The sequence below is a fragment of the Setaria italica genome, chromosome VII (assembly GCF_000263155.2).
Source record: "Setaria italica strain Yugu1 chromosome VII, Setaria_italica_v2.0, whole genome shotgun sequence".
Classification (NCBI taxonomy): Eukaryota; Viridiplantae; Streptophyta; class Magnoliopsida; order Poales; family Poaceae; genus Setaria; species Setaria italica.
In genome coordinates this window covers 17,558,543-17,630,631 of record NC_028456.1, presented here as the reverse complement: position 1 = coordinate 17,630,631, position 72,089 = coordinate 17,558,543, and the positions used below count along the sequence as shown (strand labels likewise).

The following is a 72,089-nucleotide window of genomic DNA, read 5'->3' as shown; positions in this document are numbered from 1 at the left end:
GGCAGACGAGAGAGAAGAAAAAGAGATCAGGGCCACGGTTGGAGGCCCGTTGCGCTGCTCCCAAAAACTGCTGTTTCCACGCTTTTCTGGTCCGGCCCAATAAGTTCCACTGTTTTGATTCCAGTTGGACACGCGGGGGAAGATAATCATGCAACCCGGTGTACTGGAATTAGAAATGCGAAAAATTTGGAATGCCACCGAAATGGGTGAATTTCTGGAAATATGGAAAACTCGGGCGGTTGTTTGACCCGTCAATAAATTCATTTTTATATGAAATTTGTTCAAAATTAGATGGTGATAGAGGAATTAAACACTCCTAGTGAAGATGGTGGGTGGGAACTAGGGAACTATAGTGAGGAGCTAAGGAGGAATACGGCAAAATCACGTCATTTCTGCGCTCGTTAGCTGTTACAAAGCGAGAGACTTCAAAGAGTTATACAATTAAGGTTTATTCATATCTTTATAGCTAGGGAGTACGTGGGCTGGTATAGATCTTAACAATAGTAGAAAAATTCAACTCCGGTCAATTTTTTTGAATAATTCAGTTTCATTTCGGTCCTCACCGAAATTCGGTCATTTCGGATCGACTCCTTCAATCCTGCTGCAATATGGACCACACCGTACATCAAAGCAAACGAACTGATTCTCAAAGATTTCAGAACTAGAAAACCATAAATCCTACACCAACTATCTACATTAAATTTCGATCATATCATTATAATTATTAAGAAAAGATCTTTGAAATAAAATCATATACAACTATGTTTATATGATATTTTTTAAAAATATATTTTTCATCAAGCTGGAATTTTTTTATGGGATTCGTACATCTGGAAAAACTATAGGAACTTAAGAACAAAATAATTGTACACCTCAAAGAAATTAAATCATATAAACTCATAGAAGAAAAATATTTTACAATTGTATAAATTATATGAGCTCAAAGAATAAAAAATTATGCACCTAAAGAAAATTATATGAACTGATATAGATCTATACAATTGGACTAATTATATGAACTCATGGGATAAAAATATGTACTTCTAGAATAGATTTTACAAACTCAGGGAACATGTATTTGTAACAAATTATACAAGCTCGCAGAACAAATAATTATAAGGAACAAATACATTGGATATAGAAAAAATATTGAAATACATGAACACACTCAGTGATAAATTTAAATATAGGAAGTAAGAATAAAATAACATAATTAATAGAACAATCAAGTATACGTTGCCAAGACTTTCCAATAATAAAGAAAGAAACAATAAATGATACAAATTGCAAAAAAAAGTAAATTATAAACATCTAAAAAATATCTTTTGTGGATTGGAGACAAAAAGAAAGAAAAATTAAAGAAAGAAGCGAAGAAAAAGCAAAAAAGAAAAAGAAACAGCCAAAAAGAGGATAAAATCACACCATGAAAGCCACGGTTCCTTTTTTGAGAAGAGAACAAAACGTCTCCTGTGCAAGCAATGAAGAAAACGATGCTTCAACATAACAACTTGACCACGAATATATGTGGCAGATCCAAAGCAACGTCAATGGACCGACCGAGAAAAAATCCGATGACAGATATCCTAGTTGCGTAGGCGACATATAGCAATCTGGAGAAAATGTTCTCCTCATGCGCTAAGTAGTTGTCAACGATTTCTATGAACTCATACATGCAAATTAGTTGTAAAAAAGTAGTGATATCCGATCACGCCATGCTTCATAATGTGTAACTCCTTTTATTTAAAAAAAGTAGTAATATATTTTATAGGTATTATTAATCAAACTAGAATATTGGAGACCGTGATGCTGTCGTTCTAATTGGATTTGCATTTAGGATTAGAGGGAGTAGGTTCTTGGTTGACCAAGTAGAAATGATACTGCCCATATGTTCTGATCTCACTAATCATCATCACAAAAATCGAACAAATCCATGTTTAGGGAAATTCAAATATCAAAGATCCCTCCTTTTTATTGCCATTGTTCAGCGACTGAAACATTTACGTTCATAAACTGGTGACTGAAGTGAAATGAAATGAAAGCAAGTTTGCACGAAGAGGGAGCACCCTCTTTTTTTTATTTATTACGTTCTTTTTTGCGAAATTTTTATTTGTTATTAGGTGGAAGGATCAACCAAGAGCATCATCGTACTCTTCTTCGACTATGGGATGGGATCATTCAAATGTGATGGAGATGGGGCTTCTGACGGTGTGATCGTCGGACACCCACCGGAGCGCGCCCTGCACCACATCCCCCTTACCACTCTTACCTCGGGACACGGACACCGTGAAGCTCTTCTCCTGGTTCACCTTGGTGAACTGCAGCGAGCTCGGCGTGACGGTGACGCTCACCGCTGCGCCCGACGGCAGGTCCACGTAGGGGTAGTACACCGCCGGCGCCTTCCCGACGTTCCTCGCCGTCCGGCGCACCTCCACTACGGCTGCAGTGGATTTCCACGCCGGCGGGAACGAGACAGAGATGGACGGGTAGTTGAGCGCGTTGTCTGGGATCACAGTGACGGCCGAGCAGTCGACGTTGCGCCGCGCGATGACGGACACAAACCGGCTCGCGTAGACGCTGCAGAGGTGGGCGACGTAGTCGGCGGTGGCGATGTCGTAGACCAGGCCGGGGTCCACGGCCTTGTCCGGGTCGACGTGGCCGGCGCCCGTCAAGAAGAAGCTCGCCGGCTGGTGGTGCTCGTCGACGATCGGGTTCCCGGAGAGGTCGTTGGGGTCGGCGGTGGTCATGATGGCGGACCTGATCGCCGCCGGCGACCAGTCCGGGTGCTTGCTCTTGACCAGCGCCGCGACGCCGCTGAGGTGTGGCGTCGCCATGGACGTGCCGGACTGGAAGTTGAAGGCCGGCCCGGAGCCCGCCGCCGACGAAGGGCCGACCTGGACCGGCCACGCCGCCAGTATGTTCACGCCGGGCCCCGTGACGTCGGGCTTGAGGATGCCGGGGACGCGCAGGCTGGGCCCGCGCGACGAGAAGGAAGCCATGGCCGGTGCCGGCTTCGCGCCGAGGACGGTGCCCCGGAAGACGATCTTCGCCACCGGCTTCGCCGTGGTGCTGATGTACTCCTTGATGGCCTCGCCGGCAGCGTAGCTGACATGCGAGGCCGGGAGGGCGTGCGCGTCGGCGAACGTGCTGTAGCCATCGGAGGCCCCGTTGGCCAGGATCATGCCGGCGCCTCCGGCTCGCTTCACCACTTCGCCTTTCGCAACCCGACCGGTGCCGCCGCCGCGGTAGCAGAGCACGATCTTGCCCTCGACGTCGAGGCCGTCCAGCGAGCCCGCGCCGCAGTACTGAGCGTTGTATTTCCAGCTGGCGCCGGCGTTGACCAGCGGGTAGAAGACGTCCGGCGAGATGTCCGGCTGGTACAAGGACTCGCCGTCGAAGGAGAGGCCGTTGCCGAGGCGCACCTGGGCGCCGATCAGGCGGTCCACGGTGCTCGCCGCGACGGAGAGCATCCACGGCGCGTCGTTGTACAGCGTGCTGGCGCCGGGGCCGTGGTTGCCGGCTGCGATGCTGACGAGGATGCCCTTCTCGACGGCGCCGAACGTTCCGATGTCGATGGGGTTCTCGTAGTACGGCACCTCCGGCCCGCCGCCGGCAATGGATATGGAGAGGACGTCGACGCCGTCGCCCACGGCCGCGTCGATGCCGGCGAGGATATCGTCGCCGGAGCAGCTGCGGCCGCACACCTTGTATATGGCGACGTGGGCGCGGGGTGCTATCCCGGCGGCGGTGCCGCGGCCCTGCCCGAGCACGTTGGCATCCGGCACGAGGGCCCCGGCGGCAGTGCTCGACGTGTGCGTGCCGTGCCCGGCCTCGTCGAGCGGCGACGTGCCGAACGCGAAGGACCGCGCGCCGATGAGCTTGTTGTTGCACGCGGCGCCGTCGAAGTCGCACCGCCCCTTCCACCTTGCCGGCGGCGGCGGCATGCCGTCGCCGCTGTACGACGGGTGGTCGGGGGAGACACCGCTGTCGGGGACGCCGATGATCACGCCGTCGCCGAACCCCAAGGCGCTATGGTTTCCACCGCCGTCGCCCTGTGGCGTGTCCAGGCCGAGGAACCGGGGCGTGTACGTCGTCAGCAGCTCATAAACCTCGCTCGGGTGCGCCCAGAGGAACCCCGGAATGGCGGACATAGCGTCGAGCTCCCGGCGGGTCAGCCGGGCGGCGAAGCCGCTGGCAACGTGGTGGTACGCGTGGAGGAGCCGGCCGTCCTCCGGGAGGAACGACTGGTACCACGCCGTCCGGTCGTCGGCGGTGCCGAACACGCGGTTCTCGGCCGGCTGCACGTGCACGATGAACGTTCGAAGCTCATCATCGCCGGTTGGTAGCTCGATGAGCGTTGGGAGCACACCGTCGCCGGCTGTCGTCAGGTCCTCGGCAACGATTGGAGCAAGGAGGAAGGGAATAAGAAGAATGCGGAGCAAGGATAGCTTGAAGCTTCCCATGGCTGCAGGCTTGCTCTGATGTGGTGTGCGCCTGGATCCATGGCGGCCTTTTATACAAGGAATTAAACAACGTGCGTATTCGACCACTGTTCGACAATGGCGAAGGGGCCCCTCAAAAAGTTCCCCTGATCAGTGATCAGAATAGTAGAACGGAAACATTTCTCTGATCCGAATAAGACGAGAAAAGGACGTTCTTTTTCTAGGGCGAAAAGAGAATCATTCCTACTCTCGCCCTTTGTCTTGAGTGTAGTAGTAGCGGGCATCATCGTCTTCGGCTCTTCGCTTGAAGAATTTCGTTTGGCAGTGATAATTTGGATTAAAACAAACTTGCTCGTTTGGCTATTCAAGTTATGCAAGATTTTGCCACACCATTTGTCCTCATAACGAAATTTCTTGTATGGCAAAGTTTATCGGGGGCACTCTGCCATTTCAGAGCCTCTATTAACAAAAAGATGTCACTTCATATTCTCGTGGAAACAGCCCTACGATGTGTGTATCAAGTTCAAAACAGGATATAAGTTGCATTGAATTGCTGAGCGTAGTTAGTAAAATGATTTTTTTTCCAATTACATATTAGCAAGGCTGTATCCTGTCCATGAAGACATCTGTCCATCGTATTGAATGTAGTAGGGGGCGTTATCTTCTCATGAAGAACCCCGTGCTGCAAAACATCACATTCATCCTCCAATAATACCCCATTACTCTGTAGAGATAGTGTTGCGTGGTGGCCGTCCATTGATCATCTCCGTCCTTCTCGAGGCTTGTCGTAGAGCGACTCGGCCCTGTTCTTCCAACACGGCGGCGATATATAGATCACGTCGCGCCTCCGACGACGAGGCGACATTCACGGCGGTGCAGCGACGGGGCGAGACGAGGACCGGTGGGCCTGCTGGGCCGTAGCTCTCGCTGGAGACCCGAAATGGCTCATCCACACACGTCCCCTTAGTCTCCATGGCGAATATTTCCTCCGAATGGCGCTAGAGCAGAGACGGACAGATGATGGGTCACTATTGTTCCTCGTGCTCGAGCTGGCGCCCAGGAGGCTGGAGAGCTTGACGCTTTCCATGGCTGGTTTTGCCTGTCTGTGCAGGATGTTGTTCTTGGCTCGATCTAAGGAGCATCTGCCATCCCACAATCAATGCAATCAGTATTCAGTGGTGGAGCCAGGAAAAAATATAGGTAGGGCGACTTCTAGCGAGAGACTTAGCCAAAATTAAAAACCGCAGCCATCAACACCACATTATTGCAATCGTATAAACTATATGCTAAAAAGTGGATAACACAACAATATTCAGTGGCAAGGCATATTTTATATTTACCTTGTTTTGTCCATTGGACGAACCAAGGACATACGGACTGGTTATAAGAATATGTGCCGGTATAGCTGCCAATGATCGCTCTTTACTGCCTATGTGTACAGCTCCTCGAGGATTTTCTAAGGGCTCCTCTCCTGGACATAGTTTTCCCTTTCCCGGACCTAGCTAGTACCTTATCAGGTAGCCTCTAGCAATGAGAAAGATGCATGCTTTGAGTAAGGCTTTGCTTGGCCACGTGAAACCATGCTCCCCCGGCGCGCTGTAAATTAGTTGGAACCGTGATTGCTTAACTCAGCACATCACGGTTTGCGTGTTTATATAGGGTCATGAACCCACCCTGAGAAAATTACATGACGAGGTTGTTGGCCCTGGTTTGGTTGTGTGAGATTACAAGCTTGAGAGAAGAAAGAATCTAACTCTATCTCTAAGTCTATCTACAACCAAACCAGGATACAACTACCAAGAGATATTACATGAGATATAGGGAGAATCCAAACTAATCTAACACCCTCCCTCAATCTAAACATTCTTGCTGTCAAAGATTTAGATTGTCAACAAATTCTTCAAACTTTCTCACCGGCAAAGGCTTGGTAAATCCATCTGCTAGTTGATCATTAGTTGAGATGAGCCGAACTTGAAGCTGCTTTCTTGTAAATGAAAATCAATTTCTATATGCTTGGCACGTGTATGAAACACCGGATTAGCCAACAAATATGTTGCCCCCAAGTTATCACACCATAGATAGGGAATGTCAACAGAAACAACTCCAAGTTCAATCAACAAGGACTCCAACCAAATTACCTCAGCCGTTGCATTTGCCATTGACTTATATTAAGCTTCTATGCTTGATATTGCCACTGTTGCTTGTTTCTTAGCACTCCAAGAAACAAGATTAGACCCATAGAAAATTGCAAAGCCACCAGTAGACCGTCTATCATCAACACTACCAGCCCAATCAACATCAGATAATGCACTGATTAAAATGGACTTGGATTTCTGAATTTTTAACCCGAAATGCAAAGAGTACTTTATGTATCTCAAAATTCTTTTAACTGTTGTCCAATGTAAACCGGTGGGTGAGTGTAGAAACTGGCAAACCTTGTTTACTGAGTATGCTAGATCATGACGTGTTAGAGTTAAATACTGGAGAGCACCAACAATACTTCTACTGTTAGCCGGCCCCAACACTTCTCCTTTATGACTAGACAATTTTTTAGTAATTGATAAAGGTGTCGACACCATCTTACAATTTAGCATACCAACTCGGTTGAGAACATCTTAAGCATATTTCTCCTGTGAGAGCAAGATTCCATCCTTTTCTTTTGTTACTTCTATCCCAAGGAAATAATGCAAGTCACCAAGATCCTTTAAGGCAAATTCTTTCTTAAGATCTTTTAGCAATCGCAGTGACTGCCTTAGGAGCTGAGCTGGTAACTATAATGTCATCAACATAAATGAGTATGAATATAGTTACTTGACCTTTTCTATAAATAAACAGAGAAGTGTCAGATTTAGAGGCCTTGAAACCAAGATTAATTAAGTTCTCACTTAACCTGGAATACCAGGCTCTAGGAGCTTGCTTTAACCCAAATATAGCTTTGTCCAATCTACACATAAGACCAGCCTTTCTTGAGTCCTCAAAACCTGGAGGTTGTCTCATGTACACTTCTTCTTCCAAAACACCATGAAGAAACACATTTTGTACATCTAATTGCCTCAAGCACCATCCTCTGGATACTGCAACAGATAGCACAAGTCTGATAGTAGCAATTTTAACAATAGGGCTGAAAGTATCTTCATAATCTATACCATAGCGCTGCTTAAAACTTTTTGCCAACAATCTAGCTTTGTATCTATCTATACTTCCATCAATTTTCTTTTTAATTTTAAAGACCCATTTACTATCAATGATATTTATGCCTTGTTTTTCCGGAACTAAGTGCCAAGTACCATTACGAAGTAAAGCATTATACTCATCTTGCATAGCTTGTTTCCATCATGGATCATCCATTGCTTCTTGCACTGATTCTGGTTCACCAGTTGATGCGAAACAACCATACTTTATCATGCCATCATACATCTTCTTGGGCTTCACAATCCCACTTTGAAGTTTGGTTCTTGCACGTCGTGGCGAAGCCGGCGATGGTGAAGGAGTTTCAGAATCAATGCGTGGCAGTGGGTACTTGTTCTTGACAGTCACCGCATTGAGGGGTCGGTAGTCCACACACATGCGGAGACTCCCATCCTTCTTCTTCACAAACAGGGCGGGGCAACCCCAAGGTGATGTGCTGGGTCGGATGAAGCCCCTTTCCAACAGATCATGCAACTGGGTCTTCAACTCGGCCAACTCAGCAGGTGGCATCCGATAGGGTCTCTTGGATATCGGAGCCGTGCCGGGAATCAACTCTATGGAAAACTCCACATCTCTATTGGGCGGCATGCCGGGCAAGTCCTCTGGGAACACATCTGGGTATTCACAGACAACAGGGAGGCTTTCTAGCCGGGCTTCCGATAGAGGGTACGCACAAGGAAGTGCGGATTTAGGAGGGTTCAAGAACAGGGTAGAACTGCCATAAAAGGGTGAGTTGAGGTGGAGAGTCTGGGCAGCTGTATCTAGAACCACTTGGTGTCTGGTCATCCAATCCATCTCGAGGATGATATCTATTCCTTCCAGGTCAAGGATGATAAGATTTTCCTTAAAAAGAGTTTGGCCTAGCTGGAGAGGTACAAGAGTAACGATCTGATTCGAGGCTATCTTTCCTCCCGGAGTGGCGATCACATAGGATTCCTTAGTGTGATCGACATCCAGCTCACATCTTTCTCTAGTCTTACTCCCGATGAAGCTATGAGAGGCTCCCGAATCAAACAACACAACAACAGCTTGATTTAAGACAAGGAAAGTACCCGTCATCACTGGCGCACCTTCGGGGAGTTCGGTCAAGCTGGTGTAGTTGAGCCATCCTTGTCGAACTTGCACCTTGGGCCTTCTTCCTCTGTTCGCCATAGGGTTTTGGCCATGCTGCTGATTTCTGTTCCTAGGGCAGTCCTTAGCAAAATGCCCTTCATTGCTACAGATGAAGCAGCGGCTACTAGTTGCAGGGTGTGGTGGTGGTGGTGGGGTCGGCCGGGGCGCCTGTGGTTGGAAGCCGGGAAAACGGGGCGCTGCTGCTGGTGGGGGTCGGGCAATCCACCTTCCGACTGCTGGGGTCGGCTGGGCGCTTGTGGAGGAACCATCCTGAACCTTCGAGTTGGCTGGCTCGGAAATGCCACGGAGGCCTTCCTCTTCTGGTCGGCTTTGAGAGCCTACATGCAATCCTCTTGAGATATGGCTAGGTTGACCAACTCGTTGTAGGTATCCACCTTGATGGGGTTCAACCTCTCTCTGAGCTCCAAACTCAGTCCTCGGCGGAATTTGTCCCGCTTCTTCTCATCTGTGTCCGCATGATAGCCGGCATAACGGCACAGATCATTGAAAGCTTGGGCGTAGTGCAGGACATCTTGGGTTCCCTGGGTAAGAGCCAGGAACTCGTTGAGCTTGCGCTTCAGGAGACCTTCCGGGATGTGATGTGCTCTGAACGCGGTCTTGAACTCGTTCCAGCTGACCACATGGCCAGCTGGCAACATAGCATGGTAGTGGTCCCACCAGAGCCGGGCGGAACCACGCAGCTGTTGAGCCGCAAACTGGGCCTTGTTATGGTCGGGGCACGGGGCGGTGAGGAGCTCGAACTTGGATTCAATCGTACGAACCCAGGCATCGACGTCGAGCAGTTCTTGTGTCTTCTGAAACAAAGGGGGCTGTGTCCCCAAGAAGTCCTCATAGCGAGCAACATGGGGCTGCTGCGGAGCCCTTCCCCCATGGGGCTGCTGCTGTTGTCCTTGTACAAGATGCCTCAGCAGCTCGGTTTGAGCCGCTAAGATGGCCTCTAGTGGAGACGAGGGCGGGGGTGGGGGAAGATCTTGTCTTTGCTCACTGCTGCCGGGCACAGAACCAGATCTAGTGCGATGCGCCATCTGCAAGAGTTAACGTTCCATTAAATTCATAATCTTAGAAGTACTCCAACAGATGGAACACATAAATTAAATTCTCCGATGCAACTCTTGCTGATAATGCAACACACGTCCTCATAAGGGAGATACATTCTTCTTATTGCCATGTTAGTTAGCATCTATCTTAGCCTTGTACTCAACTTCGGGCGATCCATAGCCAGACTCCTGGAATTTTCTTATTCCGAAACTTAAGCCAAGGGGTCGGGCTAGGTGATCATCCCGAGAAAAGGGTCGGCAAGCCATCCACACAAAAAGGGGTCGGGCGAGGCGGAGACTGCCTCGAAAGATCGGGCGAGGCGGAGAACTGCCTCGAGGGGTCGGGCGCATCCGATCTCGCGAACCGGGGTCGGCCAAACTTGAACAGACCCACAGAAAACAGCGTGTGTGGTCACTGTACAACTTACTTAGTCTAACATTCCAACACTTTGTTAAAGAGTTAAAGGTCAGACTCAGGATTTGATTTCATTGGGATCTTTTTACAGAGGTGTTCCAAACACAGGGAGTACTCGACTCAAGGCTAACCTATTACAGATCTTTCCAAAATTTAGGCTGCCGAGGAGTACAGCAAAAGAATGAGTTCCTTGCAACTCTTCATCTACAAATGAACGCTATGAGTAGGAGAAGGGGCGCCGTCTTCTTCAATGTCCATACCGGACACTCCCTCAACCTCCTCGGGGTCCTCTTGAGCTTCTAGTTGCATATAGAGGGCGTGCATATCATCGAGCTCGGCGTGATGCTCGTCCAGATGAGCATTGGCAACCGCCAGCTCCATTTCCACTTCCATTTTCTCCTCTGATAGCTCGATCATGCCGTCCACCAGGTCGGATACTTCTCCTTCGAGCTCAGAGATTCTGTCTTGCATGTCATGGATCTAAACGCCTCGTTGGATAAGCTGATAGGTTTAGCCTACCAGGTCTCTTCTGGCTGCCTGGAGGTGTCCTTGGGCATCCATGGCGGTCCGAGCAAGAATGGTCATGGTTCTTCCTTGGAGCTCAATCATCCGATAGAGGGCTGACATACACCGGATGTTGGTGGAGATGGTGACCATAGAGTAGGTGGTGGCCAGCACCTCGATATTGCCGATGCGGTCGAGCCACGTCGGATCCAACCGGTTCCTGGCAGGGAACATGCCGATGGGGTCTAGGGTGACCTCCAGTGGGTGCAGCTGACAGAAACGAGTAAGGAGCTGAAGAGCGGCGGACTCCCAGGTGTCTTCTGGGGCAAGACCGTATGCTGATATCCCGAACGAGGGCCAGTCGGGCCGCACAGGAGGAGGAGGTACTACCGCCTGTACGTTGCACGTCTGGACGCCTTGCTCCAGGTACAGTTGTCCTGCATACAACGGTGGGGACTGGTACCCGAACCATTTCAAGGTACCCCACAAGATCGCGGGGAAGCCCTCGAAGTGTAGACACGTTGAATGGAAGGTGCCATCCGCTCCAAACAGAACGTGTCCGGGGACGGCCATCTGGAACCAAGAAACCAAAACCACGTGAGATGGACTCCAAAGGTCAGGGGTCGGACCAAGAAAGCATTCGGTTTTTAACCGAAAACACACTGGAAGAACTAGAAATCCTTAGAGCCGAAGAAGAGCTTCTCCGAGCAAGGTTGCTTTTGAGGAGGGTGACTTTACAGATTTCAACTTATGTCGCATGCACGGCCTACCTCGTTCTCAACCAAAACAACTGCCAAAACTTGGTCTTACGCAGTTAGTGCCGGTGGCAAGGCAACAAGTACGTCTCTCCCTATAATAGCTAGTCGGTTCTAGCAACGTCTCCTAAGCGAACGCGGTTAGTGTACCTGCAGAAAACACACCCAGACGAACCTTTCGTGCCAGCACCCACGAAAGCGTTCCCAAACATTACCGCTCACTATAGGAACGACACCCATGCGTTTAAGGCTGCATGGACAGCACTCAACCGTGGAAATAGGTTCCCTTTGAATGGAACCGTATAACCCTTCGCATACTCGCGATGCGGAATCAGCGCACGTATAATAGACGTGGGCGAACAACCATGCTGATAGGCTCGTTGGAATCGAACCGTACCAACCTTCGTATGGATTACATACGGAACCTGCACACGTGTAATAGACGTGGGCGAAACAACCGCGATGATAGGGTTCTTTGAATAGAACTCCCTATCAACCCTCGCATACTCGTGATGCGGAACTCGGCACACGTATGATAAACGTGGCGAAGTGCTGGAAGTTAGCAAGATAACCAATAAGTATTAGCCACCTAAAAACAACCCCAAAATCCCCTAGGGCCTCTCGTGCTAAGTCATCCTTAACGATCGTACGAGATTTTCAAAATTTTTCTTTGCAACTTTTATTTTAAAAGAAGTGTGTTAGGGCTTGTTGTGTTCTCTGTATTGCTAACTAGCTCTGGTACCAGCTGTGGCGGATCCACTTCGGATTAACCTGATTAAACAGGGTTAAGCCGCCTAACATGCGATACCCATGCCTAAGCCAAGTTAACACGAAGTGCCGTCGGATTTCATCCGATTAACCACGTGAACAGGATCGAGTTAGCAAACTCACACGAAGGTGAGTGGTTCCAGAGAATACAACAAGTCCACCGAGTTAAACAACTTAACCATTTAATTTGGCCAGAAAAACAAATCATCAGAGTTTTACAAGGTTTCAAAAGAAAACCACCGAAGGTAAAACAGCAAGCGGAAGCTAAATGCAGGGGTCGGACGTCCTTGGTGAGGCTAGCCAAGACGTCAGTGATCCCTCTCCTCGCCGTCCGAGGAGGGATCCCACTCGACCGTCCAACCCGGAGGGAGCTGGGGCGGCCAAGTTCCAGCGGAAGAAGGCTCGGGAGCAGCAACTTCACCTGAAAAACAGGAGCCACAACAAGGCTGAGCTACTAAGCTCAACAAGACTTAACCAACAGGGAGTAACTACTCCACCACTTCTAGACATGCAAGGTTCTTTGGCTGAGGGGGGTTTGTTTGCCAAGAAGCACTAAGTAAAACCTTATTTTGAAGTTTTAGCTCCGGTTCTAAGTTCATTATCCGGTCTAAGTTTTGCAACCTATTCTAAGCAATCATAGAACCAATCAAAGGTATATATATCACATCATCAAGACCATGTCATCATTATATTTCTTTCTTACTCAGGGTAGCATAGCGATTAAGCAGTCTCAAACTGTGAGAGGCAGACGAATCGATTCGTGTTCTTTAACCATGCATGGTGAACCTAACCTCACGACATCCGCGCACCACGGAGGTCGCTTCCTGTGTCGGCCTTCCCCATCAATCCCTAACCCGTGTCGGGCCCATTTCCTTTGGTGCAAGGTTCCACAGACCCGGCCTCTGCTGTTCTGTGACCACGCTTGCCACCACGTGCGACAACTAGCAGGGGAAACTCCGTTCCAAGAACAATGGGGCGACCGCTCACGTCTAGGTTCAATCCGGTACTAGGCTTCCTCATCCCATACTAAGTATGAGGTTAGTACTTTCAAACACTTGATCACGAACACCACCACTGTCGGGCCTTAGCAAGTTTCATAGACAGACGGGGCGATCAACCGACCACCAAAGAATTACCCAAAACCCTACCCCGTCCATCATCCTTACAGTTGTGATAGGAGAAAAACAACCAACTCCTACAACTCGCGAGTGACAGGAAATCACTCGACTTTTACCGCTTCCTATTTAAGCAAAGCAGCTACTCGGTCCAATAGCTAGTGTTCAGATCAAGGGATCTAAGTTATATATATCTAGGGTTGCAAACAACTCCTATACGTAAATGCACAAACCAGATGCAGAAGGCATGCACAAGTTTGGAAAACAAAGGGGTTTCATGCATCCGGGGCTTGCCTTCAAGCGAGAAAGGAGGAAGCTGCTCTTCTGCTTGGGCGGCTTCAGCTTCTGGGGGCAGGAGTTCGGCTACACCGTCATCTTCTGGCGCCGGGTGCAGGTCGTAGTAGCCGTTGGCGAGACGCAGCTCTACACGAATGCAATGCAAGAGTTAGCATTTAGACGGTTAATTCAACAGCAACACTTGCAAGCCTGAGCCCAGAAACTTGCGACAAGTTACAGGAGGGTGGGGAGGTTCAAAGGAGTTCATGAAGATCAAGAGGTAAGGGTCGGAGGGAAGGAACTTATGATCTGACCCTTAATCTAGAGGGTTTGATGTACTAGGGGTCCTCAGACTCAACACTGAAAGGTCCCCAAGTTTTACACATACGCCCTCGGTTCAAAGAAAAAGATGCAGCCGAGCCCTCGGGCGAGGCGGAGAAAGGGTCGGCGAATAAGAGGGGTCGGACGAGGCGGAAAAAGGAGTCGGACGAACAGAAGGGTCGGACGAGGCAGACAAGGGGTCGGACGAACAGAAGGGTCGAACGAGGCGGACAAGGGGTCAGCAGCTTACCTTCGTCTTACAAGGAAAGCTTGGGGTCGGGAAGAGCAGGTTAGGGCGGAGGAACTGGAATACTAAGGCTTGCGGTGGAGATGTCTGGCGGTGCTCCGGCGGCGGTGGTGCTTCTTGTGGATCACAAGTAAGCTCGTACGCAGCACGGAGGAGCAAGCGGCTGGGTGGATTGGGGAAAACGGTGTGGAGCGGAGAGGAGAGTTCCTCAGGGACTTAGTGTGGTGGCGCTAGGATCTCGAACAGGGAGCAAGAGAAATGGCGGGAGGGTAGCGATGGCGAAGGGGACTCCGGCGGGGCTCGCACATTCCCTTTTATAGCGGCGCGGGAGTGAGAAGGGGAGCGGCGCAAAGGCCGGGGATGAAGCAATGGAGTGCTCTGCCCGGGTGGCGATTGAGCGACGAGGGCGGTGGAGCAGGACTTCGTTGATGACGCCGGCGGTCATTGGGCTTTGGCGTCAGGGCGGCGCAGGCGCGGGTTTGCCGGTGGTTGAGATTTGGCTGAGGCGGGCGTCGTCGTGCGGTGGAGCTGATGGAAGTGACCGGGAAAACGACGCTAGGATCGAGGGCGCACAGGTGAGAAGACAGGCGGCTGCGAGCGCGCGGGCGAGCGCGGAGCAATAGATTGTCGAGCGGCTTCTGACAGGGCGGGAAAATGAGCTATCGCTGCCGTGGTCGGGGTTGGTGGAGGAGGAATCGTCGTGTAGCGAAGACCGGGCGGCGCGACTGTGGTGAGGTGATGGAAAAGACGGGCGACATCGGACTCTGCGGCCGGGATCTGGCGATGTGATGATGGGCGTGGGCGGCGAGGTGCTGCAGAAAGGTTGCAGAGGGGCTTCCGCTGCGATTGGGGAGGAGGGCGCGAGAATCCATTTGGTCGCGGGCCGAAGACGAGGCGGAGCGGCGGACGTCGGAGGAGTTGAGCCACGCAGCGGGGGAACTCTGAAGCGAGCATGCACTCGAGTGCGCCTATCGCGGGGGATATGGGGGAAAAGATCTCGTGGGTCCACCGGTCAGATTGAAGGGAGGTGTTGGGGGATGACTCAGAAAGATCCGGCGGGTGAGTTGGGGTCGGCGGGGTCGAAACTGGAGGCCAGCGGAGAGGGGTCGGGTCTCAGGGGTCGGGACCGGTCGGGAGGTTGAACACTTAGTCTTGGAAAACTAAGACAGGTGATCAGGGGCTCGGATTAAGATTAACTCGGAAGATTTGGGGTCAGTCGTCACATATAGATGCGACAAGTGGAAATAACAAGGCACTTGAAGCCTTTGTGTTGAGAGCTATTGTCAAGAAAAGCACAGTGGATAGATCGAAAAGATAATTTGCGATTGTTGTAAGGTCTTAAATTTAGCCAACAGGCACATCCAAAGATGCGCAAGGAGCTACAGTCTGGCTGTTCCTTGAGCAGCCATACCACTGGAGTACAAAATTGATCACCTTGCTAGGAAGAAGGTTAATGAGATATGTGGTAGTAAGGAAAGCTTGATCCCAAAATTTTAATGGCATACTTGCATTGGCAAGGAGAGCTAGACCAACTTCAACAATATGTCTATGCTTTCTCTCAGCTGTGCCATTTTGTTGATGAGCATGGGGGTAGGAACTCTATGCGTGATGCCTATGCACTAGAAGAGTTTAATTTTTCATATTCACCTCTCCAATCACTTTGCATGGAAACAATTTTCCTATCAAATTTTCTTTCTACTAGATTTTGAAAGTCTTTAAAGACTTGAAACACATTTGATTTTTTTCTCAAGAGATAGATCTAAGTATATTTGTTAAAGTCATTGATAAAGCTCACATAATATGTGTGCCAGCCAACCGAAGGAGGAGCAAGTCCCTAAACATCAAAGTAAACCAAATCAAGAGGAGCACTCGAAATTTTATTTGATACAAAATAAGGAAGTTGATAACTTTTAGCCAATTGGCAAGAGTCACAAACCGACTCTAAACTTGTATCACTATCACAAGGCAAATTATTCAATCTAAGGACCTTCTCAAACAATAGGAAAAGCTGGATGACCTAATCTACTGTGCCACCTAGATGTGGATGGCTTATTGGCGACATGAACTTGTCTACTTGGACCTCCTGTTGCTGATGGCGACCCTAGGGGATAGAGGCCACCTTTGTATCTACCTTGATGGAGTATTCTCTTCGTTTCCTGGTCCTTGATAAAAAAAGAGTTTGGATGACATTCAAGAAATGCATTATTGTTTAGAGCTAGTTTGTGGACAGAAATGAGATTTTTACTAGCACTAGGAACATGAAGAATATTGTTTAGATGGAGATCTCTTGATAGGGTATGTAAAATTGTATGCCCAATGTTACTAATTTTCATACCTAATCCACTGGCAGTGTGGACTTGATCCCATCCTGTGTACTTGTCACGAATGATTAGCTTCCCCAACTCGCTAGTGACATGATCTGTGGCGCCGCTATCTGCATACCACTTGGAGTCATAGCCATATCTTGCTGATGTCGCCCTTGCCACCTTGGTGTGCTGTTGTTGTTCATCATGATCATAGTGGTACCAGCATCTGTTGGCTTTATGTCCCACCTTCTTGCAGATCTGACAAACAGGTTTGGAACAATGTCTATCTTGCCTTGGAGCATTTGCCCCTTGATGACCACCTTGATGGCCACGGGCCTAACATTGACCTCCTCTTCCACTGTTGCCACGGCCTTGGCTATACTTGTTGCCACGACCGCGACCACGTCCACAACCTGCAATGTTAGCTGAAGACTGTACTGTCCATCCTCTTGATACATCTCAAGCCACAGGGCATAGGCAACTAGTTGAGAGTACAGATCGCTCAGCGAACACAATCAGCACGCCCAAGAATTGACGATTCAAGAGGATTGTACTCAAAATCAAGGCCATTCATGATATTTATAATCATCTCATCATCTTCAATTTTCTTACCAACCGTGACGAGTTCATCTCTGATCACCATCATCTTGTTGAAGTAGGCCATGGAGGTCATGCTTCCCTTCTTGGTGTTAGTGAGTTGCATGCACAGGTTAGCTACCCGCGCCCTGGAGTGTGTTGCAAATCTTGTCTAGAGCACCTCCCAGGCTTCTGCTGCTGTAGTGGCATCGGTAACATGCGCTAGCATATCCTTGGTGAGCAAGTTCAACAAGTAGCTGAGAACTTGCTCATCTTTGGTCACCCATACGTCGTACCCAGGATTGGGCACGACCTCCTTCTTGTCGGCCTTCTCAACCTCTAGGGTTTTGGCCGGCTCCGGGATAGTCCCTTCAAGGTACCCCATGAACTGCACGTATGGCGGGAAGGAACCATGCCTTCTAGAGAAGGAAGTTATCCCCAGCGAGCTTCTCGGCGACCGGCGGTCCGAGCTGAGCCACTGGCAAGGAGGATGACGCCATGAGGAGGATAGTAGATGTATTTGGAAGAAGTGGCTCCGATTACCATGTAAAGTAGTTGGAACCATGATTGCTTAACTCAGCACATCACGGGTTGCGTGTTTATAGAGGGCTATGAACCGACCCTGAGAGATTACATGACGAGGTTGTTGGCCCTGGTTTTGTTGCATGAGATTACAAGCTTGAGAGAAGAAAGAATCTAACTCTATCTCCAAGTATATCTATAACCAAACCAGGATACAACTACCAAGAGAATCTGAACTAATCTAACACGCGCAACTATGGTGCATTGCTTGGCTGTCTCCTACTGGCTAGGGCTGCTATAGTTTAATTTGGCCCGTTACCGGCAGCGTGGAAGAGAAAAAGAGATGATGTTGATGTTTATAAAAAAAGAACAGAGACGATGTTTTGCTTTGGGTTGATCCAAAAGAAAGAAAATAAGAAATTAAACAAGTTGTGTCGGTGGTGGTAGCGGGAGAGATGGAGGCATTGGATCGCTTGTGTCAGGAGTGGAGGTGCTTCAGATTGAGAGATTAGCAGCAGATAAGGGCTTTTGGGAGTGCATCCAGTGGCTTTTTGCCACCAGAGATGGAGTAGCCAGGCATAGTTGGGAAGCGAGAAGAGGCACTTGCGTAGAAGAATGACGGGGATTGAAAAGCTAAAATAAAGGAAGAAGAAAGAGAGGCAACCACACAATTTCAATCAAATATCACATATTACATGCCCTAAAAGGTAAAAAAATGAGCACTTGATACATAGCATAACTCCGTTTTCTTGTGTGGTGTCTTTATTTTCACCATTTTTTTTTACTTTTTTAGTTTTACTATGGCATCTTTTGCAATGCCTATAACTCTAAAGATTCAAACGGCTCTTTCTGAATAGGTGTGAATGGAAATGATGGCGTCCCACCACCTCCATTAGAGCAAGTACATTGCTAACACGTAAGCGGTCTCATATGACGTCTCATGCAGTGCCACGTAGGATTTTTGATGATGTGGAGGAGAGAGAGCGAGGAGAGAGAAAGAGGTTGTTGTTTCGCGAAACAACCATCTCATGAACTAAATTTTAGGACTACAAGACAACTCAACAACCATTATACGAGTTATTATTGCCATGCAACTCATAATATTTCCTTTTTCACATGCACAAATTAAAGAATTATATAACTCTACCAGACAACTTATAAGACAACCCATTGTACGGGTTGTCTATTGAGTCGTCTCAAGATTACATGTCAATACATGAGACTGCCTATCAGACGGCGCATCCTTAGAGCAAGTACATTGCTACACCTCAGTGGTCTCATAGGTTGTCTCATGCAGTGACACGTAGGATTTTTGCTGATGTGGAGGAGAGAGGGTAAGGAGAGATAAAGAGGTCGTTGTTTCGCAAAACAACTGCCTATAAGCTAAATTTTAGAACTATGAGACGACTACCACACCATTGTACGAATTGTGGTTGCCATACAACTCACAATATTTCTTTTTTTTATATGCACAAATTACGGAAATAGAATTGCTACGACACAACTTAAATAGACAATCCATTGTATAGTTTGTTTGTTAAGTTATCTCAAGATTACGTGTCAATGTACGAGATCGTCTATTAGACAACACCAATGTATTTCCTTAACATCTTTACTCTAAAATCTAAAAACATGATAAATATGCAACCCCAAATTAAACCCAGTTGCTGTCGTAGTTAGAGTCATATCGCTCAAAGGATTGAAGGCCAACGGGAGCCTCTGCCTAATGTTCAGGAATGAAGGTTGAGCACCTGTCACACGCCGCTGGTGAGATGTTGCGTTCTCTCCACGCGCTGTCAAATCAGAATTGCCGGGGATTTATCCTTTTTTTATTTTTTTCCTGGAAACAGACGCCCAATCAAAGGTGTCATCCGTCCGAAAAATCAAACTCTCCTGACATGCGTGCGTAGCGGTGGGTCAGTGCTTCCGCCACTTACTGCGATTTTCACTATGCCATTGCCGATTTGCTCCGCTGCCTGCCGACGTTAAACACGCTTGCTTCCCACTGTAATGGCACATTCCCCAACTGTAGGCGCGGCAAAGCACGCCCATTATCCTAGTTTTGTTCACACCTATTCAAATGAAAGTCACCGGAATCATTAGAGTTACCGGCACGGATTGATCTCTAACGTGAACAGGAAAGTCACGGATGACTTTCCCCTCTTGGATGCTATCCATTGCCCATCCAACAGCTGCCGAAGCCATCATCCTTTTTAAGTACAATCATTCAGTCCAGCTTATCAGCCCAAACAAGGCCCAATTCGGGAGTGAGATAGGAAACGGTATTTAATAAAGACATTTTACTTTAGTATTGCAAGTGTAAACAAGCATTTTACTAAGTATTTTGCACACTTCCATGACCCAAATAACCAAAATAATCGTAACCATGGACACTACTACCTTCAGATGGGTTTATGGCTTTTCACGGCTAATTGTTGGTTTTTAATGGAGATTCTATTGGTGTAAAAATCTCAAACTTGGGTCCTATTTGTGGAGAGTCTATAGGCATAAAAACTCTATTGCTAACTATACAATTTCATCTTATGTTGTAGTGGCTTTTGGTGGAAATTACTTTGGTTATTTGGATGAGAGAACTGTTCAAAATACTTAAGTAAAATGCTTGTTTAATTCTTCAATTAATTTTTTGGCAGGTAATTCTTCAAGTATTAAGTGAAATGTTCGCTTCAAAAAAATTATTAAGTGAAATGTCTCGGTTAGATATTGTTTCTTGTCTCACTTCCGAATTAGGTCTTATTTGGACTAATAATTACAATTGGGCCAATTGGGCAGCTGTTGGATGGAAATGGATCGGACGGCCTTCAGGAGGGGGGAAGTCACTACTTCATCATGTCAGAGAATCCGTGCCAGGCATCGTTGGCGGGGGAGCAGCCATGGATGGGATCTAAGGCACAGACGTGAAATTGACAATCCCATGAATATAACTAGACTATCGCAGTGGCGATGGCAAGACATAGGTGCTAGAGACAGGGAAGAGACTGGCAGCAGGGCCAAGGGTAGAGAGCAACATATAGGAGCAGAGGAATGAAAAGCAATGGCTGCCTCACAGTCACTGGGAAGAGAAAAGATGGCCAGAGGTTGAAGACACGCACGCACGAGCTGTTGGATCTTTATTTGGCAATGATGGGAGTATTAGCATCTCACCGTAATGTTATAGAAGGTCAAACACATGAAAAAAAATCTATTTTTGACTATCCAACTATTGTCTTCTTTTGAGTTTGGCCATTCAATTTCAAAACTAGAAATTTTGGACCACCTACCTATCAAAATCATTCATAATCAATTGACCATCTAGCTATTTTGAGGAATGATTTTGCTGACGTAGATGACACGTGACACTGAACCCACATGCTACGTACTTTTTTTCCCTTGACTCCTCTTCTCAAGCTCCACAGCCCCGCTGGTCGCCTGCCCCTCCTCACCCGCAGGGCCGCCGCGAGCACGATCGACAGAAACTGAAGGTACCAGGCTACCAGGAGGTTCAGGCGGAGGTTGTTACGATCTGACGGTGGGAGGTCCATCCGATCCAGCTAGTTCTTTTTTTTTTGAACGAATGGGCACGAGACAGTGCTTATTTCATTGATAGAGTAGGTTATTACATAAGTGTTTCAAAGATGTCACTCCTACGCGATTACTCTCTAGATGAAAAACTCGCTAAAGCTTTTGCCCCTGCTAAAATCCATGTACCTGCTTCCTCCTTGATTTTGGCCAGCAGTGAGGGTGCTGCCATCTCTTGATGGTTGAAAATTCGCCTATTCCGCTCCTTCCAGATTTCCCATATAATCAACAGCGCCATAGAGCATGTTCCTTTATGAGGGGCTTCGGTCCTTGTAGTCATGTTCATCCACCATTCCATGGCATTGTCGGTTGGGGGCCATTCCGAGGGTTGTATGTTTGGTTGCGACGTCCAAGTAGTCACTAGGCTCCATATTCGCTTAGTGTATCTGCACTCAGCCACTAAGTGGTGGGCCGTCTCCTGTTGTATACGGCATAAGGGGCATGCAGGGGAGTGAGGCCATCCTCTTTGCGCAAGTCGATCGGCGGTCCATACGCAGTTTTGGAGGATCAGCCATGCGAAGAACTTGCACTTTGGGGGTGCCCAGCAGTACCATATTATTTTGTAGTGTGGTGCATAAGTGGATCCCAGGAACTGCGCCTTGTATGCCGATGCCGCTGAATATTTTCCGTTGGACGTGAATTTCCATCGAATTGTGTCTTCCTGTTGTGGTTGCAGCTGCACCATTGTTGCTAGACGCCAAAGTGTTACAAATTCTTGGAGGTGCCGCGTTATCAGTCCTTCGTGAATGTTTATGTCCGCCACCCAGGTATTGTCATATAAGGCTTCTGCTAGTTTTCTATTCTTTCCCCTGGATAGCACATATATGTTGGGCACAATGTCCTTTGGCCTAGCTCCTTGCCCCCAGGCTGAATGCCAGAAGCTTGTTTTGCGTCCATTACCCACTGTGATCGTTGTGCAAGCCGCGAACAGGTGATGATCGGAGTCGTCACATGGTGTCCCCGTTCCAATCCATGTTTTTTGCGGTGACTCCCACTCATGCCAAATCCATCGCAGTCTCAACACTCTAGCGAATTTGTGGAGGTTTAGCACTCCTAACCTGCCATTTTCTTTTGGTAAGCAGGATTTGATCCAATTAACCTTGCATTTGCCGCCTGTAAGTGTTTTGTCTCCGGCCCAGAGGAATCGTTTCCTTATTTTGTCTAGTTCATCTAATACTTCGGTTGGTGCTTTTATTACGGTTAGCAGGTATAATGGCTGCGCGGAAAGCACCGCTTTGGTGAGGCAGACCCGTCCTGCTTGGGTGAGGTTGCGACTGTGCCATCCGGAGAACTTCTGTGCTCTTTATCCATTAGGGGGATCCAGCCAGTTCTTAATTTGTCGTACGTGAGATCGGCAGTTGCACGAGGATCTGAACGGGGGCACACAGGGCAATATAGTATCAGGTAGCACGTGAGCATATATATATCACAGCGGAGAGACGTGACGATGGACGCATGTCGACGCGGTTGAGTACTGACCTCTGTAAGACTCGGTTGGGAACACGTGGCCTCTACGTATGTTGTGTTGTCGCCTTCTGCTAATGCATTCGCCTGCATGGCGAAGCACTCGATTAGCAAACAATGGTAACAAGAAGAAAAGGCATGTTAGCTCTTAGCGCCATTTGTATTGTACAGAAAAGGGAGCAGTAAATGGAACTTTTGTTAATGTCCTGGTTGGCACAGCTCTAACTTCAAGATCCATGTTGGAGCTGTAATTTGAATATTTAAAATAGAGTGGTTCAAATATCTATATTTAGATGCTCCCGATTTACCTGCAGTTCTGGTTTCATGAATCATCGAGTTGAGAAGCAGGCATTCCTATAATTGTATAATTTATTGTAGAGATGTTGAGAATATCATGTTTCCATTTCTCACGGGGTTTCTAGAATTCTACAATTATTTTTTGTGGCTTGTATGCCACTAATTTTTTTACATATGTTAGAGGAGGGTTTGTAATAAAATGTGAAATGCCATTCTGATCATCAAATCAAAGTTATCATCTCATTGCATTGCACCTCATGTAGAGTTGAACGTCACTGGTCACTGACGGCACGTACGAGCTGCACTCGGCGCCCGAAGAAGAAGACGTAGCAGATCAGCACCAAGCCGGAGTCAAGCCCGTGCCCGAGCAAGCCGAAGACCAATTCTCTAACCCCGAGTTTGAAGGCAAGCCCTGGAGCATAAATTCCTATATTTTAATTACTTGTAATACAATTGCTTGCCTTGTTTGTGCATTTACGTTGCAGGAATTGTTTGAAACGATAGATGCATGAGATAGGCATCCCTTTTTATATGAACACTAGTAATTGCAGTCGAGTAGTTGCAATTCTTAATAGGACTCGGTAAAAGTCGAGTGATTGCTTGTCACTCGCAAGTTATAGGAGTTGTTTGCTCTCCTTTTGTTACAACTATAAGGACGATGGACGGGTAGGGCTCTGTGAACTATTTTGGTGGTCGGTGGATTGCCTCGTCTGTCTGCATGAAAAATTGGAGTAAGGTCGAGATGTGATAGTGTTCGTGATCAAGTATTGAAAGTACTAATCTCATACCTAGTATGGGATGGGGAAGCCTAGTACCTGATTGAACTAGGACGTGAGCGGATCGTTCCACTGTCTCTGGAAACTGAGTTTTCCCCTGGTGCATCATGTGGTGACAAGTGCGGTCATAGACATGAGCGGATCGTTCCACTATCTCTGGAAAGTGAGTTTTCCCCTGGTGCATCATGTGGTGACAAGTGCGGTCATAGAATGGCAGAGGCTGGGTCTATGGAGCCTTTTACCAAGGGAAGTGGGCCCGACACGGGTCTGGGAATTGATGGGGTTGACTGACAAATGAAGCGACCATTCGCGATGCGCGGATGTCGTGGGATTAGGTTCACCATGCATGGTTAAGAAATTCGAATCGATTTGTCTGCCTCTCACAGTTTGGGACTGCTTGATCGCTATGCTACACTGAGTAAGAATGAAAGATGATGATGATCTAATTTTGTTACCTGTATTAATTGCTTAGAAACTATGCTTGGTTTAGTATAGTTGCTAACTTAGAATGGTAAACTACAATAGAACTTGTGGCTAAAATGTTGAAAGTAAGAACCTACACTAGTCGCTTTTGGCAAAAGCAAACCCCAGAGCCAAAAAGCTTGCATGTCTAGCTGTTGGTGGATTAGTGCCACCGGTTGGTTAAGTCTTGTTGAGCGTAGTTGCTCAGCCTTGTTGTGGCATATCCCTTTCAGGTGATGTTGACGCTTCTGAGCTTGCTGCAAGTGGCACTTTGCCTCCCCAGCTTACTCCTGGGTGGACGGTCGAGTGGGAGCCCTCCTCGGACGGCGAGGACCGGGATCACTAATGTCCTGATCGGCTTCATCATGATGTCCGGCAATGATGTTAGCTTCCATTTGTTTATTTCTGTTGTTTAAACTCTGCAACTATGTTTGAATTTCAAACTCACTGTTGTAATAATCTTGCTGCACTTGTTTAATTTGGATGATCTATTGTAATCTCTGGAACCACTCACCTTCGTGTGAGCTATGCTTTTCTGGTCCTGTGAAGTGGTTTATCGGATGAAATCCGATGGACTGCCGAGTTAACTTGATTAAAGTACATGATTGCGTGTTAGGCGACTTAATTGTGCTTTACCTAAGTTAATTTGAGCGGTTCCGCCACAGCGGGTACTAGGGATCTATCCCCGACAAGCCCTTGAGCGCTTCATAGTCGAATGTAGCAGTCTTCGAGTACTTTTCAGATCCCCGCCGAGTAGTTTTAGTGCTCCTCGAGTACTTTGTTTGGCTTAATCTTCAAAGGTCCTCAAAGCTTCCATGAGGCTTTCGTGTGCTCAAGCCCTTAATCGTCTTGATTTTGTAATCTTCATTGTGATATGGAGGGCAGTGAAAGTCACACTCCATATGGAGTAGCCCTTGAGCCTTAGGTTGAATCGAAGAATCAGGCTGAGGGTCAATAAAATCTTGAATCTTCTTCTTTCATCTTGAAAAAAATCAACTATTGGGTATAGCTTATCAGCCCTCGAGCCTTGGAATGATTAAATAATCAATTCAAGGGCCTTTACTCTTCATGCAAGTCGTCTTTCAAGTAGTCATTTGGCGTCCAGCTCCCAAGCTTATGCGTCAGATGAGTCGTAGGAGCCACGTCGAGTAGTTATTTGACACTTACCCCCCGAGCTTTGAAGTTAGCTGAGCCATTGGAGATATTCCGAGTAGTAATTGGTGCTTAGACCCTGAGCTTGGGAGCCATTGGAGGTACAATGAGCGTCCTAGAGAGTCATCACCGAAGCTTGACCTTTGACCTGCGAAAAGAGATGCATACATTATGTAGCATATTGTAGAATTTGGAACTACTAAAATTTATTCAGTGATGAATGCAATGTAAATGTTGTGTGTCATGCTCTTGTTTCGACCATATTTTTCCCAAGTAGTTAGCCTATTAAGTTTAGGGTCTTAGTCCCTGTTTAGCCACTGCCACTGCGTGTGAGATCTTTGTCTCGTGTACACGTCCTAGAGTTTGGGCATGATAGAAGATCTGAGGCTTTCACGAATCAAGACATGTTCTGCTCAAGGAGATTAACAACCGTAAGAAAAGATATTTAAAATAAGTAGTTGGCATTGTGATAAAAAACTGCGCGATTGCGCGTAAAGTAGTCATTGAGACTTTTAGCCTTTTTGGTGAGGAGAGCGCATGTTTTCCACGCATAGGATTTGTGCGTCACTAGCGTGTAGCCGCTGTGAGCCTCCAGCACTCAGTGCGCCAAACTTCGTGGCAGAGCCTCCTAATTCGATGTACCAAGCCTATGGTGGAGCTTCCGGAACTCAGTGCACCAAACCCGTGGCGATAGCCTTCGTAATTCTGTGTACCAAGCCTATGGCTGTCGGTCAACATGCTCTAGGAATAATTGGCAAAGTGTAGCCCTGGAGGGTAATTTCCGTCGAGAGGTGTACACAAAAAAGTACTCGGCACGTTGCCCTGCATGCGGAAAACAAGCTGGAAAAGTTATATGAAATAATTAAAAAAGTGACTTAGCTTGATTCGTGGACGATTGTCGACTAAGCCGTGTCGATTATTGATGAAGCCAACTAATCGGAGTCGATTCTGACTAGTTGTTCATCACGTGGAACCCGCACTCGACTAGTTTTCTAGTTGAGACGAGTAGTTGAAGTAGACCGTCCTCGACTAGTTTTCTAGTCAAGATGAATAGTTGAAGTAGTCATCGGCGACTTGATGTGGCTGGATGTCGGGGTAGCAGTGCTCGTGTACATCTTCTATGTACGTTAGGTTATGATTTTGAGGTCTTGTGCTAGCCTTCCATGTGGGTGAATTACAAATCCCTCAAAATTGCTTTTCACGAAAAGTAATCGGAGCTGATTATTTGCCCGCGTATGACTGTAACAGATCTTTGTCATTTTGGGAATTATGGCGTGGGTCCCTTGGTCTGCCTGATCTCCCAACTCGAATCGGATTTGCCTCTGCCTTGATCGACGAGCCGCATGCAGTAGCCTGCGGTGGAAAACGACTTGGTTTTCGACTGGAACGCGGAGTGCATCGATTCTGTCTCGGCGTAGATTTGTCTACTCAAAACTCCAACTCGGTGACTTGCTTCTTGTCGAGTACATTGATCTTGATGATGAGGTCCTTCAAGCTCGCCCGGTGACTTTGACGATCACCCCTACCTGGCGCATCAGATGTCGGTGTTTTATACCCGACAACCTACCGAGGGGTATCTTGAGGTAGTAGATTGGTTGGTGGGGGATCGTCAGACTTGAAACTCGAAGGTAAAAGCGAGGAAACAAGACATGGATTTATACAGGCAATAGATTTATTGTGTTTAAGGAAGTGACATGAGTTGTGGAAATTCAATACATATCGGGAATTCATAGTGGATATGAAGTTGCTCCTTTAATTCACCTCAGTGATGTTGACGAAATCGAGCCCATGTTCTATTAAGCATGTCTATTATATCGGTGTATTGATTTCTTGGTCTCCTTAGAGAGTCCAGGATATAGATCATGCTTCGATCGACCACAAAATAAGGAGTATCCAATGGGAACTGGACATATATGCATAGTGAAAAGCTATTAAGTCTTACTTTTAACTGCTAATTCGAAAAATAAAAGAGATGGGAAACACACTCACTTGAAGGTGTACGACAAAAGTATGTACTTCTTATAATGTTACTTTTCCAAGAAATTATATATATTCTTTAAGGTCTAATTTGGTTTTTCTCTTACATTTTCCTCATTTATAACATCCGGGTCCATGAAGCCGACGTCATACAATCCTATCCTCCGACAAGCTTGAATCTCCATCCCCCATGATACAAAATAGAATAGGAGATAAGACATCGTACAATGACTAGAGCGGGGATTTTGAAGTTAAAGCAAATTAAACACTTACAGAACCCAGGAACTGATGAGTGATTTGTCAAGTGCATCTTGATTATAAAGGAAATAAAGTTCCTCACCACGGAAATAATGTTGATCCCCAATCTGAACTTCTAGCATGAGTAAACTGGTGGCTGAAGCCTCCATGTATCATTGGTGCAATTTGTACATCTTCGTTGGAAGATGGTCCACCAACTGCAGCCACACAAGCTATTTCCCTAACTCAAATTTCCATTTACCAGCCCCAGTGTGCTTTGGGATGTGATCCTCCCCTCAAAGTTGAGCTGCGGTGAGATTTGTATCTTTGGCGAATAGAAGCAGGTTCTTATTAAACTTTGAAAGCACCTGGAGCGGGGCAATCGATTGGTTGGATTGCGTTCCGAGCTGTAGAATACATGACCCACTTTTCTTCTTATTCTTCTAAAAAGTCTTAGTTATTGTGCGGTCGTAGTTAGATAGCGCTGGTTTCTCTAGCTTTTTCTTTTTCTCCAACTCCATGCCTCTAATGAAAGCTCAAAATTTAACCTTATCAAATGGTGGATCTTTCTTCATGGGAGGCTTTGGTGTGAAGTGAGCTTTAACCTAAGTATCCACTACTTCATCGATTTCCGCATCAATCTTCTCATAAGCTTTCTTGGGCCCTGGTTGCTTCTCCTTTGGCTTCTTCTACTTCTTCTTTGTAGGTGGAACTGAGGGCATCTTTCACCGTGTAGCCTTGCTCATAACAGGGGAGGTGCACTCGTTCTAGGATCCCTGTCAGCTGGTGAAGAGCATGGACTCATGCTAGGATCCTTGTCAGCTAGTGGACTCATGCTAGGATCCCTATCAGCTAGTGGAGAGGCTGCCCTAGCAGATGGTGTAGGTGATTTTAGCCTTGAGCCCTGAGGAGATGATCCCAAGGTTAGGGGATTCAGTTGCGGAATCCTTATGTAAGCGCTTGGGCCACAGAATCCAACAGTGGATGGCTTCTCTTAGATTCTTTTCCCCGTCACCTCCAAGTACCTCCAATTCGAGGTCATCCCAACCGTCGACCACTCGGTCCACCCCAACTTTGATGTAACCATGAGCTGGAATCTCCATGCCATGAATTGTTTGGCCTTGTGTCGGTTGTTCAGCTACACCATATGCCACCCCGATGAGCTTGTTTTTCACAGGAGTAACAAGCTCACAAGGGGGCCTCCCAGTGATGTCGTCCACAGGGCGGTGTTGGTTGTCCTCAACCATGTCAGAAGATCCTACAGTTGGGGCTTTCGTGGAAGCAACACTCTTCGATGCTGAGAGGGGCTTACATCGACATTAGCCCCAGATGATGCAACTGCTTGTTCACTAGCTTGTTTGCTAAGAGCTAGAGCCACACGCCAATCGATTGCTTACTCCATTCTTATCTCTATCAAAGCTACGTGTTCTTACAACTCTCGCATCTGTCGTGCGTGTTCAGCCTTACTTCTTTGGCGACTTCTGTAGCAATTAATGTGCTCACGAAAGGCAAACATCCATGGAATTACTCCTTTGCCTTGGCAACGTCCAGGGTGTTCTGGATTACCTAGTGCCATAGTCAGCTCGTCCTTCTCTCGATTAGACATGGAAGATCCTTTGGTCGTAGCCTTCATTAACTCAACAAGCCTCATAGCCACTTCTCTTAATTCTTGGCCAAACACAAATGATCCATCTTCGGGATTGAGCTTGCCGCCATGAGCATAATACCAATGCTTTGCTCGCTCTGACCATTCGAGAGTTGCTGCTACTATTCCCTTAGTAATTATGTCATCTTCCATCCTCTACCATTTGATGATCCCCTTCTTGTAACCTCCTAGCCCAAGACGATGAAAGTATTTCTTCTGACGAGCATTGTCAATGTTGGTTTTAGTTGATTTAGCGCTCTTTTGCGACTGCTTGAACTGCACAAATGAATCATAGTGATATCTTAACTTTTGTTGCCTCGTGAAATCTAGTCTAAGGCCCTTCTTTAGGTAGTCTTTGTTCAGGTTCTTGTTGTACGTGTGAAAAGCAATTGCACCTTTCCGAAAGCCCCAAGCTTTCACTTTTTCTTCATCTACACCTTTGAACATGAAGTTTTCTTTTATCAACTCCCATGTCATTTCCTTCTCTCGCTCGGGGATCATACTTATGGGGACCGTGCTCGTGGGGACCATGTTCTCATCGATTTTAGGGCTTTTCCAATTTTGAAAGCTTATTGGAATGTTATCCCTAACAAGAAACCTAATTTGATTCACCGTTTTGGTCTTAGCATTGTCTGGAGCAGTTGGTTCACCCTCTTCATTAAGTTCCATGATGATGATACGGCCCTCTAACTTCTTGTTTCAGGCCTTGTGGTCGGCCGCGGGCTTCATCTTCTCCGCTGACATAAGCCCGTGGCCGGCAGATGTCATTATTTTTTATTTTTTATTTTTTATTTCTAGAAATGTTGAATTAGCTAGAAAAATGTAGAAAAATGTTGAATTAGCTGGCAAATATGGAAAAGTTCTTGAATTAGCTAGAAATTCTATAAATTATAAATTGTACAACATGCCATGTTAGAAAATTGTGTTAATTGTTAGAGATGTCTAGAAATACTAGAAAATTACTTTGATACTTTTAGAAATAACCAAATTATTGTAGAAATCATGTTAATTTTTGTAGTCAATTGTTGTTACAAAATGTATAAATATTAGTCATGCATTCCGTAGTCAATTATTGTTACAAAATGTATAGTCATTCTTTTTTTCATTTACTAGCAATTCACACTAAACAATAATTTTGTAGTAATTTGTTATAACAAATTCTATAATTGTTTAACTCTTTTCTTGTTGTCATTTTCTAGCAATTCACAGTAAATATTGTTGTAGTCATTTATTAACGAATTGTATAAGTGTTTAATTCTTTTTTTATTGTTATTTAATAGCAATTCACAGTAAATATTGTTGTAGTCATTTATTATAAAAAATTGTATAAGTATTTCATTATTTTTAAAGTCATTTATTGATTGAAAATTGTATAAGTTATAATCATTCTTCGAATAATTCTTTTTATATTATATTAGTTCCAATGGCACGATCAGAGAACGAGAATGCCCAATTGGACGAGGAATACCTAATGGACTTGATTGTTCAAGATCGCACGAATGATCCGCCAAACGAAGAGGTCGATCACAGCTAGACTGACATCTACCTCAACATATCTGGTGATGGCAATGAGGAGCAACCAATTGCTAAGGGAGGCAATGATGGGCAACAAGGGGAGGTATAGCAATTATTATACCTAAACATGATTTGAATTCTCTACTTATCAAGAATATTGGGAATTAATAGTTCTTTCATTTTTCAGCCATCTAGATTGAGCAGTTATAGAATTTGTTACAACAAATTACTACAAAATTATTGTTTACTGTGAATTGCTAGTAAATGAAAAAAGAATGACTATATACATTTTGTAACAATAATTGATTACGGAATGCATGACTAATATTTATACATTTTGTAACAACAATTGACTACAAAAATTAACATAATTTCTACAATAATTTGGTTATTTCTAAAAGTATCAAAGTAATTTTCTAGTATTTCTAGACATCTCTAACAATTAACAAAATTTTCTAACATGGCATGTTGTACAATTTATAATTAATAGAATTTATAGCTAATTCAAGAACTTTTCCATATTTTCCAACTAATTCAACATTTTTCTACATTTTTCTAGCTAATTCAACATTTCTAGAAATAAAAAAGAAAAAAGAAAAAATAATGACATCTGCCGGCCACGGGCTTATGTCAGCGGAGAAGATGAAGCCCGCGGCCGACCAGTTGCGCTTCATGGAGGACGGGTCGGGGGCGGCGCCTGCGGTGTCGGGTGGCAGAGTGGGGAAGGCACCGGTAGCCGGATCGGGGGCGGCGCCGGTGCTGGGAGGTTGGCTGGCAGCACGTTGATAGGGAGGAGGTTGGCGTGCAGTGGAAGAGGCGACGCAGTGGAGGAGGGGTGGTGGAGTGGGGGAGGCACTGGCGGCCGAGTCGGGGGCAGCGCCGGTGCTGGGCGGGAGGCCAGCAGCGGCGAAGTGGAGGCAGTGCCAGTATGATGGAGGAGGTTGGGGCAGCGGCACCGGCGTGAAGGATGGGCAGCGCAATCGTGAAGGTTGGGCGCCGGCAATAGGGGGCATCAGAGGCGCGCGTGCGACGGGGGTGACGGTGACGACGAGGGCAACGAGGGGCGCGCAGCGTCGAAGAAGGCGCCGGGGGCACGACATGACGGCAGCTCGCGGAGTGGCAGAGGTGCGGCGGTGGAGGATCCGATGAGGAAGGGGATGACAATCGCGGCTAAGTGTTGGGGAGGAAGGGGATGGGATTTTTATCGCCCCTAGTACCGGGCCTCACCTCCACACGGTACTAATACCCTTTAGTACTAGGTGGTGGTTACCAGTGGTACTAAAGACCACCCCTTCAATACTAGATGGTAGCTACACCTGATACTAAAGGGGGTGTGCCGCGCACGAAACGAAAACCCATTTACACCGGGTGTAGCTACCACCCGGCACCAAAGGCATTGTAAACACTAAGACAAATGTTTTATTTCCTTTTTTAAAATTGATATTATATTTATTTATTGCGTATTCATAAAATTGAAAAAAGGTTCGTTATCTTGATGTTGATTAGATCTACACAATAAAAAAAGTATCTGCAGTTAAATATCAAATATAGTAAAATTAGTAATATTAAGTTAGTAATAGGTTATAAATGGTCATAATACTTATGTTAACTTAAAAATTAGAAAAAAATAAATATTTTGACTATGCAAAAATCTAGAAAAATAGTTCCTATAGTGTTATTAACATGTTTACCATGACTTAGTCATATGCTTATTTAATTGTATCCAAATTTATTGTTTAATATTTAATGATGCTAAAAAAATTAAAATAATTAATATTTTAACCATGCAAAAATTAGTTCTTGTTTAATAACTCCATAGAACGTTATTACATTAGTTTGTCACTTGATCACAATACATTACATATCATTACAATATATTATTACATTAATTTATCACTTGACCACAAAACATTGCATAATGGTTCTAATACATTACACATCATCATCTAATGGAACGTTAATAACCTTTCTCTTGACGAACGTCCCTTGATTATGATCACAGCGTAAGTATGGAGCATCCTCTTTAGCTAACAGGATGCTTGGGTCAATCTCGACTGAAAATGGAGGAAGATCACTGAACTGATCATAATCTTCTGAAATGTCAGTTTTATCCTCAACTCCAATGATTTGTCATTTCCCTGGAAGAACTATGTAGCGCTTTGGCTAGTCATCTGACTTATTAGCACCCTTCTATTTTGGTTTACTTGATACGTTCTTCACATAGAAAACGTGAGTCACATCTTTGGCTAGGACGAATGGTTCGTCTCTATATCCAATCTTGTTGAAGTCCACTATTGTCATCCCATAATTGTCTGTCGTTATGCCTCCTCGAGTAAATTTCACCCATATTGGTACTGAAACAGAGGGATTTTAATAGGTCCATAGTCGAGTTTCCATATCTCCTCAATGACACTATAGTATCTATCTTTTTTTCCATTATTGTCTATTGCATCTATACGGACACCACTATTTTGGTTTGTACTCTTTTGGTCTTGGGCTGTCGTGTAAAATGTGTACCCATTTATCTCATATCCTTGGAATGTCGATACTGAGATAGATGGACCCCTAGCTAACCATGCTAGTTGCTCTTCAATCGTGTCATCACCCATCATTCGTCGCCGCAACCAAGAGATGAAAGTGCCAATGAGATGACGTATAATCTAGGCCTCGGTCTTCCCCTGGTTTGAGGACCGTACAATGGTCTTGTGTTTCTCCAATTATGGAGCCACTATGAATGATTGTTGCAGGACTGTGAAGTGTGCTTTACGAAATGTACTCTCATCGATGTCCATCCGAGCTTTCCTTGTTCCCTTTCCCTTGAGCCTCCCCTCATGGCGTGATACAGGGACTCCAATAGAACTCAGATCGTCAATAAAGTCAACACAAAATCAATGACCTCCTTAGGACGGGCACGATTATGAACATACTTCTTCAGAACTACCATAAACCTCTTAAAAGGAAACATATTGTGTAGAAATACAGGACCAAGAACAAAAATCTCTTCAACAAGGTGGATTAGAAGGTGAGTCATGATATTAAAGAAGGAAGGTAAAAGACCATCTCAAAATTCTGCAGCTTTAGTAGATTATTTGAATGGATTGCCTTATGAGAAATCATGTTGAGGAATGCACATAGCTTCACGATTTCCATCTCACATTCCTTGGTAGAATACCCTTCAGTGCAATAGGCAGCAATTGTGTCATCAGGACATGGCAATCATGGGTCTTTAGATTTATGAATTTCTTCTCTTTAATATTTATTATTCCCTGTATATTCGAGGTGTAGCCTGATGGGACCTTGATACTATTCAAGCACTCAAACATGTTTCTTTCTCTTCCTTGCTGAGAGTGTGAGAGTGTAACTTGCAGGATGCAATTAATGTCCATCACCTTTCTTTTCCGGATGTAGGCCATCTCATTGTTTCATACGTTTCAGGTTCCGACGTGCTTCAATTGTATCCTTTGCCTTTCTATATGTACCTAGGAAGCCAAGCATGTTCATGCAAAAAATTTTCATCAGGTGCATCACATCGATTGTATTCGGACCTCAAGGACTTCTCAATAAGGTAGCTCTCAAAATATAGACTTCTTCCACATGGGTGCATGTCTATCCTCATCATTCGGAATAGGTTGGCTACTAGAGACCTTGCCAAAGACTACCCTCACATCCTTTATCATAGATAATACAATTTACCATTACGGTGAACGGGCTTAGTATATTTTTCTTCCTTCCCTTCAAAATGTTTCCATTTCTTTCATAACGGGTGCTTAGCAGAAAGAAATCGATGATGGCCCGTATACACGACATTCCTACAGTGTTTCAAATACATGCTGCATGTATCATCTAAATAGTGGGTGCAGGCTTGATATCCATTATTTGTCTGTCTGGACAGATTACCAAGTGCCAGCCAATCATTGATGGTTATGAATAACAATGCTCGTAGATTAAAAGCCTCCTTATTATCCTCATCCCACACACGTACACCTTCTTCCTTCTATAATAGTAAAAGTTCATCAACCAACAGTCTTAGGTAAACATCAATATCATTGCCATGTTGTTTTGGGTCTTGGATAATTACCAGCATCATAATGAACTTCCGCTTTATACACATCCAGGGCGGAAGGTTGAACATACATAAGGTCACAGGCCAAGTGCCATGACCACTATTGTTGTACTTAAATCAAACTGTATGTTCATTGCATCCTTTTCAAACTTGGAAAATTCTCTGTCAACTTTTCTCCACTGGGACCCATCAGTGGGGTGTCTGATCATTTCATCTTACTTACATTCTTTTTTGTGCCAACGCATCAACTTTGCATGTGCCTTGTTTCTGAACAAACACTTCAAGCGTGGTACTACAGGGAAATACCACATTACCTTCGTAGTAACTTTCTTCTTGCTGGCCTGCCCCTCAACATCACCGAGGTCATCTCGCCTGATCTTCTAGCATAGCGCTTCACACACAGGACAAGCCTTCAATTTCTCGTATTCCTCACCACGATAAAGGATACAATCATTAGGACATGCATGTATCTTTTGTACCTCCAAACCCTGAGGGTAAACAACCTTTTCCACTTCGTACATTGTGGACAGCAATTTGTTCACCTCAGAAAGCATATTCTTTATGAGTTTCATTAACTCATCAAAACCCTTATTAGAAGCTCCATTTTTTACCTTCCATTACAGCATTTCCAGTGTGGTACCTAACTTTTTTGCCCATGTTTGAAATTTGGGTACAACAATTTCTTATGATCATCTAACATACGCTCGAATTTTGTTGACTCCTTCACATTCTTGTAGTCTTCTTTGCATCTCGCAACACCTGATCTAGATCATCGGTAGGACCTTCTTCTACAACCATCTCTTCTTCAGCCTAACCAATTGCAACTTCTGTAAAGGCACCTCCTTGAGCCCAGTTAGGAATGTAGTTATCATCTTCTTCTTCATCATCATCATCTTTCATCACAACTCCTCTTTCCTCGTGGTTGGTCCAAACGAAATAGTTAGGCATGAATCCCGAACTGTATAAGTGGGCGTGAATAGTCTTTCTGAATGAGTAATCCTTCTCATTTTTGCAAATTTGGCACGGACAACAAATGAAACCAGACAGCGGCTTGTTGGACTCTGCCAGCTCGAGAAAACCATACAAGCCATTAATGTACTCCATGGAGCATTTGTCTGCGCTTTACATCCATTGCCGATCCATCTACAAAGTGTTATCGAACCAAAGATATTCTGATCGTCCATAGAATCATACATGAAACATAATAAACATGATAAAAATTTCATTAAACTCAAATGTTGTTGAAATTTTAGATAGAAATACACAAATTTAAATTTCAGACCCAAACAACATGATACACTACGATAAACCATCCACTGAGTACTACCTAAGAAGACTTTAAGCATCCTTAGGCGGCGAAGACGAAGGTTTCGCTGACCCAGCCTCATCCTGTGGTTCATTTGTGCTTCCCGCGACGGTAGCACTTAGTGGATTTGAAACCCCCGGGACTGGCGGTGGAGCATAACGACAACCAAAAGGAGGTTCTTGACCCGTCGGAACAGCATCTTCATGACATCTTTCCAAATAACGAAGCATTATTCTCTGCCACATGCTCATTTTCTTCAACTTATCATAAGGGCCAATTATGGTTTTCCCTTGCCGCGAGAGAAATGACGATCGCCCCCACCATTGTCACTACCTCCAGCAGCAGTAGCCATCTCTATGTACCATAATTTATTTAGCTCAAATATAACATATAAATGAAAATTTTCTCCATTGTAGCTAACTCTAAAAGTGACTAATTACATACCTCTATTTCATCTTATTATCTCTATGTACCACAATTTATCTCGTTCATATTTCCAAATGACTAAAATATAAAGAAATTATATTTTTCCCAATAATTTATTTAGGTCATGCTTGTAAAGGTCTAAACTATGAAATTATTACTCTAACCTTATACCAATTTCTTTGACTAATGTGGAACATAGCATCCAAAAAAATTGTAGCTTATTCTAAAAATCACAAATATGAGCTCTAAATAACACATGCATATAAATAAAATTTTTCTCCATTATACCTTATTCTAAAAATTACAAATTACTCTAAGGCCCCGTTTGGATCCTTGGAATTGAATTCCACTCTAATAATCATAATTTAGACACAAATTAATTAAGCTAATATATTTGTATGTGGAATATATTTGTATATTATTGTTGGCCATATGAAAGAGATACTCATGTGTTGCATTTCTGCTACATGGAAGCGAGTCGAAGAGCGTGCTATAAGAATTGAATTCCATTCTAATAATCATAATTTATAGAATCAATTTCCATCTCCCACCCTATGAATTTAACATAGGCTTATATCTAAACTTTGGAAAGTTGTGGAATCCCACCTTCCAAGATAAATTAGCCTACTTCATTAAATAGATTCCAATTCCTTCAAAATGAAAGGAACCAAACGGGGCCTAACTCTAAAGCATAAAACTTAGTATACTAACCATGTATCAAGGGAGGATGAAGTTTCTAACCTTTAGAACACTTAAATGAGTGAAATCCCCACGAAATGGTCAAAAATCCGATAGCACCTCCCCTATTTCGCCATGAATGGATGAAGCCCAAGCTGGAGGACATGACTCGGGCAGGAGGAAGAAGACGCCTGATTTATAGGAGGGAAGTTCGTGCCGCTCGGGGGGTCCAACTGGTACTAAAGGGTAGGTACTAAAGGTTACCCTTTAGTACCAGGTGGAGCCACCTTTAGTACCGCTTGGAGCCCTCAGGCACATTAGTATCGGGTGGAGCCTCCACCCGGTACTAATGTGTCTAAGGACATTTAGTAGCAGGTGGAGCTCCCAACCGGTACTAAAGGGGTCAGGGGGGCTTGTGGGGAACTAGCCATTAGCATTAGTACCGGGTCAAAACCAACCGGTACTGAGCCTCGAGACAAATGCTGAGTTTTCCAGTAGTGAAAAGAATCCCGAAGAGAGGGGCAGACTGAAAACCAGTCCGAAAATTGGCTGAGATGACAATATTTGACTGAATGAAAAATTTAACAACAAAATGGAAAGCAAATTCTAAATGATGTAATAGATTAATAAGATATATCAGAAGAATAAGTGCAACCTCAAGATCCTCGTATGTTCCGAGAGAACTAGCCCTGCAACACATAATGTACAACGAAACGACGCTGATGGGATGCTGAAGCATATGGAAGCTTGCTAAGCTAGTAGCCTAGTTGCTACAACATCGCTACGATTTTAGCGCGAGGAACTCGTCATTTCCTGGCTTTTGTAACAGCCTCCAGGGGCCTCTGCGCGCGCACGACCACCCGCACGGGCTCGTGCCGCCGCCCGGTGCGGCCGGGGCCGCGGCACCTCCGGCTCGGCGTGCGTCCGGTCCCTGCGCACGGCCGGCACCCGACGTCGTCGCCGTCCGACCACCGGGCGCAGAGGCAGGCCACCTTCCCCGTGCCGCCGCACGCCACGCAGCTCAGCCCCCGCGCGCCGCCGGAGGAGGAGGAGCACCTGTCCGCCGTCGCGAGGCCGGCGAGCATGCCGAGGCCGGCGGACGCCGCGAGCACGATCGGTCCGACCATCTTGCAAGGATTATACCAGGTGGACTCAAAAAAGAGCTGAAGAGAAGGCCTTGGGATAAGGCTAACTGAAACAGTGTCGTCGTTGGAGCTCGAATTTCTTCTTTGTCGACGGCTTCTTGTTCTGTTCTTCCTACTACGATGATGCGTCTAATATAGAAGTGCTTCAAGGGTCGCATACCACGACAGGCAAACAAGACGCGTTGCGGAAGGGGAGGTTTGGCACGAGCGTCTGTGCAGTTGAGCCGTTTCGCTGTGCAAACAAGGCAAGATTTTGGCGCGCAGCACCCCTGATATTTCGCACACGGTTAGTCCTTGTTTGGCGTGCCGGCAAGCAAGTTGTGCCACATGGTTAGTCCTTGTTTGGCGGGCTGTCGCTAGTTCACCTTCACGGCTTCACCAGGATATCAAGGGCTACATTAGGCCTGCCAATGTGTATCCATTCTCCATACCCATTTCAAATGGAAAGGGTATGGGTAAAATTATTAAATTGAAAATGTGTATATATACAGTACAAAGTTAATTATTCATTGGATATGATCGGGATTGGGGAGGATAAGAAGTGAATAATAATTTTTTTAATTTGGGTATGAACAAGAGTAGATTTGTCCATACCCTCCTCAGTAGCAGGCTTAGGCTAAACTATTGTCTTACAGTGTCTTTGATCCCACCCAGCGCTGGATTCTCAAATTCGATGGGATCCAAACGGAGCCATAGTCTAGTGATCAGAAAAATAGGTTAACTTTCCGAGAATGAAAGAAGTACTGCGCACAGTTCTTTTAGCATTTCTCTTCTCTTTAGTGATTCGTAGCACTTCTTCTGAGCAGCAGCTAGCTCGGCACAAGCGCGAATATCATTGGACCTAAAGTCGGGATGCGTGCTTCAACTGGCTCAATACAGCCCTTGGATGAGCCCATACAGGAAGAGCATTATTTCCAACTCAAGCCGCGTCCACGCATGCTAGGAGACAAAGCTCAGGGACCGGATGCGTACGCTGGACTTGTCAACTTATCTCCCATTTTCTCATTGCTGGGAGCCAATAAAACGTGACGTAGTGCAAGCTATCAAGCAACTACGTACAAGAAATGTAAGGAAGCAACTTCACTTCAATCTCCTCAACTCCGCAAATATATTGTCCTTCTACCGAACAAGGAGCAGCCGAGCAGCGACGACAAAGTATATTCAGAGATCTTGGCTAACTGAATTGTGCCATATTTTCAGACCATATACTCCCTCCTTTCTAAATTATTATTCATTTTAGCTTTTCTACGTACACACATTTTGATATGCATCTAGATATATACTTATGTCTAGATATATAGCAGAAGTGATGTATCTAGAAAAGGTAAAATGAATAGTAGTTTGGTATGGAAGTAGTACACAACAAGAGAACACACCTTAAGGCTTAAGTAACACTCGTTCTGTTGCTGAGAAACATGTATTCGGGCGGAGCGACATGCTGTTGCTAAAGACCTTCGATTGCCAACAAGCCACCGGTCGCTGTCAGGGAAACTATATGGTGTCCTGTAGTCATCGTGGTTTCATCAAAAGGAGGTGCACCTACGCAAGCAATTTGTATGTTCTGAACCTTTCTGAAACAATTTTATGACAATCCTTTTGTTTTGCGTGTGCGAAACGAAGCTGCAATATAAGATTGTTGGAGAAATATCACATTTAAAAAGCAAACCAACTAATTTTCCTATGTGGAATGATCTATTAAAAGTTAAAGATATCTACGTAAAAGGTAGAATTATCAAATTTGGCAATGGGCAGACTTCTGGAGAGATCCCTGGTGTGGCCCAGTCTCGCTAAGAGATAAATTTCAAGACCTATTTGACATTTCTAATGAACAAACAGAATGTGTAGCAGCTATGGTTGCAAGAGGGTGGAGATTAACATTTAGAAGGTGGCTGGACGAGAGAGCTCAAACCCAATTAAGACAGATGAGAGATATACTATCTACTTGTGCGTTGTCTACTGATAGAGATAAACCCCAATGAAGTTGGGAAAAGAACAGAACCTTCTCAGTTAAGTCCATGTATGCTCACTTATGCAGTGATGATATTGAGATTCCTAACAAAAAAGATTTGGAAAGTAAAAATCGCTTTGAAAATAAAAATCTTCATGTGGTTAGTTCACCAAAATGCCATTTTAACCAAAGATAATTTGCTAAAACGTAACTGGCAGGGAGACAAGAGATATTGTTTCTGTAGTATGGATGAATCTGTAGAACATATCTTTTTTGGTTTTCCTTAGCAAGGTATGTTTGGAGCCTGATGGCCATGGTTATTGGTGCTCCCTGTAGGCCAAGCAACTTTGTATAGTTTTGGGAATGGAGCATGAGATATTTGCCTCAAATCAAAAGTGTACATATGGTTGTCTTGTCAGCTGTTTTGCTGGGCAATATGGAAATTGAGAAATTTAGTCTGTTTTGACAAGAAACAAATTAAATCTCCTACTGAGATTATTTGCTTAGCATCTTCCTTCATAACATACTGGGCAAGTCTCCAAAAGCAGGATGACAAGATGAACCTGGAAGCTGGAGCAGAAACGATGAAGGAGGCGGCAGCAGAAATGATGAAGGAGGCGGCACTGCACTTCCACCCTCATAAAGGTGCAACGGAGGAAACAGGGATAGTGTTGCTACAATGAGGGTCCAGGCTGCTTGGGGGTAGAGGCTGTCTGCAAGCCGGTCAAGTTGATGAAGATGGCGAACGAAAGTTGTGTCCAGTCTAATAGCCTTAATGGATGTCTACTTCTTAAACTCTAAGTCTCCGTGTGTGTGCGCTTCAGCTAGAAGGTCCTTTGTGCTGCTCAGCTGGAGTCCTCTTTTTGGGTAATGTGTAGTCGTCTACTGTTGGTGTGAAACCTGAACCTGAACTACGTAATTTTGTTGCTCTGAGTAATGAAATTCGAGCTAGGCCTTAGTGTAAAAATAGTGGCAAATGTTCGATAGTGAATGAGGTAACTAGCAAACGTTTATTGGGTACACACCCTGAAATAGGAAAACGTGAGGAGAGAATTAACATCTCTAGATGACAAAACAACCCGTAACTTCCTGCTAAACATGGGAAGCTTGCTTCCACCCAGGCCCGGCCGGGGCGGGGAGGGGGGGGGGGGTCGAGCAGTGCGGCTGCCCTAAGCCCAAAAACGGGGGGGGCATCCCATGTATACATGTAGTATATGTATACGTATACATGGCTGCTGATTACGTGGTTTAGATATTTAAATGTTTAGTTCAGCAGTTGGGCTAGGCCCATAGCCTGAGGCCGGAGCACAAGCAGCACTGCAGCAGGCCACCAGCAGCTAAATCCAGTAATCCACGAGAGAACGGATCGATCATGCGCCCTCCGCCAGTCCGCCTGTTCGCATGCTGCCGCATGATCCGATCTCCAGGAACTCGCCTCCGAGGCTCTGATCGTTCGACGCCGGCGACCGTCCGAGTTCCGACGCCGACAAATGCCACAGGCAGCCACCGAGCCACAGCCAGAAGTAAAATAGGTAACACAAACTTGCCCCCTCCAATTCTCCATTGATATTCTATACTGTAAGTCTGTAACTTATATAATTTACTAATAATTTGATTAAGTCGATCCAATATGTTAGTACATTTGTAAGTTACTAATTGTCTTGTTAAAAATTCTAGTGCCCTCATGTCATCTAGGAAGCATACATCAGGCAGTGATTAAAGGAAAAGGAAGAAACATGTAGATGAGTTGATAGAATCACAAAGAGGATCCATTGATAGATTTTTTTAGAGTAGTACAACAGTTTCAAGAAAACCAGACGAGTTGGTGATAGTTGCTGTGGAGGAACAAACTAATACTATTCCAGAAGATAATGTTGGCATCAACACGGATGATAACAATGTGAGTGATCATGAGCACTTTGCTAGTGATGAAGAACCAGTTTTTACTTCAGATATGTATGATCCAGCCAATTGGGACAATCTTGATAATAAAGCAAAGGACATATTAGTAGAGAAGGGGCCTCTATAAGAGAAAAAATATTATATTTCCTTTGGATGCCAACTCAAGACATTTTTCTCACACTCATTACTCTAGAAAAATGAGCAATGGAGAAGTACGTGACAGGAAATGGTTAGTCTATTCAAAACATGTTGATAAAGTATTTTGCTTTTGCTATAAGCTTTTCGGTTCTAACAACTGCAAGAGTTCACTGGGACGTGATGAATTTAGAGATTGGAGGCATACCAGTGAGAGGTTGAAAGAGCATGAAGTTAGTGTTGATCATATTACCAACATGAACTCTTGGAATGAACTGAGTGCAATACTAAGGAAACGAGAAACGATCGATAAGGAGTTACAACAACAAATTGCAAAGGAGAAAGAACGCCTAAGACAAGTTCTATTACGAATAGTGGCCATTGTGAAATTTCTTGGTAAACGCAACTTAGGTTTTGGAGGATCTAGTGAGCAACTTTACAATGACCTTAATGGTAATTTCTTAGCTTGTTGTGAGATGATCGCAGAATTTGACTTGGTGATGCAAGACCACCTTAGACGTATTCAAAACAAAGAGCTCCAGTATCATTATCTTAGTCATAAAATTTAGAATGAGTTGATTTTTCTTATGGCTTCTGATATTACAAGTTATATCATAAAAATTGTTAAAGATGCCAAATATTTTTCGGTTATCCTTGATTGCACTCCAGATGTGAGTCACCAAGAACAGATGAGTTTGTTGGTTCGATGTGTTGATATGTCTAATGGAAAAATAAAAGTTGAAGAGTACTTTCTTGGTCGCAATCGAGCCCAACCGAATGAAAACTGAATGCGCGCACGGATATGAACAACACGCGCAATGAAAAGAGCAAGTAGGCTTCCTTTCCATCGCCTTGCAGGGCATACATGGATATGGGGCGGCAGTGCAGGGAGCTGTTCGATTGGAATTTTGAAGGAAGGCAAATTGCGTCAAGGAGCACTGCCCTTGGGCAACCGAACAAGGTGCTATCTTTCATGATCCCGGTCTTGTGAACTGAAAGACGATTGATTCCATGGAACTTCATCCTAGCATCCAAGCCACTGCATCAAAGATCACAGGGGAATCGACGGATTGGAACGGCAGGTGGAGGGTTTAGTAGTGATAGTGGTGAAAACTGGAGACCAGCAGAGAAAGTATACAGGTATCTTCTTATGTGGATCCATGCATGCTTGGGGACCAAAATATGAACCAGTGGGGATCCCTTTTTAAATTTTCCATCCACATAATTGTACTATCAGCTTTCTGGATCATTATCTGAATCACCTTTTAGAATGTAGTGGAAGGTAAGATTCCTCTTCCACTAGTGGAACTGAGCTAGCCGAGGAAATTGCCAGGCTTCTTCCGGGTTCTATTGTCTCCAAAGAATGGCTCGCAATTGGCCCACCAATTTTTTTTGGGTAATAATCTTTTCTGTTTCTGGTAGCCCACCAATTTCTTTTGGTTTCTGTTTCAAGGATGAATCCAACTGTGGCAGCTCGCTGGGGCCAAGGGGCTAAATGCCCTGGACCTAGGGAGGCTGCTGGTCTAGAGTGTGGCTTAGGTAGCCCGGGTCAGGTCCTTTTTCTTGCTTAAGCCGTAAGTTTCTTTGTAAGTTGAGACCTCACACCTCTCATTATGGTCCAAGCTGAGATGGTGCTTTTTATTCTCTCTTAATAATATAAAGATACGCAGCTCTCCTACGTGTTCGAGAAAAAATATCTTTTCTGTTTCCTCTGTCGCAGAAACGACAGTGAAGTTATCATGTGCCTAAGATGGAGTGTGCTCAAGATAAATATCTAAACATTCCTATCTTAGATATATATGCTCAAAATAAAGTTTATCTAGAGTGTATGAAAAGAGTTTGGCAACCGACAGTCAGTACTATTCTTAGATTTAGTCATTAGAGTTGCATAAAGAATGCAAACCATTCTCAAAACTAGACGTGTAATAGCACAGAGCCACACATGTGTAATAGCACAGAGCCACACATGCTACCATGCTAGTTCTTCAAAGTAAGAACTGAGAAGAGATAAAACAAGCAACCCAAAATTAGGGACAATCTTTGCCCGAATCAGTGATGGCGGCAATAAACAAGAAGACAAAAATGGAAGTTTTTCAGTACCTCTGCCGAACCAAAGCAAACACGATCATCCTGGATGGCTGGATCGTCCCCCTCTTGGTGTCATCAAACGAACCCAGGGAACGTCAAGCGAGCCATATCGATGCAAGGTCCAAGCTTGTTTTCGCGTCGACGCCAAGTGGCAACCGGCCCTAACCGAACGCATACACATTCCAGGCGGCACGCGCAAATTCCAGATCGAGCAAGCGGGTTACCGCTCTTTCCATCGCCCGGGAGCTGTCCGGATTCGGAGGCCGAGAGCAATTGCGTGATGGAGCACCGCACCCTGGACCCTGGACAGCCGAGCATGGTGAGCTCCATGTGGGTGCGGGTCGGTTTCAGGGGCGCAGTGGCTGAAGGAATGCGCTGTCGATGCCGGTGGCGGTTTCTGCCGTGCCCGTGATTCTACGGTCCCGAATGAACCTGTGAACTCGAGGCCTTGAGGTGTTGAAGAAGAAGAACTCAAGCCATGGCTAGGACAATCCTATCCAAGGTGCATGATGATGAGATTCAGTGGAGGTCGCCGGAGAGAAGCTGGTAGATTGGATCATGTCGTGCTTTTGTTCAGGTCTGTGGTGGGACTGATAAAATATGAATCTCCGGTCGAGGAGCTTGTTGAATTCTCTTCTTTTTATATATAGGAATTGCAGTAACATCACCTTTCTAGGGCGATGTGGAAGGTAAGATTCTCATCATGTCGCTAGCTAGTGGAATTGAGCGCACGAATGTGAACGGGTTCCCATTTTGATCTGCGCGTTCAGACGCACACACCTAGCTTAGCTCACTGTCCCCCTCTCTGCACTCCATGGATCAATTTGGTTTGGTGCTCTGCTCGCTTACCACTGCAGCATCGGCAGTTCATCAAACCAATCTTTCATTGCTGCGAGACCACGGAATTGATTTGGAAGCTGGACTGGATGTGCTGTCATCTATCAAACGAATTCGCCGCTGGTCGCTGCGGAAATTTGATCATCATGGTTAGCGATATGTTGGGGAGGGAGAGAGTCTGAGGCTGTGGCGCTTATGTTAGTTCCTTCACGCGTAGGCATAGAGAACATGGAAATCTGGACATCGATCCTCGCCAGAAAAGATCTTGGCAGGCAGAGGTTAATTTTTATTTTTATTTTTTGAGAGGGGGGGAGAGAGAGAGAAGGCAGAGGTTAAATCTTGACATGAACAAGCAAGGAAGCGAGCGAATTGGAGATCAGCTGAGAGACGAGCTGTTTGGAATCAACCTTGCTATGCCAAGATATATTGATCAAGTCGCTAATCTAGTGTATATACTATCTTTTGTTACAAAAATTCTCTCTAATCTTTCTCCAGCCAGGAAACAAAAGAGGAAGAAACAACTCGACGCCGCGGCTCCTCTGTCCGTTCCGGCAGGTTGCCGCACAGAGACAGAGGACAGAGCCTTCATCCATGATCCGGCAGCCGGGTCGAGGAGAGGCGAAGAGGCGCCGCCGCGACGGATCGGCTCAGGCCGGCTCGTCTCGTCGTCTCATCTGGCGGACCAGGCGGTCGGGGCCGCGCGCCCTGAGGTTGCGACGCGCACGGGCGCGCGCCGGCCGGTCCCTGACCCGCCGCAGCTCCGGCACGGCGTCCGCCGCGTGCCGGCGCACGCCCCGCAGCCGGACCGGCGGCTGCCCCTTGCCCCGGCGTCGGACCAGCGCGCGCACAGGCGGCACTCCTCCTTGCCCGACCCGCCGCACGCCTCGCAGCGCGGCGCGCCTCCGCCCCACCGCAGCGCGGCCGGCGGCGGCCCGGGCCTCCACTGCGCGGCTCCGCCCTCGGACGACTTGTTGGCCATGGCGACGCCCGCCAGCATCCCCAGGCCCGCCGAGGCCACCGCGATCGCCGCCACCATCTCCGCCGCCGTCGCTGCTCGGAGCTCCCGCTCGGGATCGGGGGATCGAGGAAGAGAGAAGGGAATCGAGCGCGCGCGCCCTTCTTGTTCTTGGCTTCGGCCTGGCCGCCTGGCTCTTCAGCTCTCGTGCTAGCTCCGGCCTCTGGTGAGATGCTGCGGTGGAGGTGGTCAGCCGGGGGCGAGCAGGTGAGCTGGTTTTATAGCGCGCGAGGGGCTCAGTCCGGGATGGCCGGCCAGCCGGCCGACGACTCGTCAACGTCAAGGCGGAGGCCGCTGGCGGTCGCGGGCGGGTGGGTGGGTTTTGGCGATTAGCGAGGAGGGAGTGATTAGCAGGCAGGGATTAAATGAGCTAGTGGCCCAGTGGGTGAGGTCAGTGTCGGCGTTGTCGCTTTCCCAGTTGCCCGCCATGATCGGTGATCGCCCACCTCTCCCCCTGCTTGCTGGCGGGGTGGCGGTGGACCCACCCGGCCGACTGGCAGGCAGCTCATCTCACCGGCTTTCCCTGCCCATTACGCCGGGCGAACAAGTCGCTGGGAGCAATTTGTGTGAAGTTACCATTTCCGTACAAGTAGCACAACGCATGGAACCACGTGCTGGTTGAGAATTTTGTGCAAGATCACGCATTTCTGTATTTTTAAGCGAGCAATCGTATCATCATCTTTCTCCATCACTATAGCCTTGTTGTATCGAATTGATGGGTGTTATTATTTTTCCACGAGCAGCGTGATGGGTGCGCATACTTGGACGACTGAAGAACGAGAGCGACATGAATGTTGGAGAAAAAGAAAAGGAATTGCCGGGCCTTCTTCAGTTTTTGCGCAGGAAGCAATGTGGCAAGCTGCTGCATGATTTCTGTGGCGGGGCCATGCAAAATGAAATTATAATATTGTATCCCGACGACCAACGCTGCCGAGTCTTTGATTTCTAGTCCTCCCGACGAACCTTCTTAGCGTGGCAGTACAAGATTAAAATAATAAGGTGATTGTTTAATATTAAGCCCAACTTGACAGAACAGATTTTGTGGCGTGATTGTTTTCCCCCACACAAGCAAGCAGGGTCGACCTGCTGCAACCACCGGTCTGTTCGCTTCAACTTATTCAGCTGGTTTATCAGCCACCAAACAGTATTTCCTCTCACAGAGAATCAGCCATTTCAGCTCTTCAGCCGGCTTATAAGCTGAAGGGAACATGCCACACGATGACGGTGACAAATTATGCACGAGGTTAAAGTTCGGAGGTAACTGAGGTTAGTTACCTCACATCACATGGTGCGGTGGAGGCCTTGAGTGCGGTGGACCGGTCAGCCCGTCGGAGTGAGTGAGTGAGCTAGCACGGCTGCACGTGCTCACCCGTTGAAAGTTCAACGATCCGGACACACCTGCTGGCTCTGGCGTGGAAGTTGGAACTTGGAACCCTTCTGCGCTTTCTCCGGCAGTCATCGGTCAGATAAGAAATTCGGATCCACTGGGTGATTAGATTACAGATTTATATATCGTATAGTTTAGTTTTTGTTGACCGGGTGTTTTTTGTGCTGCTCTGATCCCCGTCACGATGGATTCTGTTGGCTTGGGGTGCCAGCAGCTAGTCGCGAGCGTGCCCGGCGCTTTGCCTCTCGCCGCCGGCGGCCAGCCGGGGGTACGCTGGCAGCCGGCGGATCGCATGGGCTCGATCCATTCCCCCGGAAGCAGGTCGTCGGCCGAAAGCGTTGGGGATATATTTGGGCACGCGCGTGCGGCTTCCACTTGTTTGAGCTCTCCACCACCGCTGGCAGTTCGCTGTCGGGATAAACGGGTCAGGTTCAGGCGTGGTGGCCGGCTAGCCGCCGTGTCTGGCAGCCATATCAAGCATGGCAGCCAGGTGGTGGTGGTGGCGGCGGCGACCGACCGCTGCCATGTCAAGCATGGCAGCCGACGTCGTAGCGGCCGAGTTGTGCATGCCACAGGATTGTTTCACTTGGGTCGTGTTCTTTAATTACCGTCTACCGTAGGCGAGCCAGAGGGGCAGGGATTCAGGAGGTGTCGCTTAGAAAACGTGACATTTCAGAAAGTCTAGTCAAAACCTTTTTGTTTTGGTTTTACCTACAGTCTCAGTTTGCGAATTGTGTGAAACATGCCGACGGGAAGCTTTCCTAACTTAAGTTCGGATTTTAGGATTTGTCCTTGATAAATCCACTTTCCTAACATGCTCCCTCCCTCCTCCTTCCCCCTCTCCAGCTTATTATTCCTCACACTGGCGGAGCTACTGCTTGCCGACGTGGGTCATGGTCCCCCCTTCCCGCATGGATGTCACGAGCAATTGAAGGCTAATCGATTGACCGCATGATATTTTTGTGCATCATGTTCTTGTGTAGTTTGATTTTGCTAGCGCCAAACTGACAAGGTAGTATGAAAGAGTCCTAGGTGAATGGATTTTTGTGCAAAGGGCAGGTCGTGTTCGATCAGATGGATGCAAATTTGACGCAGCTAAACTGGATGTCATCATATTTTTCAATGCAAACATGAACTATGGCACATAGAACTAATAAAATTTGAATAAGTAGCACACACATTGGTGTTGGTCAAATTGACAATTGGGGAGGAACAAACGAAAATAACTGACCTCAAGCATCTTGGCCTATGTCGTTGCAGTTCATATGATTTGCAATTTTTCAATTAGTAACAAATTGCTATAGCATATGTGTACGATGTTATTGCAACCCCCCCCCCCCCCCCAACCTTAAACATTGATCCTAGCTCCGCCACTGATTCCTCAACTCTATGATATCATTGATATTGAAAACTCTAGCATTGACATTATCCGGTCACTAGGCAATGACGAAGCTAGAACAAATTAGACAATGACATAGCCAAGGTTCTAGGATTCGGTCCATTTTGGGAAAAATTTCAGTGAGTATCAAAACAAAACTGGATGGGTCTAAAAAAAACTCAGCCGAAATTGAATTTTACTACCATTGTTAAGATCCATACAAGTCCACATACTCCGTAGCGTAGCTATAAAGATGTGAACAAATCTTAATTATACATCTTCCTTGTGCCTTACTCACTTTGTAACAGCTAACGAACGTAGAAACATCATGCTTTCGCTTTCTTCCTCTTGAACTCCTCACCATACCTTCGTAGTTCTCCCCACCATCTTCTTTAGAAGTGCTTAATACCTAAATTTCCATCAAATTATAGTAAATTTTCATTTAAATGAATTTGGTCCGAATTCACCCATTTCAGTGGTACGTAAAATGTTTCATATTTCGAATCCCAGAACCCTAGCTGTGGAGGGTGCATATATAGTGAAATTCTATCCTAATCACTGAATTTATGGTGCACCTGCAACCCCCCCCCCCCCCGCACACACACAGAGACAAGAAATTTATATTATATACCTTCGCCCTTGCTGTTGACATAGCTCAAAGTTTTTTTGAGGTGTAGTTGGGGTCATATGAGATTGTGTATGAGTTAACACGTTCGAAGCTCAAATCCTTTCTGCTTTGACCTCTTGTTGGCATCAGGTATACATTTTTTTTCTTATGGACCGAGAAATGAATCCATTTTATTTAAAAATTAGAATAAAAATAGATATTTGAACCATTTAATTTTAAACGTACATCTGATTTAGCTTAGGAAATTGCCACACGAGTTGTGCTAATCGAGATATTTAAATCACTTTATTGAAACCACTAAATTATTTTTTATCAACTCACATACAAGGACTTTGGCTCGATTTCCCTTGCATTTCCATGGACCGTGTCTCCACTTTATCTCTGTTTATTTGTACAAACATACCCTGGACGCTACCTTTCACGTGCTTTGTATCACCAAACCAAAATAGTAGCACAAGCCTGTGCGCGCGCGCGTACACTGGAGCAAAGAATCGTTGTGTGAACGCCAGTAGTATTTTGCCAGTCAAAGCTTTGGGCGAATCGACTGACGTGACACGGTCAAGAGGGAACCGGGGCGTGTTGGGCTGGTCTCCGTCACAAGGGCTCAGATGCAGACCGTCACCCTCTCGCTACGGTTGCATCGTTTTTCTCCGTTAGCGAAAGAACACCCGAGGAAGAAGACTACGAGAGCACCCGAGGGAGCAGGTAGTCCAATGTGGGGGAAGCTGGACCAGCAGGCAACGTATCGGAAGGAAAGGAGGATGAAATGGACTGCCACTGGCAGTCAGGCCGGTTACAGATCATGCGTCAAGACTTTTTCTCTTCCGCCATGGGAATGGGGACTCGTTCGATCTTTGGTGGCCTTTTCTTTTAGCAAAAAAAGGAGTGCTCGTTCTTGGCTAGTGACCTTTCTAGAAGCATCGATAATGGAAACGGAGACGCTTTCGGTCTTACCAGATTTTTCTGGAAGATTTTTTCTAGAAGGATCTTGCGGTGGAGTGGGGTAGAGAATGCGATTTCGCAGGAGTTGCGATTTCGACCCCGTAGAGTGCCTCCATCTTAGCAGCTCCTACCTCAATGGAGACCAGAAAAGAATCACAATTGGAACAGAGGCCCGTGGAGGATGGAAAGGTCCAATTCGTTCAGCTTGATGATGTAGTGCGGAACGCACTGTAGTACCGTTGGTGGGCTGAGCGGATGAAATTGTTTAGTGCTGGACAAGAGATGAGCACATACGACGGAATCTGTTTACAGTTCCAACCTCCAAGGCACAGTTGATCCGCTGGCAAGCCATGGGAATGGGGACTCGTTCGATCTTTGGTTACTTCAGTAGTACAGCAAAAAAAATCTAACAGTGAGTGTGGAGAAACTCTGATTTATTGGCAGTGTATTCCAGAACTTGCCCCTTCTGTGACCACCAACCCAAAACGGCAGCATAAATTTGCCCCACCTGTCCTACTGCAAAAGAACACAACAAATTTGCCCTCACCGTCATTTTGCAATCAGCATACTGGAAGATCAATTGATGTCTTTGAAAGACAATTAGACGCAAGACGTCGCTTGAGTGATGCCTTTGTCTAATTGATATTCCTGTGTAAATCGAAGGTAACAGGACACGTAAAAACTCCATGGCCCCATGGACTTACACAGTTCCCATATCCACTTGACTATACAATGGAATGTTGAGCCCAGGTATGCAATGGCATGTTGAACCCAGGTCGTTATCAAGAGGACGGACGCGGAAAATGCTGAACCTTAGGTATCAGACATTTTCCCAGTCATGACTCATTCCTCATATCCTTTTTCACCCAAGTCCACACAAATACAACCAACTTGCAGTCTTGCACAGTACATATCATTCACACAGATAGCCTAAGCGACTAAACCAAACACATCCCAAACACAAACTTTTCCGTACTTTTGCCTTTCGTCATTAACAGATTACAATTTATCAATACGAATAACACACAACATGGAATCAATAAAATAAAAATATGCATACAAAATAATACAGATTTCAACAAGCAAAACGATAATCACACAGCAAGCATCAACTCCAGACAAGCCCTGCTAAATTAATCGCACACTAATGCTATACCCAGTTGCAAACTAAACCAAACAAAAGAACACTGCTAAACTAAATAAAAAAATAGGCACTAAAACATGGATGCCACCAAATCAAACAGACATGCATAAGACATCTCATCTGCCACATAAGAGTGGCATCTTTCAGCATGGCAGAATGGCAGTCATGCCTGAAATCCTGGCTAGCACAGATGGATGAATAAATCAACGCCAAGTAAAATACACCAAAATCAATCTGCATCAAGCCTGAAATTCATTAGCATCATATACATAGCAAAGTCGTGAAACACAACAATGCACGTGCATCAAAATAATCTACCATGGTTCTCTACAGTTACAAAGCATCACATATAAAACACCAAGAAGAAAAAGACCACATAGCACACCTAAATGGCTAGATTGATTCCTTCTTACTGCTACGCTATCTTTCCAATTCTGAAAATAGTGGGACACACATTGTTAAAGAAAGAAATCGGAGACCACAAGACTTCAATTGTTCCATTTTATTCTGAAAATTCTAATAGTGACAGTTGAGAATCTCTGAAAAACTGGCAGTGCTTGCCCCTTATGTGACCAAGAACCCAAAACGGCAGTACAAATTTGCCCTCAGCCCTTTTGCAAAAGAAGTTTAGAGAAGGATGGGGATCTGGACTGATGGAGCAATCAGTATACTGGAAGATCAACAGATGTCTTTGAAAGACACAATTAGACGCAAGGCATCACTAAGAGGCAGCAACGCAACCTTCAAATAATGTATGTACTGTATACACTCCATTGCCCAGTGGATTTACACAGTTCCATTAGTGCAGTGTCAAAAGCAGCAGCACCCATATCCGCTTCACTATACCTTGGCATGTTCAGGTGAAATCAGGAGGAAGGTTGCCGAAAATGCTTGACCTCATAGGTATCGGAGACATTGTCCCACACATGACTCATTCAGCATATGCTTTTTCAACTAATATTAACGCCCACTGGTATGAACTAAATTATTTCTTCACACATTCACACAAATACAACCAACTTGCACGGTATTCAATAAAATAAAATAATCATACGAAATAATACAGATTTCGACAAGCAAACAATAGCCACACAGCAAACATCAACTCCAGACAGCCCTGCTAAATAAATGGCACACTAATGCTATACCCAGTCGCAAATCAAACCAAACAAAAGAACACTGATAAAGTAAACAAACAAATAACACTAATATATGAATACCACCAAGTCAAACGGACATGCACAAGACATCAGAGTGGACGTCTTTCAGTATGGCAGATTGACAGTCATGCCTGAAATCTTGGCTAGCAATACAGATGGATAAATCAATCAATGCCAAGTAAAATACACAAATCAATCTCTGTGTCAAGCCTGAAAGATCATTAACATCATATACATACCAACATCATGAAACTAAACAATGCGTCAAAACTCAAAACAATCTACAATGGTTCTCTACAGTTACAAAGCACCACGTATCACGCACCAAGAAAAAAAAAGACCACATAGCACACCTAGATGGCTAGATCGATTCCTTCTTACTACTAAGCTACCTGTCCCATTCTGAAAATAGTGGGACACACATTGTTAAACAAAGAAATCAGACGCCACAAGATATCAATTATTCCATTTTATTTCGAGTTAACTAGAAGTTAACAGCTACAGACTGAAACTTGTTCAAAAGAATCCCAATATGAACTATTAGTCCAATCTAAGCGAACAACAGATGAAAGCCTATATGAAAGTTGTAGTGCAAATTGAGGTGGATAATGTCAGATTCAAGATCACATCAAACTGCATATGCAGGCAATATCTATAATAATACCATTGGAGCAACAACTATGAGGTTCTGTCCCAGCTGACATCACAATCTTGAAGAAATATCCATCACCAAAAAGTAAATACACTACTCGCAGTAAAACCACCATCTAAAACTAGATTGGCTCACCTTAAAAGGACAAAGCAAAGGAGAAAGGTAACAAAGAAAAAAAAACTGGAACCACTAATCCTTACATCTTTCCATCTACAGCACAATGGAAAAGAAGACTTTAAAGACAGGAAATAGAGCAGATAACACACCTACAAAACTATGGAGGCAATGCCAGGTAGATGGTGTAACAGCAACATGATATAGAGGTAGCTAATGCTGGTTGTGACGACTGACTATTGCATCCTTTCACTGGGACAAGGATATGATAATGTCCTACTTTCCTTCCAATACATCTAGAAAAACCTAATCTATGCTAACTACCTTCCAAACCTTCACATGAGCCCATGGATATCATTTTGAAGCATGCATCTTGAGCATAGACTCCAGACTACATCCTGCATGCCGGCATGTCCTACTTGAACCGCAAACAAAAATTCCAACAATGTTAAGAATATTAGCAATATAAAATATATATTTGTAAGTTCTGCGCCATAGATTTCCAGCATGGTATGATGCCTAATGCACACATCAACTACCAACAGTGAGAAACTCGTTACTGTGTGTCAGTAGGAAATGTAAAGGAGAAACCAAATTGAAAGCGTTAGGTTCCACAGAACAATTCACAACATCTCCATTATACCTGAGATTCATCAAGCGCTATAAACTCTGACTGCCTGTGCCAATCTGTCACAAAAAGTCGAAAACTGCCAAACAACTTAGCCAAAAACGTAAGATAGGAAGCTTGACATATTCATCAGATGCCAAACATGCATTTCAAAGTCATACCAACCAGCAAGGGGCAGCAATCTTTCTGCTTCTGATGATGAGGACTGCTAGCACTTACCAAATCAAGGGGAAGAACATGTGAACAATAAAGTGAGAATAACACTTATAAGGGTCACAGAACAATGGAGCTTTAAGTGACATCACATGATAATCTCAAATAATGACAATAAATATCATAACAAAAGCATTAGTAAAAGGTTCCTTAAAACAGTTCCAGAAGGAGATAGCAAATATTCCGATGCCTGCTGAGCCAGTAATGCTTCATGCTTTCTTAAGCATGCAACCTCTGCAAAGGTCACAACAGCACACAGCAAGGTTAAGATGTGAGTCCCAAACTTCCAACAAGAAATAAATCAGGTTGGTATAAGCTCCAAGAAAGATCAAGCCTGTCAAAAAAGTTGAGACAACATAGAAAAGGTGAGGTCTAGTTAGTAAACCACTGCACATGGAAACAGAGGGGAAAAGCATAAAGCAAGCATATAATCTATTGAGAAATTCTTTATTATATACTGAAGTGCATAAGAAAGTGCATTGTATCATATCCTACAAAAAATATCCAGGTGGAATTCCTTTCTCAATTGAAAAAAGAATCTGAGAATATCATATCTTATCAAAACTCAATATTGCCTTGCAAAGAGTTTTACCAACTTCCTTACCATCCTAGTGAGCATGTTAGTGCTAGCCACATTCTAACATCAGGGCAATATGGTTAACCTACATCTTAAAAAATATCCTTACTAAACAAGTAGAAATATTGCATGACTTCGCGGTGCTTAATTAGTTCACACCATGTAGTGACTCCAGGAATTTTTGCAGTGCAAGCACATTCGAACCAAACATTGGATAATGAACAACTTGAAATAACTTGTGCAACTAATAGAAGAAGGTCATGTTAAGTTACCTTTTGCCCTTTGTTGGAAGAATCACCCAAGCTTGGCTCGTATCACTTCATTTCTGACATAAACTTATCATACTCCGCATCAGCACCATAGGAAGCTGGCTGGTCGGTGGTGGAGGACAAAGGTGGTGGCGGTGGTGGCACTGCATTGTGGGTGGCCCAAGGTGCCGTTGCAATACTCTGAGAGGGATCGACACTAGCTGGTGGCGGAGGAGGCGGTGGCTGATATGTAGGATAGTATGTGGAGTAACTATAAGGTGGTGGAGGGTACATTGGTGGTGCATTTGGTGCGCCGGAGGATGCATATACTGGAGCTGGGGCAGGGTGAGTGGGTGCACCAGAACTCGGTGGTGTTACACCAGGGGGATAATTCTGAGCTCCATCACTTGATGCAGCAGTGCCTGGTGGAGGGATCGGAGCTGCTGGGGGTGGTGGTGGAGGAGGATACTGCACACCATATGGAGGTGGGGCCGTCTGACCTGGTGCAGGGGGTGCCGGATTGTAGACGCTAGAGCCTGGTGGCGGCGGAGGATACGAAGCATATGGTGGTGGGTGCCCCCATGGAACTGGAGTGTAACTCCCTGGTGGAGGAGGAGGTGGTGCCCCCATGTAGGATTGGGAAGAATAGCCACCAGAAGCAGGATCTGTAGGAGGATATGACGGTGGTGCTGACACTGCAGGTGCAGGCTGTGGAGGCTTGCCGGCAACTCTAACGGCAATAACTCTGCCTTCAAAATGGTGACCATTCATTGCAGCAATCGCTGCATTAGCCTGTGAGACATCTGAATACTTCACAAATCCATATCCTTTGCTATGCCCAGTGTTTCGATCCTTGATCACCTTAGCCATGACAATATCCCCAAATTGTGAAAACAGACTGATCAATCCTGCATCATCCATTGTAGGTGGCAAGTAACCAATATACAGATTTGTCTCGTCGTAGTCTTTCTTGATACCATTGGCCCCAATGGCAGCCGCACCACCACCAGCAGACCAAGGCGGGTTACTCCCACTACCAGCAGAAGCGCCACCGCTGCCACCACTTCCTGTAAGAGCCAACATGGGACCACCAGATTTTGTCATGGACTCAGGTGCACTCCCACCACCAAGCTCAGCCAGGAAGTTCTGGTATTCATCATCCATCTTCTTCCCAGATGTGCCCTTGACCGGACAATCAATTGTCGGGTGCCCACCATCACCACAAATCTTGCACTGCACATCACTCTTAAACGTGTTCATCTTATTGGGGCAAGCATACTGCCGGTGACCAGGCTCCCCACATGTCCTACAGAACTCATCATCCCTAATTGTCCCATTGAGCGCGGCGAGCTCCCGAAGCTGCTGCCTCTTGTGCTCGTTCAGCACCTCATCCACCGGGGTTAGCAGCTTCTCCACCATCCCAGCAGCCGCATCCAGTGCCTCCTGAGTCTCTGCCTCAACAAGCACATGGAGGTCCTCATTCTCGCTGGGATCCGGCTTGAGATCCCTCTTCTGCAACAGCTTCCCTTCCTTGACGCTCCCCTTCCCCCTGATGACAATCTTGGCACCGGTCTCCTTCTCCATCCGCTTCTGCGTGTTGCCGCGCGGGCCGATGATGAGCCCGATGAAATTGTACCCTGGGTACTCCTTCATGGGGATGTAGAGCTTCTTCTGAAGCTTGGGCGGGCGGTAGTCGGAGGGGGGCTTGAAGGCGGGGTTGCGGCGGATAAGCTGGGAGATGATCTCCTGCCTCTCGCGGTTGAGGCGCTCCCGGGCGCGGTACTCGCGGGTGTTGATGCGGATGCCGAGGTTGTCGTAGACGGGCTCGGGAGACGGCGAGCGCGCGCCCTCCGGGCGGTCGTCGAGCGGGAGGCCCGACTGCAGCAGGCGCGAGATCTCGAGGAGGCGCGCGTTGAGGGCGTGCACCTCGGGGTCCATCTCGGCGGCGAAGTCCTTCATGAAGTCCGGGAGCGCGATGGCCGGGCGCGGCTCCTCCTCGGCCCAGCGCGTCTTGCGCTTCCGCCCCCCGGCCCCGCCCTCGCCGCCGGAGTTGTTGGCGGCGGGGTCGTCGCTGGACTGCTCCCAGCGGCTGCGGCGGCGGCGGCGGGAGGAGGAGTCCCCGGCGCCCGCGCCGGAGCCATCGCCGTTGCCGTGGGGCTCGGAGGACGGGTCGCGCGGGGGCTCCGACGACGCGGCGCGGGGAGGGTCGGAGGAGGGCTCGCGCGAGGGGGAGCGGGCTAGGGTTTCGGCGGACGCCATGGCTGCGGCTGCGGAGGGGAGAGAGGCGTCTCGACTTGACTCTCGTTTGGGGGAAAAAATCGAAGAAGAATTTGGGGGTTTTCAGGGGATCCGGCGGGCGAGTTTGATACCGAGAGATTATACGGCTTGATACTGATGAGAGAGGCGGTTGTGTTCGGATCGAGCTGGGCTGTCTCGTGTGTCGATAATGGACTGGGTCTCGGATTAGTCCTAAATGAGTGGGCTGATAATTTTGCAGGCCAGATCTATTTCTAGTTCCACACATTAGGCCCGCTAAATAACATCCTTTAGGCTATCAGCCCATTAATAAAAGCTGCAGTCCACAAAACTACATAGGCCGCCTGTCCATTCAGAACAGTCTCTCAGCCCATGTGACTTTTTCTTTTCCAATAACCTTAGAACCACACACAACCTTGTTCTTAACTGATTGGTGTTAGTTGCTTCCTTTTAGTGGCAGACAACACAATTAGTAGTCCAAAACGCTTTCAAGTTTCGTCTAGATTTGAGGTTGGGGTGGGGCTTTTGTGAAGGATTTATCTCAGGTTATTATATGTTTATAAGCTGTATTTATGTGTTTATCTTATTCCGTGTTCTTAGTGTGTTAGCGAGTTTAACTCGCGCTGACTCTCACATTTTTTGCCGAGGGATAACACCAGGAACATCTCAAAAACAAGTTCTCCTAGCAATTTAAGTAGTTTTCGTACACTAATGGTGCAAAAAGTATAACAAAGTGGTGCACGTGGGCCGTGGCAATTAAAGAGTTGTCCTGAATTTATTTGAAATTTACAGCAGCAGTAGTCAGTAATATAAAAGGTTTAACATTGAAAATTTAATTGAGTTTATTGAGGTCCATCTTTTAATATTCCACATTAGAATTCGCCATGTTCAGAATTTTAATTTGACACTACATAAACAACTTCTGCAGCAAAAAATATAAATTAACCCGCCGCGGTAGCTCCCACAGGACGCGGCAGATATTTTTGGCGCGCCACCATCTCAAATCTTGGATCCACGATAACCAAGGTGTGAAAGAAAATGATGTGCACTTCCACATCACCATTTTCTAATACAAAAATCTAGGCCATTAGCTAATAGATAGCTCCTTTGATGACCACTTCACTTAACCCTATCCTTCTTCTTTTTTTCCTAATTACTACTTTTGCTGCAACAGATGACCCTTTCAATTCGACGCGCGTCGTCAAGCTTTTGCTGATACGATGCAAGAAGATGGATCCAGATGCGTACATGATTGATCGGTTGGCCCCTTTTGTTCCTGCAAGGCTCCAACTAACCCCGAATCCACGTACAACTTTTCCAAGCCATGGGCCACATTAGCTTGACAAAAACAAGCTTTTGATACTCTAAAATACGAGCCAAAGTGTTGTGCGCCCAATCAAGCCGCGGATTAAGGCAACGCCAACGCAAGCATGATATCGCCAGCTAGTGCAGTCCATCTACCACACACCAAACTCCCGTAATGATATCTGCAAATGCAATCCACATCGGCCGAGCTTATCCGAGTATCGCGATTAGGGATCGGAGCTTCTGATGCTAATATTGGCAAAAAAAAATATGGATAAGTATCTCACCAACTGTTGCCAAGAAAAGAGAGGACGAAGAAGAAGACGCTGTCAAGTGCGAGGTGACAGGAGAGTAGTACGCATGCAATAGCTCATAGCTGCTTGACATCAGGTTTTACCTTTGCGTGTGCTAGGTTCATCATCATCTGTTGCTAGCTAGTCCTTGGATGAGCAGTGATGAGATGAAGATCAGGCCATGCACAATGCAATTGCCAACGGACTCGCAGTTGGTGTTAGGTACGGAGTTCCTTGTTCCATGCATGTCGTCGAAAGCAACTCGATCAAGTCTCGTCTTGTTGCTGTTGTAAACTTTGGATTGAGTTTATCTGAACCAGCTCGGCAGATGCGTGTGGTCTGAATCTTTCGTAGACTGCAAACTTGGAATTTGCCTTTGCCCTCGGCGGGCTCCTGTCGTCCAGCTGGATGTGGGCCATGACATGTATGGGGGACGTGCATGCGGGCCCTCACATGCGTCCTGTTTATCTGGGCTCAGCTTGTGCTTGCAGTAGCGTGTGAGGGCGTGTTGGGCCTTTTACCATAGAGTCCTCTTTTCTTTTTCTCTGAGATCATGTCGGCTCTCGTTGATGCTTAGCTGCTTGGCTGTTTCTTTGGTGACTGAAAGGAAAAGGAGAACATGGTAGAAAAAGAGAGGCGAGAATATGTGCCTCCTGGTCAGTCGACCAGGGTACCAAGTTGCTTACCTAAACGTTACAAAGCAAAGCTGATTGTAGTAGGGGTGAGGAAGAGTGACTCTCGAATTCGAGCCGATTCCGTTTAAATCAGAAAAAGTCACGATTTTATCTGGCATTTTTTGGCCTTATAGTTCTTTATTCGGATCCTTCCTAAGAAAAAGAATTAACACTGAGGCTCATTTTGTTTGATCGCCGGTCGAGACACGGTTTACATATGCTGTTGTATTTTCGCCTTGGCTCCGTTTTTTCATTGCGCTACGGAGAGCCCGGTCTTCTTTTCCTCTGGTGGATATCGTACTGCTAGTGGCCTTTTTCCTTCCTTCATGTTGGTGTTATGTTCTCTAGACCTCTCCACATCTTCCCGGTCGCCGTTTCTCTTTTGGTTTATCTTGTTTGCTCTTTTCTTTATTTCTATATTATAATAATATAACGCGGCAATCATCTTGTCGTGTTTCTGAGAAAAAAAAAGAAATAATGCTTTATACGCAAATTGGTTTCATGATGAAAGGATAGCTCTGCAGTTCCATGCACCAAGTTCATGATAATTCGTGGAGTGACAGCTGGTTTTGGGCTCTATACATTTATATCCTCACGTGAAGGCAGGACGGCAGTCTTCAAAGGAACAACCCTATCTCTTCCAAGTGGTTTCAGCACATGGCCGAGTTGGTTAACTTCACACAACAACGGCAAGAAAGCGTCGCGGGGCATGCATGCATTTTATTTTCCAAGGGGCCGTGCATCTTTGGACCCCCGACGGAGTTTCAAAACCGTCTTAGATGTACGACACTATTTGATATTCCGTTCGTTCGTTCCAAATTATTGATCGTTTTGATTTTATTAGATTCATAGACTTTGTTATGCACTTAGATATACCCTATATCTAGATGTATAATAGTATCTATGTATCTAGAAAAACCAAAACGACCTATAATTTGGAACAGAGGGAGTGCTTTCTCCATTCCAAATTGTACGTTGCTTCAGTTTTTTTACATTCATAGATATTATTATGCATCTAGATATAGTGTATGTCTAGATGCATAATAATATCTATATGAACCTAGAAAAGTCAAAACAACCTACATATTTGGAACGGACTCCCTCCGTCCCAAATTACTATTCGTTTTGCCTCTCTAGATACATAACTTTTGATAGTCATATAGATATATACTATATCTAGATAGTAATAATAATTTGGGATGGAAGGAGTATCTATCTATCCGGTGCACGTGCCAAACCAGACATGCTGCGCGTGCGGGCCCCACCTGTCAGCGAATGTCCGGACGATCGAGCCGCGTAGTGCAAGAGCAAGTAGACGGGGGGGACGCATGCTTTGGGCGCACGGCATGATCGTGGATGGGATCATGTGCAGCAGGGGCGGGCCGGCGGGGACGGGAGGGGGACAGCGGCAACAGCGTCAAGCAACAAACTGCTCTCTCTCTCTCTGTCTCAGCTCGTCTCGTCGTCCCTAGCTAGCTAGTTCTCCTCGCTAATCCCCAGCCGGTTTTGCAATTAAACAACTCCGGGTTGCTCCTGGGTCGGCCCGAATTGAGTAGAGAAGACATCAGAGATTCAGAGGAACAAGGGATATGTGTGCATGCGGGCTATACATATATGCTCCATTGCACGCACGCACGCATGTGGATCGCAATAGAATATAGGCCGGGCATTTCGGTTAATTCCATATGGTTAACCGTTAGTAAATTGATCCCGAGGGAATTGCCGGGCCTCCGATGGCCAAGCAAGTAGCTTTCCTTCACTGGCACTACTCCTTTCATGCCCCGGCTCTCAAGACAGGAGAGAGGGTCAGGAGGGGTTTAGTTAGCCTGGCCCAGGGCTTAGCTTGTTTATTTGCATTGTCTATGTGCTCTGAATGCCTGCAGGAGCCCAGGACGAGGCTGTCCTTTTTATTTCCTGCCCCTGCCCTTGAATTCACGTCAAAGCTAGAGCTAGGGTTTGAATTGAACGTATCAAACGACTTGGATAAAATCTGTCCCCGAATCGAAAGAAATGTGCGTGTGCAAGCAGCGCTGAGGGGTTGCTGTCGATCGGATGGCGATAGCTCGCTCACGCACCAGCCGGTCTTTAAATTAGCTGAAGACGAAGTTTTGAAACGAAGCTGAAGACGAATTGCTGAACATGTATACATGATGAGATGCTGCAGCCGCTACTGTTGTGTGCACGGTAGAACTGTCGTACGTGCCACTTGCGAAAATGAAAGCGGCCGGCTGCTGCTGCTGCTTCTTCCACCGTTCTACCTTCGATTCAACGCCTGCTTACTCCAAGGTTTTGAATATCTTGTTTTTGCCGCAACACGTCTCTCCTCTGATTGATTTGATACTCCACTACTCCTTGGCAAGTTGCTGCTACATATAGTTGATTTGCTGTGTGGAGCTGCACATAATTTTTTATTTCTCTCGTACTAGTATCAGAGCATAGTAGTATCGAGAGTCGGCCCTATTCGGTTTCGATAATGTAAGCACGGGAACATCCGTCTTGTATTTTTAGCTTTTCTAGATATATAAATTTTGTTATTTATTTAGATATAATCTATATTTAGGTGTATAAATAGTAAAAAATATATATCTAGGAAAGTTAGAACGACCTACAATTTGGAACGAAATGAGTAGCATATGTACACCTAACTGCAATTCAGTATATATAGTAGCATAAATGCATATAATTTTGCAGTACGTGTGCATACTACGATACCTTTGCAAGCAAGCCAGAGGTAGTCACCCAACACAACACGAGGCACCCTTAACTAATCCTTTCTCTCATGTGCTGATGTGCGTAACTTCCATGCAGGAGCCCCGGTAGCTTCGCCTTGGCATGCTTATCAGTTTTCCAGCTGCACCCGTATTATACGCGTCTGGCGTTCACCAGCCAGAACGCATGCATGCGTGTCTGCCAAGCTAAGCCGGCCCACACCGTGCATGCGACTCGTCGTCTGCTACCTGGTTTCCGGGTTCCACAACTCCGTCACGACCGATCGATCCCTCTCACGGCAGCGTGCGCGAGTATATATAAAGCTATTTCCTTGGCAATAAGGCACACTTCTTATACGTACTATACATAGTCACATATCATCGCTGGGAATGCGCCTTCAGTATCGGGTCCTAACCTCACTTTAGTACCGGTTGTGCAACCAGTATTGCTATATCGATACTAAAATGGATCCTTTAGTACCGGATCATATATACCCTTTAGTACCGGTTGAGGAAAGCCTTTTGAAGTAACCCGTGGAAAGATCATAACTACCGGGTCGTAACACCACCCAGTACTAAAAGTGACCTTTAGTACCGGGTGGTGTTATGATCCGGTACTAGAAGTTCTAGACCTACTAATGCCAGGTTATAACACCATACTATTAATATCATATGGTGTTATGACCCATTACTAAAAGGCTTCCGGGGATCCTCAATTTTATAAAAAAAATCAACCGGTACTTAGTCACCGGTAGTGTATGGTGCACGTCAAAATCGACGACGCCAGACCTGCAGCTTCGAATGCGCTACTGTCTTTGCTTGGACTTCTTGCATTCGCCTGGTTCTATATTTCAAGGTTGCATTTCTCTGACCCTCGTGCTAAATCATACGCACGTGAGCTTAGTTGTCATATATATTTACGTGGACGGTAGACGTCACTATCACGTATCTAGACGTAGAATTACCATCATCCACAACTGACAAAGTTTGGATTATTCCTCGGGGAACTTCTTTTTTTTCTTGATAAAAACAGTAAGATTGTATTGAGTCGTGCGGTATGAAGCTACTCCCTCTGTCATTTATATACGACGTGATCAGTTTAATTTTGAGCAAACCGGCGTCATATATAAATGAACGGAGGTAGTCTTTCTCTGTCTCCCTTTTATCAAACAAATTGACTCTATTTTAAGATAATCCCATGTCATTTTCGTCAATTTGGCATTTATTAATACAAAGAGTGTTTGACTAGCTTAAAGAGTCTATGGCTTCACAGGCCTGGCAACAATAGCTAGTTTAAATTAATTCTCATCTCTAATAATTGTTGACAATCCAAATGCCGTCAACAAAAGATCGAGGGTTCATAAGATTCTTCGGGTCTGCTGGACCAGGTTTTGTTAGACTTGGACCAGCCAAGCAAGAGAGAGCATATCAAATATGTGATATATAAAATTCTACGCACGCGTGCGTGCTCCTCTGACTGATGTCACGATGATTCGTATAAATTTATTTAAATCCCCACTTTAAAATTTTGTGATATATGGTACATATAAAATGGCAGCAATTTAATCCCAATCCCTGTTTTTTATTTGTAAAATCTCAGTTCCTCTTGATTGAAGCCCAAAGATCTATTGGATTACTTTATGTTTGATTATAAAAACATATCTGGCACACCGCGACAAGTACTATGCGGGCATGCTATAGATGGCCAAATGGGCCAGGTCCGCTGGGCGGCCCGTAGCATGGCCTGAAAAAGCCCAGCCTAGCCCACAGTGGATAATGCTTGGGCCGGCTCAGCACGATGCGTCGTGCCGTGCTTGGGCCACCTCCCCGGCATGTTGGCCAGCCCGAGCCCAGCATGATTTTTGGGCTGGCCCGATGCGGTCCAACGGCCTAGTAGCAACCCACAAGTCCATATATATACAGAAAAAACCTAACTCTTTACCCTCCTCCCCTCCCTTAACATCCCGTAGCCTCTGCCCCTTCCTCCCTCTCTCCCGTGACGCCTCCACCGCTGCCCCTCCTTCCCATGACGCCTCCACGGCTGCCCCTTCCTCCCCTCACGCCTCCGTCGCCGACCCTCCCTCCCTTGCTGGTAGTCGAGCTAGTGGCCGGTCGCCGCGCCCAGGCACTCCGGCCGCCGCTCCTGCGAGGGGCGCGACCAGGAGCCGCGGGGGCGCGGCCTGGAGGCGCGCTTGCCACCACCGGGGGCCGCCGCGGGAGCGCGGCCTAGCACGATAAAAAGGCTATCGTGCTGGGCCTGGGCCAGCAGTTCGGCACGCAGTGCCAGCTCGGCCCAGCATGAAAAAACCATCGGGCCTAATAGTGCCGGGCCTATTCGGGCTGAGCCAAATCGGGCTAGTGCCGGGCTGCCCATCTGGCTATCTATAGGGCATGCTCCATTGAATAATTTGGCATATTCTTCTATTGCAATACATGGTCATCTCCTGCAACGGAAACTGAAAAATAAGTATTGCGAGACTTGAAAATATTGCCTACTATCATTTGCCACTATTCTTGTGTTGTGATATGACGGTTGCAAAAGCTTATTTTCCTTGTAGTTGAAAAGGTCGAGTAAGAAATGAATCTATCATAGGAGAGGTCTAGAGTTAAAAATCATGGGGTGCCAAAACCATAGCAAATGAATCAAACAACCACTATAAGAATTAACCTACAAAAGCGTACCAGCCAGACAAACATGCTACTTTCACCATTTCTCAATGTTTGTCCCTTTTGCATACCTATGTTGGGATACGAGGTAGGCTACACTAGCGCAAATCAAAATTTCTACCGCGTATAACCAGGAAGAACTGCCGTATAAGGATCACGGGATTACCACTCGACGCACTACTGGTGCGGAAGATGTAGATTTGCGTCGGTGCAGTGAAGACGATCACGTAGTCGTACGTAGTCGATCAACGTAGTCGTACGTAGTCGATCACGTCCAGCAGCTCCTCAGCAGCTTGTCCACGTGCAGCAAAATCGCCTCCGGTACCGCGGCTCGTCGTCGGCTCGTCGTGGCTCGTCGGCGGCTCGTCCAAGTGCTGCAGGCGCAACACCTCCAAGGTATCCACATGTGCAGGGAGAAAGCGTCGCAAGCCGGATTGCTAGATCCGCGAGTTGCAACAGGCGAGGGCGTGGGAGGCGCGGCAGGTGTGTTTCGCCAAAAGGTGTCAACCCTAGGGCGCCCCCACCCCTCTATTTATAGAGGTTCCTGATGGGCCTCTGGATCCGAGGCCCATTAGTACTCCTAAACCTAATCCAACTCGGATCAGATCCGAATTGGGCTTCCAGCCCCTTAAGTGTGTGACCCTATGGGTTCGGTTACGTATAGACATGGCCCGAGTACTCCTACTCGGCCCAATAGTCGGTAGCGGTCTCTAGCAAGACGTGCCAACTCCTATACACATACGAAGATCATATCAGACGAACCATCACAACATAATATACATGCTATTCCCTTTGCCTCACGATATTTGGTCTAGCTTCAAGCCGACCGCTCTTTCTCGATCCTGTGATTCGGAATCCCTTTGTAGGTTAACTCTTAACCGTACGTAGCGTACGTAGCATGGCCATGCATTTTCGGATCCGATCACTCGAGGGGCCCAGAGATATCACTCTCAATCAGAGAGGGGCAAATCCCATCTTGATTGACCATGTCTCATAGCATGCTTCTTGACAAACCCGAAAACTACCTTTATAACTACCCTGTTACGGCGTAGCGTTTGATAGCCCCTAAGTAGGTCGATCCACATCTAGAATACATGCGACAATCTCAGGTCTAAGGACAAAGCGTATATGTTGTTTAAAGAGAGAACTACTTCTCGTGTTGGGTCAGTCCTAACACATGTCTTCACATGTGTCCACATTATTAGTTCAACATCTCCATGTCCATGACTTGTGAAACATAGTCATCAACTAATACATGTGCTAGTCTAATATTCATGTGTGTCCTCACATGAACTCCGACTAGGGACAACTTTAGAATAACCATACAAGTAAAGAGTTTCACATACAATTTACATAATTGCAAATCAATTCAAGTAGCCTTTAATGGATATTCAATGAACACAATATACAAATCATGGATACAAATGAAATATCATCATCTCTATGATTGCCTCTAGGGCATACCTCCAACAACCTAGCCATCTTAATATTAGAGTGATAACTTATATGATTTTATCAAATTGTGCACATTAACCAAGTGACAACTTCGGTGGTTAGAGGAGATGATTATTGTACCCCCTGCCTACTAATAGGGCTCAAATTAACTCTAGGTAGCTAGGGTATCTCATTAATGTTGCCATTTCTTTGAGTGGTTAGAGTAGACAGCAAAATCGTTTGCACGCTTGTGTTTTATTTGCAATAAAAGAAGACCTCAACATGACTAAGTATATCTAGTATAAGAACCAGAACGGTCCAATTATATAAACATTTACTCGACTTTTTGTGCTTCTTAGATACTAGACCGAATGCATATTGTGGAACAGCAGTAGTTATATATGTATCCAAGCCACAACCTGTGCTATTTTTCCGGGATACACATACGATTAGTACCTTCACCTTTTCTGGCTCCAACTACAAAATCCAGTTCTTCGTATAGCTTTCTAACCCATGGGCCACATTCGTTTGACAAAACAAGCAGTTGAAATTATAAAATACAAAGCAGAATGTGTCCGAGTATATTAACCCAAATTCACACCAAATTCTGAAAGTGTAATCCATATCTAACACACCAAATTCACAATTAGATTTGCAAATGCAATCCACATCGCCCGTGCTTCTCCGAGTATCACGATTATGGATCTTCTAAAATAGCAAAATTGGATAAGGATCTCACCAACTGTTTCCAAGAAAATGCTGTCAAGTGTGAGCTGACAAGACACAGTAGCTGCTTGGCATCAGATTAACCTTACTTTGCGTGTGCAAAGTGTATTTAGTTGGTCCTCCAATGAGCAGTGTTTGTAAGCTTCCACCATGATGATGAGATCAAACCATGCATAATACAATTGTCAATGGACTTACAGTTGGCGTTAGGTACAGAGTCCCTTGTTTCATATCGACAGAAACTCTACCATGATTGAATCGTGACAAGTCAGAAACTTTTGCATGGATCAGAAAAGTGTTTTTTAAAACACAGTAGTAGTCAGCCAAGACTGTTTGTCGTTTCGATAGAAGAAGAAGAAGAATATCGCGGTATTCTTGAGTTATGATCCAATTTTGGCAAACTCTGGACGACTTTATTATCTGAACTGTTTTCTGCAGATCATCAGCAGAAGTATGGTCTGAATGTTTCGTACACTGCAAACTTGGAATTTTGCCTTTGCACTCGTTCTCGTTATCCTGCCATCATCCAGCTGGATGTGGGCCATTGTATGGGGGCGTGCATGTGGGCCCTCACCTGTCTCTTCTCTAACTGGGCCCAGCTTGTATGTGTAGTAGCGTGTTGGCATGTTGGGCTTTACCAAATTAAACCAACTCCTTTTTCTTTTCCTTTTTCTCTGAGAATCTGAGATCATGCATGTCGATCAGCTCACCTGATGGCTGATGCTGCTGGTCGGCAGTTTCTTTGGTGGAAACATAGAGAAGGTTACTTGTCGCCTCTCGGAGCCCCTGGACGGCAAGGAAAACGAAAGAACGCGAGAACAAGTGCCCTCCTCCATTAGTCGAACCGGTACCATCAAACACAAGTTCGATGCCTTATGTTTCTCGTTAATGCGGGTTTTTTTTTAATAGTAGTCGACGTGTTTTTAATAGCAAGATATATGTATGTGGTGGCTTTTATTGTCGATTCATCTCATGCGTGTGGGATGGAGCAAATATGACGGGTACCTTTGTTGATATTACTATAGTAACTCACCCTATAAATATGCGCACATAAACCCTACCTATACAAATGCCTCTGAAAAACTAGGGCAGCAGATGTTACCACTGATGAGGCCACCACAACCATCTTGTTATCCATATTCCATAGGCATGCTGCGCGCTGCTAAAGAATATTAGCCAAAATTTTTTTTTGCAAGCACCCATACAGACGGGGAGACTCGAACATCAAACTCAGATGACTTGATTTTACCACAAGTACTTAATCCAACCAACTACTTCCTCCGTCAAATTGTAGATCGTTTTAGCTTTTCTAGGTTCATATATATCATTATGCATCTAGGCCTACACTGTATTTAGGTGCATAGAAAAATTATGCACCTAAAAAAGTTAAAACGAGCTACAATTTGGGACGGAGGGAGTATACTCCCTCCGTATAGGAAAAGAAAGTCGTTTTGGACAAGGTTTGAATCAAACATTGGGAATATAAATCATGAATAACTTTTAAGTTGTTGAGTTTGGAAATGTGAAAGTCATATAAATAGATTTGTCTTGAAAAATACTTTCATAAAAATATACATATATCACTTTTTGATAAATATTTTTATAAAAATAAGGAGTCAAAGTAATACTTTGGAGACCGTGTCACTGTCCAAAACGACTTCCTTTTCCTATACGGAGGGAGTACACTTAGTTTGTAGGCAATATGGTATTTATATTAGAGGCAATTCCCAAAGAGTGATGCATCATCAAGTCTGAATAGAGTTTCAAAACCTGCAGAGACATTTCTCATGCATGTGCCAAACCAAACATGCTGCCATATGCTTTGTTTTTTCCTAATAAAAATGACATGCGGGACCTACCTGTCAGGAAATGTCCGGACGAGGCACCGCATTTCGCTTCTGCCGCCGATGCATGCATATCCACATCAGGCCATCATCATCTCACTCTGCGTCGTCGCCAAGTAGACGAACGATGGACGCATGCTTTGGGCGCACGACATGAACTGAGGAAGGGTGACAACGAGACGAGAGAGATAGAGAACACGCACACATGCAGGGAGTGGGATCATGTGCGGGATCAGGAGGGGACAGCGGCAATAGCGTCAAGCAACAAACTGCCGCTGCCCCTAGCTATATGCCAACGCCATGCACGCACGCTAATCCGATCCCCTTCCCAATCTCCCCCCTAATTCCGTCGTCACTGATCCCCAGCCGAATTAACAAACTCCACCAGCTTGTTCATTGGTCGGCGAAACCGAGCTACCAGCTAGCTCCAAATTAATTGAGTAGAGAAGGCATCAGTGGAGAACAAGGAATGTGCGGACTCCGAGGAGCATTCGGATTCTAGTTTATACTCCATGTGTACGTGGTCCCGTGGCAATAGAATAGGTGAGGGGATTTCGGTTAATTCCCGTTAGTAAATTGATCCCGAGGGAATTAATTTCCTTCACTGGCACTCATGCCATGCCCTTCTTCAAGACAAAGCCAGCTCTCATCTGGGATTAGTTAGGCTATACCGCTATAGCCGGCGTGTGCCTTATTTCTTGTTTGTTTATGCACTGAATGCTAGGATTACTACTGTCCTTCTGCATGCATGGCCCTGCTTCTACTTGAATTCATGGACGAGCCTTGCATTTCGTTTCCCGTCAAAGGCTCAAAGCTAGGCATACGTTGAACGAATCAAACTTCAAATTCTGTAGTCTCTGGAAGAAATGTGTGCAAAAAGTATACACTGATGGTGATTGCTCACCGGTCTTTGTCTGAATATTTTCAACAGACTTACGTTGAAGAGACGACTTGAATTGTTGAACACAACACTTTTTGCAGCCGCTGTAGATCAAATTGTAGCTAGCAGCTTCTCGTACCATTTGTGAAACTGAAAGCGGCTGCTTCCCGCACCGTTCTACCTTGAACTTCAACGCGCGCTTACTATTCCAAGGTTCTGAGAACAACTTTTTTTTATCTGATATGTACTCCTGATGGCTGACGCTAATGTCGTCCACGGCAAAGGCAAATTGGCAAGTTGCTGGTCAGTTTGTCAGTGGAGTTACGCTACACTATATATTGCCTAGCTTGTGTCCATCAGCATGAGCAAGTGTTATCTGCATGTGGCATATATATAATTAAACCGGCTTATTTTCATTCTAGGCCTGCTAACGGGCAAACCCGCCCCAGACTGAACCCTACCCGCAGCTAGCTAACTAATGCTGCAAACCCAATCCTACCCACAAAGTTAATTAATCAACCCTACTCGTCCCGCCCCACCTAAATTGGTTAACCCATGGCAACCCGTGTGGGCAAGCAACCCGCATGGGCAGGCCGCATGCCCCACTGGCCACTGCCCCTGCAGGAGCTGAGCACGAGCCTGCCTGCACCCCTTCGACTGGACTGCTGCTGCAGTGAGCAAAATTACAATCTATATCACATATTTCAATACATCCTTAAAATTCAAAATAAAATCTAAAAATAAAAATGAACATGACGAGATCTAGTTACAAATATTTATTACAATAGTAATAAATTATATTTGAATAGCTTGAAAAGAACAAGTCTCTTGAGCTACTGTTAAATCAACAATGCTCCTAGCTCTAGCATCAGCTCATAAGCAATCTGCCTCGCCTCCTTTTGCTAGCAAAAAGGCATCACTATCCAATCTGCGAGTATCAACACTTTAGAAGCTATGCTGACCACCTGCAGTACTCGTCATCCTTCGTTGGATGGATATCTATATAACCAGTCTTTGCTGCAAACCAGAGCTTCAAGAGTTTGTGGCATCATGGAGCTTCGATTGTCACTAAGAATTTGACCACCCAGGCTGAATGTAGGTTCAGAAGAAGCAGTGCTCAATGGAATTGCTAAGAAATCGCGTGCTATAGTCGACAACACGGGATACTTGTTCGATTTGTCTTCCACCATGTTAAAATTTCAAAGTTTTCATCTTCTCTCACTAATTCTTCATCCAAATATGCATCAAGCTCTGGTCTTTCAGTTCGAGTCCCTCACCTCTGAGAGCTAAATTGAGCAAATTCTTGTTCCAGTCTTCTCTTGCCAAGCAGTACCATTGGTGAGCGGTTCACCACGCTCCTAGACACCAGCTTGAGATATTGCATTTGTATCAGTTCTAACAATCTCTTTATACTTTCTGTAATATTTGTGCAGCCATTCTTTAGCCAAATCTTTGCTCAAGTTGACATCAATTAAATTCTCACAAACCTTCTCATAGAAGAAGTCCAGAAAATCAAATTTCTATCTTAGATCAAGAATGGTAGCAATGACAAGCAACATATTGTAATTGCGATCCCAATACTTATCGAGCTTCTTGTCTATCCAAGACTTTTATAACCTGATCATCTTTCCATTCGTGACTTCTTAGAGCTTGATGTACTAACAGCACATTGTCAAGAAACAAATATGATGTAGGAAATCTATCGGCCGAGAATGCCAATGTAGCTTCTTCAAAAACTGCAAGGAATTCACAAATAGACTTAGCCCTACTCCATTCATCATCAGTTGGAATGGGTTGCTATTGTGATTTGGTGTATAGCTTCAGTACAATCTTGTATTCCACTACCTCAAGAATCATGGCATGTGTTGAGTTCCACCAGTTTGGAACATCAAGCACTAAACCAGGTCTCTTATCAATTGAAAGCCTGGATTCGCGATGCTGACAAATTAACATGCCTAACCAGGTCTCTTAACAATTCTATTG

The 72,089-nt window shown here is 45.6% G+C and overlaps 4 protein-coding genes across 4 annotated transcripts; all 4 read right to left on the bottom strand.

Annotated features, from left to right (window-relative positions):
- Positions 1 to 1,933: 1,933 nt before the first annotated feature.
- On the bottom strand, positions 1,934 to 4,497 carry LOC101768213 (subtilisin-like protease SBT1.7). Its single transcript, XM_012847916.2, has one exon. It carries the CDS (start codon positions 4,458 to 4,460, stop codon positions 2,172 to 2,174), a length of 2,289 nt encoding a protein of 762 aa, XP_012703370.1. The 5' UTR covers positions 4,461 to 4,497; the 3' UTR covers positions 1,934 to 2,171.
- Positions 4,498 to 37,771: 33,274 nt separating this feature from the next.
- Positions 37,772 to 38,917, bottom strand: LOC101763177. The gene has a single exon (XM_004975333.4). The coding sequence runs from the start codon at positions 38,303 to 38,305 to the stop codon at positions 37,985 to 37,987; it is 321 nt and encodes a 106-aa protein (XP_004975390.1). The 5' UTR covers positions 38,306 to 38,917; the 3' UTR covers positions 37,772 to 37,984.
- Positions 38,918 to 45,476: 6,559 nt separating this feature from the next.
- On the bottom strand, positions 45,477 to 46,524 carry LOC101762769. The gene has a single exon (XM_004975332.4). The coding sequence runs from the start codon at positions 46,267 to 46,269 to the stop codon at positions 45,904 to 45,906; it is 366 nt and encodes a 121-aa protein (XP_004975389.1). The 5' UTR covers positions 46,270 to 46,524; the 3' UTR covers positions 45,477 to 45,903.
- Positions 46,525 to 53,682: 7,158 nt separating this feature from the next.
- LOC101762369 (splicing factor-like protein 1) lies at positions 53,683 to 57,660 on the bottom strand. Its single transcript, XM_004975331.2, has 2 exons — positions 55,344 to 57,660; positions 53,683 to 54,828 (listed from the first exon to the last, which is right to left on the bottom strand). Exon 1 carries the CDS (start codon positions 57,576 to 57,578, stop codon positions 55,386 to 55,388), a length of 2,193 nt encoding a protein of 730 aa, XP_004975388.1. The 5' UTR covers positions 57,579 to 57,660; the 3' UTR covers positions 53,683 to 54,828; positions 55,344 to 55,385.
- Between the last annotated feature and the right edge of the window lie 14,429 nt (positions 57,661 to 72,089).

Excerpts from the sequence above, each read along its gene's own strand:
- LOC101768213 (XM_012847916.2), bottom strand. The coding sequence starts at position 4,460 with ATGGGAAGCTTCAAGCTATCCTTGCTCCGCATTCTTCTTATTCCCTTC.
- LOC101763177 (XM_004975333.4), bottom strand. The coding sequence starts at position 38,305 with ATGGTCGGACCGATCGTGCTCGCGGCGTCCGCCGGCCTCGGCATGCTC.
- LOC101762769 (XM_004975332.4), bottom strand. The coding sequence starts at position 46,269 with ATGGTGGCGGCGATCGCGGTGGCCTCGGCGGGCCTGGGGATGCTGGCG.
- LOC101762369 (XM_004975331.2), bottom strand. The coding sequence starts at position 57,578 with ATGGCGTCCGCCGAAACCCTAGCCCGCTCCCCCTCGCGCGAGCCCTCC.